Source organism: Melozone crissalis, unplaced genomic scaffold (genome assembly GCF_028551555.1).
Source record: "Melozone crissalis strain CALT ecotype California unplaced genomic scaffold, PUWL_Pcris_2 ptg000068l_1, whole genome shotgun sequence".
Taxonomy (NCBI): Eukaryota; Metazoa; Chordata; class Aves; order Passeriformes; family Passerellidae; genus Melozone; species Melozone crissalis.
The window spans coordinates 9,142,881-9,214,969 of NW_026535846.1; positions in this window are offsets into that span (position 1 = coordinate 9,142,881).

Here is a 72,089-nt window from a genome sequence, read left to right on the forward strand (position 1 = left end):
AACTCGGGAAACTTGGGCAAATGACCAAAGTCTTCTAATTCCATCTGGCACCATTTCTGAAGAGAAAAGTGGAGTTAAAAGCCCACATATATGGTAACCCTAAAATCCCTAAATTAAGTGGAGCACAAGTTAAAGCAAGAATGATTTTTAGGATTATTAGTCACTGCTCCTTAAAAATCTGGGCTTTCACATTTTTTAAAACTTGCCTAGTGGAGATAACAGATGAAAACAGAACAGAAGTTATTGTCTATCTCATTTGCAATTACACTTTATTAAAACAGTAGGAATCCCAATGGGGAATTAACAATGCATTTCATTAAAATATTATCACTTCAGAATTCTGAGATAAAGTATTCTCTAATATTCAGTGATATAAAATATAATTTTCTGATATATTTTCTTTGTTTTAAGATGAACAATACATCCTTTCCAATTTTGATGTTTACTGATGGATGTCAAGGACTAAAAATTATTCCTGATGAAGGAAGGCTTTCTTGGGGAAATTGTGCAGAAGGCATGGAGGAAATGTGAAGGATATTACTGAGCACAGGAGGCTGTTTAAGCCCTGTTTAGGCAGTGTGCAGTGACATGCCAGCAGTGCTGTTCTTGCTGTGCTGCTGGGGATGGCAGTGAAGGTGCTTCATCACTGGCTTCCAATTAACCTTCATCCTCAATCAAAATAGAACAAATGTTTCATACCTGCTGCACATGTCAAAAAACAAAATCACAGAAACAAGAGGAAGAGAGCAAGACATCCTTATTTAATGCAATAAAAAGGGATGGGGAGATTTGGGTACATTCTGGGCTATTTTGCTGATAATGCTTTTAAATTAGGAATGGAAAAAAGTGGTTTAACTAGGCCACCACTGTTCTCACAGGAAAGATGAGCAACAGGGTCTGGAGTCTCCTGAGCAGTGTTCTGGGTAACATTTCAGCGCATGTTCCTGAAGCAGGAACTCAAAATCAGTTCTTGAAGTCAGAGGAGTGGAAGAGAGGATGTGAGCTTTCATCTGTGAGAGGGAGCTGTATGAAAGAGAGGGAAGCCAGTGATAGCATTTGATTTCTAAGGTCTCTATTCCTTACTTTTCATTGAGTTTGCTGCTTGGCAGGACCTGAGAGCCAGAAGATGTAATCTGTCCTAAAGGCACAGTAACCCTGATGCACCTGCTCTGGGGTTCTTTGGAAATTCACAGTTGTGCTTTTTCAGGCCTCCCTCTCACAGCACTTGCAGCGAGCAGTTCTTTGCCAGATGCTGGTCTGTCACTGCTTTGTGCCTCTTCATATTCCATTGCAATCACATTTCAAGGTCTTATGTTCTTTAAAAACACATTGTTTTAAAGATCACATCCCCTCCAGGTTAAACCTCTAGGCCTGTACTTCTTTCTGCTTCTGACAACGCATTCTTTTTGCTCTGAGAAGTGCAGGATGACACAGTTGATCTAAACACAATGTAATCCTTTGATTTCATGAAACTTGAGCAATATTAGAAGTGTCCACACGATCCCTCATGGGATTGCAGTCAAGAGGGGAAATTGCAAGGAACAATTTTGTGCAGCTCAGGCTTTTGACTGATCATGGCAGGCCACTGCAGAGTCTGCTGTTTGCCTTGACCTCACAGCCCTGCTGCTCTTCCATCAAGGCTGAAAACTTGCTCATTCCCAGGTTCCACACCATAATTCCAAATTTAGCCACCTGGCTGTGAACCTAAATGGGAGGTAGGAGCAGTTGTGCATGAAGTGGGAGGTTTCATGATGGGGGAGCTCGTGGCAGGCTAATAGAGTCATGATGGAACAACTGCACTAAAAGTCACACAGGCTACACAGCAACAAAAAGGCATTATTTCATCTCTAAGAAAGGTAGTCTGTCCAAAATAGCAGCAAAAATGTGCTTTGATCTCTTCCCTGGGAAGCAGCTGTGGTGATTCTTGTTTGTGCTTCTATCCCTTTTTATCTGTAATGGATCAATAATGCAGCAGGATTCCACTGGCCATCCTGCTGGCCTGAAAGCCATTCCTCAGGTGAGATACTTGAAGAATTTGTGTCCCATTTACAAAAGAGGGAGGGCTGAATTTCTAGGCCATCATTCTGTCTTCCAAATTTCATGCTCTTCTCCTCTTGTTTAAACTTCACAGGGTATTAGTTGAGATTTTATGCTAAACTCTTCTGATTTTGTTACAGATATGGCAAAACAGCTGCAGTTCTGCTTTCTGGAGGCAAGTGCATTTCATTAGTGATAGAGTGACCCAAATAGATCCACTGGCTGTCACATAGGAGCTTAAAAAGTTTCTTGTGTAGTGATTAAGAAACTGCCTGCCCCTTCATCTTCTTTTTCTAAAGTGTTTTTAAATAATGTATTCCTCAAAAACTTGTTTATCAATAACAGGTTTAAAGCAATTTGAGGAAAAATGTGAGCCCTTTCAGCAATCACCAAAGCTTTTTATGACTTCCATGAATTATTTTCCAAATTAAATATATGGAAAAATCTCCTCCTGCTTTTGCTGTTTTGACAGTGCTGAAAATCAATTGCTCCTAATCATTTCTAATTTGCACTTAAAAGCACTTACACTTAAAAGCAATTTTAAGTGTGATCCAAACCTGCTGGGATGTTAGGAATATGTTGCCTCTGAATTCAGCCAGCCTGTTGCTGAGTATAAATCTGTTAGATGCTTGTGTGGGCCTTACTGCTGAAGTTCCCAAGTACAGCTGTCCGTGAGGTATCTCCTCCAGACACCTGCACAGGTCACAGATTTATCAGATACTGGAAAGCAAAGGTGAACAAAGCTGAACAAAGCATCTGCAACACATCAAGAAATGTCCCAGTGCCCAGGGTTAGCCTTTAAGTACTAGTTAGTCTTACTTCAAATAACAATGTGCTTGGTTTGTTGCAAGGTGCAATTAAATTGTCTAAAGACTTCCAGGATTCTTCAAAGAGCACCCGCTCATTTGTGATTCAAAACATCTTTGAGTAGTAGCTCAAAACATATCATAACTGTTTCTTAAAGAAGATAAATATCTGTGGAATAGCTTTCTTTTACTTCAAGAAATTTACAGTACAGAGCATTGAATACATTTGCCTTCTGGTGACTTAAAGTGAGGGTGTTTGATTATGTAGAATTTAATGATCACATCTCATTCAAACAGGAATATGTTTCAAAAAGGACATTGGAGGCAACATGGGTGGTGACAAAGAATCCCTTAGAACAACTGCTAAAGACTGAATTTAAGGAAGACCAAGAAATTATGTTAATAGACCACTGAGGAGCATCCCAGCATCAGAAACCCTACAGAGAAATGTTGTTTCCCCTCTAACACACTGGGATCTGATACTGTATGACACAAAAAGTAGCCTCTAAGGAATACTGCATTCTAAATATATTCTTGACACCAATGCACAACTACTTCAATCTGTAAATTTAGTTTTGGGGTTTTGTTTTTGTTTTTTTTTTTTTCTGTGCTAGAGGACATGATTGTGCTTGAATGGGAATTGAAGTCACTTCTAAAGCTTCAGTTCATGTATGCTGCTGCTATCTTTTTCACTACCACAATCTAGTAATAGCCTTTTATCTTTTATTGGTTATTGTTTGTAGTAGCTTCATATTTGCATTTTGTATTTTCACTTCAAACAATCAAAAGCAATAAGAAAAATCTTGTATCTGAATTTAATTTCCTCTTCTCGCCTATTAATATTCATGTTTCATGCCATGCATGAGCATTAAAGAGAAAATCCTCTTGGCTACGTGCAGTGAGACTTAAAGAAAGATCAAGGAAGATTCGCTTCATGGGATTCTGCTTGGGTCATACAGAAGGGCAAAGTTAAGAAGGCAGCAGCGTGGCTTTCTGGCAGGAAGTCTGATTTAAATTGTGTCAAACACTATTCCAATACAAAAATGCCTCCATACTGCTGCTGCTAATTAAAAAAAAAAAAGGTGGGTTACTGGCAATCCTGCTTATCAAGGGGAAAACCAGACAGGACTGCAAGGAGCAGAAGAGCTATTTAGTGAGTTCCACGGTTAGGAAAATAATGTTGGCACTTGGGTAAAGCAGGAGGCAGCGCCTCAGCCAAGGCAGGAGGAGGGAGCAGCCAGGAGGGGTGGCAGGGGTGGCCAAAGGGATGATCCAGTTTGCGGCAGCCCAGAGCTGCAGTCATTGAGCTGGCTGAAGCATCTGCATTGCACAGATGTGCAGGCAGAAAAGCATTTTTATATAACTATTTTTTAATTTATGTTCTGTCTTCCCCAGTAATTGTCTGTTGTCTGATTAAGAAGTTAATTATTCGGTTTTATATTTGAATAAAAACTGTTGGTGTTTTCTTTCTAATGCAAAAGCTTTCTGGCCTCTGGGGAGCTCCTCTGCCTAGACTTAGAGGAGAAGGTCTGGGCAGATCCACTGCAAAGCTCTGACTGCTTCAAAGCCTTATCAAAGAGATTTTGCAGCTCTTTTACTGAGCCAGGCAGTAGCAGTGAACTCTCTCGGGTATATTATCATGGAGGTTTTTCTATATTTCTGGTCTAAATATGTTAATGATTCTGGTGACAGTTATCTGTCAGAATACCTGTATTAGGAACACAGGTATTAAGTTTCTTAAGGTCTCTGATATTATATTTGAATAGCAGAATACTCAACAAAATCATTGTGGAGAAAATGAAGATTTCCCTGCTCTACCCTTCCTGAATATGCGTCCATTCTGCTCTTATTCAACATGATGCCTGCTGCTATTACTTCATTTGAGCTCTCTTCAGCAAATTCCATTAGTTTCACCAGCTGTGACAAAGCCAAGGTGAGGTGCAAGCATTATTCTGACATCTTATCCTAAAGCAATTTCCTCTTTGTCATCCCTTTCCTCTCATTCACAAGGTTTCCTTCTCTGAGGCACACACTGGTGAGCCAGTCCTTGCATAATACTTAGCACAGCCAACAACTGCACACAAACTGCTTATCTTAGGGCCTGTTTCTTTTGAAATAAATGTGCTCATTTTAGATAGAGTTTTCTGACTGGGAAATAAAATAACAACTGATTTTTTACCCCTTATTCCATGCTCCCTCCATGGAGGGGTTGGTGTGCCCCTAACTTTCTTCTTTTGGTGTTCTGAGGGTCTGTGTGTGTGCCTGTGTTAGGTGAGGCAGAAAATAGTGCAGCCCCCAAAGCACAGAAGGAGGATGTTCATCTGGGGAGATCTGAATGCCTGAAAAGTCAGGACAGCCATCTACTCTGATTTTTAGATTATAGCAGATAATTCTCAGCTTAAACACTAAAAATACACTACAAAGGGCTATAATTCAAGTGCTGGACTTCTAGTTGATTTTGTTAAATCAGTTCTTTTCATTGCAGCTTTTCTGAAAGCACTTGGAGAAAACAGATTGAGGATTTCTTGTTAGGGATTGCCCCCTACAGATAAACTGGGTGATGGCAACAACCCGAGTGTGGAAGGGGAGAACATGTGACTGTACTGCAGACCAGCACCATTTCAGTTTTCACTGATTTAAAAGTTACTTTCCGAAAAACCATGTTGTCTAGGTTAATGAGGTTTTAGCTTAATTTTTTCTCTTTTTAAATTTAAGCCTGCTCATAGAAAAAAGTAAAACTTGAAAATAAAGAAATAAAACCAAAGCAACATATAAGACTAATGATTTTCAGTATAGCAATGGCAAGGCAGCTTGAATGCTGCCAGGTTTCTTAAAACCTTTTCCTGCATCACAATAGAAAATATTAAATCATGTCTTCAACTTCTCATGAAATCTATGCAAACCAATATCCATCAACATTTTATTCTAACATCAAGGAGAATAGAAAACAAATAAATAAAACTTGACAGGGAAAATTTTCATGCACGAAAATTTATCATTGAGACAAATTTAAAATTCTTGTTGTATATTCCTATTGTATGAATATAAAGTAGTAAATTAAGCAAAAGAATGTGGACACTCACAGATGCTCACATATGTAGAAACTCACTTTTATAAACCTGATGAAGACCCAAAGAAAGTATTTTGTTTTCAGTGAGCTAAAAGTATGATGAAATGACATCAAAGAGTTGCTTCTCTCTTTCTCTCTTTCTCTCTTTCTCTCTTTCTCTCTTTCTCTCTTTCTCTCTTTCTCTCTTTCTCTCTTTCTCTCTTTCTTTCTCTTTCTTTTCTATTTTTCTCTTTCTTTTTTTCTCCTTTTCTTTCTCCCTTTCTTTCTCTTTCTTTCTCCCTCTCTTTCTCTCGTTCTCTCTCTCTTTCTCTCTCTCTTTCTCTCTTTCTTTCTCTCTCTTTCTCTCTCTTTCTCTCTCTTTCTTTGTCTTTCTTTCTTTCTTATACCGTCCATTTATGAGACTTTCAGTGGGTGAGCTATGAATTTGACACCAGCATCACTCTAAAACAGGCACCATTGAATCACAGAAAATGTCCCATAAGTGACAATCACTGAGTGGGATAATCATCCTCCCTTAAAACCCCTTTGCAGTTTGGAGGGTAGGGATCCAGAATTCCTTGTGGAATTCCTACAAATAGAGTCTCTGCTGTAGTGTAAGAGCTATTCAGATAGGAAAAATGCAGAGAGTCAAGCCCCAGATGAGACTGGGTAGGAGGAGGAGAGTTAATGACTGGTTTTGAAAATCCCAGCCTTGAAGCAATCTGCAATCACAAGAACTCTATTTGTCTAAATTAAAGACCTACTTATGCAGTCTCCTGTTCATGGAAATTGCTATATGCACATGATTTTCTCTCTGGAAAATGTTGAAAAGAGCCTGATGTACAGACTGCTGAAATGAAATCAGGAGTTTTAACAAAAAAATAGGAAAATATAATGTTAAGTAAATATTCTATGTTCCTGGCAACCTGTTAACTAATTACCAATTACCAATAAATACAAATCTGGCTTCTGGTTATTACAAAACAATTTGAAAGACACATCCCTCCTCATTCGAAATTCATGGGAGGAATTTCGTATCACGTTAGAAATTATCTGTAATGCATTCATCATATACCATCATAAAATACATAATCATGGGAAGGATTACTGAGTGTTTTACTTGGTCTGTACTCTTTTAAAGGGGTAAAAGGATTATGCTTAATTCCATTGAGATATTTTTCTCTCTGAAAGGATGCATTTGAAACTTCTGTTAACATGAATAATGTTCTTTCTCATTACAGAGGGAAGACAAAGGGCATGGGTGGTAATCTTGCAAGAAGAAGGCAAGAAACACTGGCCCTACTTCCTTTTACTGGAGGCATCAGTGCTCTGAGGCCCTTCCTCCTGGATTATCTGCAGTGACTGCTAAACAGCATCACTCCAGGCCTATTTACCTTTTTCTGTAATTTCCAGGAAATTCACAGGCTGCAGATATCCCAAACCATCAGGCAGTGTGCTATATGTTATGTATGAAACACAGAATACTATGATACAAAAGATCCTTTTTTAATCTGCTAAATTTTGGTGCCTATAAAAAGAATTAGACTCTCATTGATTATCTTTAGACTGAGCATTCTGTATGGCAGATGTCAATAGTTACAATAAGTGATTCAGAAAGGAAAATTCTATCTGGCAAAATGAAATGGAAATTTTGTTGTAGAAGTTATCACACCTATTATTTCTGGGTTGAAAGTGATTGTGAGAATGAGAGTAAGGGAGGATACAACCCTGCCAGAGGGATAAATCTGCACCTACTCCACAATAGGTAGGGGTAGGAAATAGTTGCACAAACTGTGAGACACACAAAAAAGGCTGCAAGTCAAATCTGCTTTAGATCTCCTTTGCATCAATTTGAGTAGCTATTAATTTTGATGAAGAAAATTTGGCTCCTATTCTCTTTGAGGGCCTTTATTTATTCTGCAGGAACTCCATCCTTTCTACCATTTTTTCTCATGTTATATCTGTCTTATCTGTGGAAGTGGTAAAAAGCTGCAGAAGTTTTGCTTCCCACTTCTCACAGAAACAAGCACAGAGGGCAAGAGAGCCTCTAGGTGGTACTGTGCTATAAAAAATAATTAGGAACAGTGAGAAAAAAACATGCTCACTTCTTATTTGCAGTTCAAGATTTCACTTGGATTGCAAAGATAATATTTACAGAAGAGAGGCCTTTTTCTGTTAGGTGAAATTCACTCCAGCAACTCAAAATTCTTCTCTGTTTTATCTCTGTCAAACTTCATTGCTTTGCTATTTCCACCTTTCTAACAGAGCTCTGCAGGATCCTACTTTATAGCCATTTTCACAGAGTTTATATGCTTAACACTACTAGATCACAATTTCATTGAAGACTGATTCTTGCCTGGGTATAGCAGAAAGCCCTCTGCCAGATTTGATCAATTGCTTTCACATTAGCTAGGATATAGCCAAACATCTTACAGGAGAAGCAGAACACTAGATTTCTTGTAGGGGTCTTTCCAGAACAGATAGATCAGAGCGAAAATGCAGTGCAAATCTTTGTGTAGAACAAGATAAACGTTTGATGTGACATGAAATTTGCAGTCAACACCAAAGGGAAGAACAAGCCATTCTATAAGAACTGAGTTCTTTTTCAGGAAATAACTACAAACTGAAATGGATGAAAATAAAATAGATAAAACTTAAATTACTTTATCTTTGAAGAGGAAAAGAGGCCAAGGTTTTGATACAAGAAACGGTATCCCTTAGCTGCCTGGTGGATGCACACAGGCTCAAATCTCACCCTAGGATAAGTGCATTGCTGCTTCTCTCCTACGAGTGAAGAGTCATTCCATTCATGACACATGGCAAGGATCTGCTGCTCCTGACACATCCTGGTTCTTTTTTTTTCAGCTCTTTCCATTTGTTTTATTCCTTTCTCTTCCTCTGCACTGTGAGATCTCTTCTCCTCCCCTTTTTTTTCACCCTTTCAACGTGTTCTGCCCCTCTTGACCCTGATGCCAGTCTGTCTTTTGTGCCAGAGGCTGCAGTGATAGAGCCGAACACTGATTGTGGATCATATCTTCTTTATTCTTGTCAGAATTCCTGTCTGAAGCAGTGGATTAAGATAAAGTCAGGGTGGATTATTACACTACAGGCAAAGAGGTACCACAGAAATATTTTCTCATTTTGTTGAGTCTGCTATGGAATTAAATCTGAAACACCTGCCAGGTTTGTATTCTCCTACCCAGAAAGCCATCAATTGTTCTCCTCATGCGAACAAAGTAAAAGGAGCAGATGAGGAGCATGATCAGTGAAAATTTCTAGCCTGTTCACCAAGAGTCCCCAACAGACAGATTGTAGGAAAGCCTTCTTTTACTTTCTGAACTTTGTTTTTACCAGTAAAATCAAACAGAAGTAAAAAAATCTTATCCATACTTCAACTTTTTTGGCAGTAGGATTTCTTACATAAAACTCTGCAGTCCTATGTTCTGTATCCCTCTGCACAGAATATTAGTTCTGTTAAACAGTCTGATCAGACCTATTATAATAATTATACTTATTAATATGTACCTTAGACTGATTAGCATGTGATTCCAGATACAGAGTCTGTTTCACAGCACTAATGTATTATGTGACCTATTATTTTAATCACAGTTTTAGTGATCCCATCTATCAGGTAAAATGTGGCTTTGAAAGCTGTGAAATGGAATGCAAAACCCCCACCATTTAGATTATATAATTCATTCTGGCAAGGCCAAAGAATCTGTGTACAAATGTCATTTCAAAGCAAGTAATTAACTTAATCCAATCATCCTATTTCATTACTTAATAACTTATCCTCAGAACAACAGGTCACTGCATTAACTGAATGGCAGAGGAACAATTCATGAAGAGCATTTATATGTGCATGGGTGAAATGCTGATGAGTTTTTGTCTAAGTTTTTGGCCTCAACTTTATAAACAGTGTAGATCAAAACTCACAAAGACAAGAGATCTGCCTCACCTGGGGAGTGTAAAGTCTATAACAAAGATTGTGTAAATGAAAATGGCATCTTTTCTCACAAATGATTTTTTTTTTTTGCAACTTTTATTCCTGTGTGCCTGTAATTGAAGTAGATGTGCATGTTTTGTCTGATGGATATTTGCTGCTGTAAAGTGACAGTAACTCAGCCAAGCATTATGAAAAGTATACTTTTTAACTTGTGCAAAGAACAGATCGAAAGGCTGGCTGCCCCATCAGAGAGCAGCTATCAGAAAAAAGGCTGTCACTGTTAAAAAAATAAACTGGATTTGTGTGACCTCCCAACCTTACTTCTCAATTGGTTAAAAGTTTTCACAAATGCTGGTGAACTGACAATATCCAATTAGGGCACCTTCAGGCCACAAAGGTGATTGGAGTGTTGGAGCTCCTCTGCTTCAAGGAAAGACTGAGGGAGCTGGAATTGCTCAGCCTGGAGAAGAAAAGGCTTTTCAGTGCCTAAAGGGAGCCTAGAGGAAAGATGGAGAGAGACTTTTTACATGGGTATGTAGTGACAGGACCGGGGCAATGGCTTCAGACTGACAGAGGGCAGGTTTAGATGGGATGTTGGGAGAAATTCTTTACTATGAGGGTGGGGAGGCACTGGCACAGGTTGCCCAGAGCTGTGGCTGCCCCATTTTTTGAAATGTTCTAGCTCTGGTGGCATGGGAATTTGAAGTAGTTTAGGATTTTTTTACTCCAAACAAAATGGAAAAATTAATCAGCTTGGGAAACAAAGGATTATTTCAGGTTCCCAAAGTGTATTTCAGGCTTTGTTTTAAACATGTTCACTTTAAAAGCTTATTATTAGAGTTCTTGAGCTATTACATGTAATGAGGGCCAGCACTCCAAAATTACATAGAAATACCCCTTTACATCGAAAATTAAGTTTAAAAAATGCCGTTTAAAACAAACCCATATAACCAGCAGACAGTTTTGGCTTTAAAAAGAAAAAAAACCTGTTTACAAATCCACATAAATACAAACCAAATAGTTTCCATTTATTTAATTAAGTTCAAATTTAAAAGAAAATACAGAGGAAATATAATAAAAAAAATGAAATTAAATTACTGTGTTATAGTATAGCATAGTACTAGTTACTATTAATTTTTTATTTTCATCTGAGAAAAAAACATTGCACTTTTCTTCTAAATGTTTTAATTACGACATGGCAGTAAACAGCAGACCTGTGCCCAAATTGTTTTGTTTTTTTAGCTCGTTGATTTTTCTACTGGCTATTCAGAAAGATGCAGTGATGGGCAGCGGGTTTGCAGTCCTGCAGTCCGTTTGTCCCGGGCTGTCTGTCCATCCGTGCCCTGCTGGGGCTGGCTCAGCAGTGAGCTGCCTGCCCCACCAGAGGGCAGAGCAGGAACACAGAAAAACTCGGTGTGAGCCCATCACAGCCCATTCCTGTGCAGCGCTGCCCTCTTGGGTTAAGGCTGTTATGTAAAGAATAGAAACGTCCAGTTATTTTCGAGTTTTTCATTCGATTCTAAGTGACTGGCTTGCAGACAGCCTCCCTGTATTTTTAACAGTAAACCTCTGGAAAATTTTGAGTTGCTAATGATTTTCTGTTGTAAGAAGCACTGGTTTGCTGTAGTTCAAAAGTCACTTTTTTTGTGAGTAGCTCATGTTTTGGGGGCTTTTGTTAGGCTTCAGTACTATTGTGAAATAGTGAATACAATAAGGAAAAATAGGAAATTGATAAAACTTAAAGCCTGTGTTTTAAATGTTTGGTCCTCCTCATGTCTAAACTGTATCACATCCAAGCTTCATATGCTGTTCTACATATATATACACATATATATACAATCTGGGCAGCTCTATAGGTTTGTCTGAGGATAATGGAGTCTCATTTGAAAGATTTTCTGTTTTCCAGGGTAAAACATTACATCTTCTCCACAGAGCACTGGTGTTTAGGTTGGTCAGCACGTGCACAGATATAATGAAGGACATTGGGACCCCATATCCAAGCCAATGCTCATTCTGCATTGTTGGTGGCAGAAAATTATAAAATAGAAGATAACTCAGCAGACTTGGCAAAATAAAAAAAGAGAGTGAACAGAAATTCTTGTATATCTGAGATCCCCTTACCTGTATACAGCACATGGTTCAAATCCACAGAGACTTAGAAAGGCACTTTGACGCTCATTCTGTCAAGATACTTTGGGTCAAATTTCCCTTTCTCTTAATTGTTTTTCAAGGAATAAAACCCTCTGACCACAATGTATTTATTCTATGTTTCCTGGTAGCAAAGTTAACTGTAGCCTTTGAATTTATGCCTTATAAATTAGCCAAGAGTCACAGACAGATAACTGAGGGGGTGAAGGGGGTTATTGCTGCAATCTGCTCCATGCCATGGACTCTGTGCATATTCATTTGTGGAGGTCAATATGCTGAGCTGGGAAAAGGCCCTTTGAAAGAAATACAGCCCTTACTAATGAAACCCACATAATCAATAATGTTTCTTGGCTTGTTTGTTTTGATTATCCTGTCCCTTGCTCATTACCCTCTTGAAGCTTCACCAAGTGTGAGTTTGTGTGTTTAAATCTCAGATATGTATGCACTACGCAGTGAAACACATCCCAGGATGTCCTGAGAGACACTGCAGGAGGAGTTCAGGTAAGACACTGCATGTGCTCAGGGTACAGCTGAGTGTTTCTGTGATACTTCACTGAGCCATGCTGACATCTTGTCTGTTTCCTGAATCAATTAATTCATGAATGCATGAATTTCATCTCAGTACTGTATTTATTCACACTTCAGGCCAAAGTTGTAAGTCCACTGTTCATTTCCTAACATGCTTCTTATAAAATCTATCTGCTGGAGCTCTGTCTAACAACCTAAAGAATTCATGAATGAATTAATCACTGTACAGTGAATAGCCCATTACTTGTTTGGCTGGTCTGAGGCCAGCGTGCTCAGTCATTTGCAGGATAAAGCATTACTGATAAATGTCACCTTGTTATATATCTTGGTCAAATTTACATGGATTTGCAGGTCATTTGTCTTACCAAGAGAGGTATTTTTCTCCTGGATACCAAACAAATAGGTTTTAAAAGCAACATTACTGCACTAAACTCTTTGGATGTTTTTAATGAAACCTGCAAGTGAAAAATAGCATTAAAATATGATCTCAGAAATTAAATTACCAGAAATAATAGTTCATAAATTTGTCTTCAGGAGGAAAGTTAACTCCTAAAAATCTTGAAAATATATTATTTGTTAATGTATTTAAATGCAAAATATTTAAAGATATAAAAATATTTTATTTTTAGACAGTTGAAAAGGCAAGGCCCATTTTTTTTTATTTGAAATTATCTTCTATGTTGAACTGAGAAGCATACATAAATAAATGACAACTGTTCATATTATAATGAAACATTTCAGCATTAAAAATATATATGGCTATTTTTATCTAGATTTGATTTCAGGGGTAGTTGTTTTTGCACCTTTAAATGTTTTGAAGTTTAAAATTGTATTGTAATTTTACATGAACTTGTACTGCAAAAAACCTCAAAAAGTTTGATAAGAGCACAGTTTTCTGTTAAGATACATTTAATTTCATTGTCTCAAGAAAAGCTGTAGAACTATAGAATACAGAACATAGCATTATACATAAGGATGATAATTTAGAAGAATCTTTAAAATTATAAAGATGGGAATAATTAAAGGGTAAATTAAAAATAAATAGAAATTTTTTTTAATTGGAGTTCAGTGCTTTTTAGAAAAACCTATTCCATGCATTTCATTATAATTTACACTTATTTCCACTAGATTTTTTCTTTAAGAGTATGAAAAAAAATTCAACCATATATCAACTCATCACACAGAAGTATCAGAGTAACACCTAATCTTGCTTCATAGCCAAAAAAATTGCCAGAGCCAAGGTTAACCCTTAAAATTGATCTTCTGTAGCACAGTCCCACCATAAAGGCATCCTTTAAGCAGTAAAAAGTACAATCAATAACACATAACAAGAAAGGTCATTCTTAGTTGCCAGTATTTCTAAGTTTTATGTGCCATTCAATGAAGAAAGTCAGTTTGGGCTGTGCATGTCCCTGGATTACATTTGTTGCACAGATTTCATGGTGTGAGGTTTGACTGCAGAGTTCCTGCACACAAGGGCCTGAAAGCTGTGGTATATTTTTAATATACACACAGGCATCATGTGTACTGTGACAGCTGTTCAGCTGACAGAGCTGGGCAGCATCTTCTTCACAATGTTGTACTTTATATTATCAATTCACTCTAGATTTGTATAGCTTTAGGCAGGTGTTTTCAATTCTTATTCACATTAATGGGAAAGATGTTGGGTATACTGATGAAATATTTAAATTTTGTTAAAAAAATGCACAGGTATAGTTGAAGACAGGAGGATATTTTCCAGTCCAAATTTAATAATTATCTAATACTCTCTATACAGTAATAGGTCAATCACATTACATTAAAAAAAAAAAATTCCACTCTATTTCACATTTAAATTTTGCCTATTTCCCAGGAAGTCTAGCCAATTTCTGACTTGTCATCAATTTTTAAGAGTTCACTAGGAAGAAATAGAGTTGATAATGAGATTATGAACAGTTACTTAATGATAGACTCCATAAAAAATGGGTATGGGAAGTTGGATGACAAACTGTTGAGGCCAAGCTCTAATCAATATGCACACAGTGAGCTTGAGAACGTGACTTCCATGGCTGAGCACCTGCAACCCCATGATTGTGATGTGCTGATCTCTGATCACTGCCTTAATAAACTTGGATTTGGGTCATGACAAGTCCTCAGGGCTAAAGTTCCCAAGGAGTCCATGCAAGAATCAATGCAGCTTCATGGGCAGAGTTCACTTTGCTCTGGCTGTGCTGCTGGTGCTGTGAAAAGCATCCACTGCATGGCCTTCAGCAGCTGCAAAGATCGCCTTCACTCCAAAAATTCCTCTTGACCTATAGATACAAGGTTACAGGGCAAAAATTATTATGGTCAGACTCTTCCTTTGTGCATCTAATTGCTTCTGAGGATGCATGACTTCTCTGAAAGTGCAGCCCTGACTGCAAAACTAAGAATGAGTGGCTGGGGACACAAAGGAAACAGTTATTCTTATGCAAGCAGTATTCTGGACAAAAAGTGAGTATTTGGATAGGCCAGTTTCAAGAAGGTCTGTCAGCACTCTGGTTTGTGTGCATCTGCCTAAATATCTTTTCATGAAGTGTGTATTTAAACCTTGTGCTGAGCTGGTATATCAAAAACAAAACGTTTTCCTGGAATTGAAAACTAAGGAGGTCAAAATTCTCGAGGAACATAAACAAAATCCCATCTTCCTGCCTTAGACAAACCTGTAGAGCTCCCCAGTTTAGGGGTTCTGAATTCCAATTATGTGATACTAGATTTTGTGTTGTAGAAGTTGCACTGCCATGGGACAAACAAATGGCCCAAACTCTGAGTACTTTGCACACCTCAGGGCACTGGACAGTGAGCTGACTGTGGCCACATCATCTCTGATGGAAAAATGAGTCTGCGGGGGGCTGCAGCAGCTGTAATTAGCAGGACTATCTGTAATTACTGGGAGTACCTGGTGTCAGCAGCAATTACCACTCGCATCTTCAAGGATCTCTCCCTGGCTCCATCACTGTTCCCCTGGCTTCCTTTTACAGCTACTAGATTAATTTCTTAGTCTGTCTCCTTTTATCTTTGGAGAAGGAAAACTTTGTCTTACCCAGAGAACTGAGTTGCCTTGAGATGAATATGACCTGACAACTATTACTTGAATGCTGTAAAATCTAAATGCACAATGCCCAAGATGAGTGGGTATTATTAGATGATAAGTATTGTGTGTGGAAATGCTAATAACTGGGGTGAGTATTTTAAAATCATAACTAGGGATGAAACACTGGATTCAGGAGCATAATTTACTGCTGAGTGGAACATCATCTGCCCTCCATTCTAGTTAGCTGGATTACACAACAACAGTTTACATGGCAAGGATGAAATACTGTTAATGACTCCATGTAAACCTTCAGTACAATCAGCACTCATGAAAGCCAACAAGTGGTCAATAAAGTTGTTGAATTTATTATTATGGGGTTTGGTGGTGATGTTTTTGTTTGTTTGGGGCTTTGTTTGTTTGTTTGTTGGCTTGCTTGTTTGTGTTTTTTTTTAATAAGATGTGTGGGAAGGACTACAAGTTAGATTCCTTTTACACCTCTTCAGTCTCAGCTATTGAGCCCTGCCCTGATATTTACCCCTCATTCTTGTGTGCCCTGCAGACTGAACCACATGTGCATACAAATGTGCAGATATATATGAGACCATTGTTCAAAACAAGTATAAGTAGGTGATACAGTCCCTGCAGTAGATGAACAAGTCCCAAGAGCATTATTGCTAAGATTGTGCAATGAAAATAAAATCAGAATATCTGCTTAGCCTCCCTGTTTATTCATGCTGGACACTTTATGCAGTAAAATGCAGATACATTTCTACAGCTATAAGTAGCAGAAATGGGAAAGCACTCTGATAGTCACTGTGTCATACAAAGCAACTACCTAAAAATAAGATAAAAATCATAAAATTCTAAAACTGTGTAATGGCAGAGCATCATAGTCAGTGAACTGTGAATTGTACTAAGCCAGTGTTTCTGTCTGTATGGTAGGAAAACTATTATAACTATTAGCCTAAAATAAATTTGTGTAAGACAAGGAAGGTTTCTGACCAATTTTCTGCTGCTTATCTGCACACCTTGGCTCTGTCAAACCCACCTACAGGTTTGTGCATGTTTGGATATTTCTGAGTTTTCTTTTCCAGAATCTTCATTCCCAATTTCAGTTTCTTGTTCAGTTTTTTCTTCCTAAAACCTTCGTCTAGCTTTACTTATTTTTTTTTTTACTCTAAAGGTGTAAGTTTGATCTTTATCCCTTAAAGACTTGGATATCAAAGGAACTTCTATTCAGTTTGATATATATAAAAAAGACCAAGATGCCTTCCAGGCAAGTGGTCATATCAGCAAGCTATCAGAGCCCAGCTCCTGGTGGTGGGCAGGATATCTGAAAGAAAATCTTCCTCCATGGATTTCACTGAGCTTCTATAAACCAAGGCAGTGCAAGTACAAAAAGAGAACAAGCTATGGGCTCAAGTATGTAATTTCTGCAAGTTTCAATTGCAGAATGCTAATGACTGCATCCTTTACCATGCTGGGCAATAAACTTATGATTTATTGGACAATCATAACTTCTTTGCCAGATTTCCTCGATGTCTTCTCTTAGGTTTTATTGAAATTTATTTTAGACACAGCACTTTGCATAAGTTTGGTGGCAAATTTAGAAACTTATTATTAGGTCCATAACAATCAAGCTAAAACCACTTTTTCTTGCAAAATATCTCATGTTAGGATCCACAAAACAATATAAAAATCTAAATATAGTTAAACTTTTTTAACATGGTAAAATATTTGCATTCTCTTAAGTATTATTTTATTGCTAAATGCCTGAAAGTGGTTTTATTGAGTGACTGTTTCAAAATATAGTGATTGACAAATCTGCAGTTGTGTGATGAAAATTGTTTGGATGGGGAACATTCTGCTTTTCTCATAGTCATTGAATTTATACTGGTGTCAGTATGGTCAGAACTGGATCCCAATTAACAACGTCAGAGGTATTTCATCAGAGGGATGGAGTAGGAAGGGTCAGCCTAGTCCTATTGACTGTGGCCTGTTAAATGGACAGAGATTTTTGCTGAATGAATGTTTCCCACCCTATACTGCACATTGTTAATGAATGGCTCAGCATGTGCTGAGTGAGAATAACAGCTCTGCACTGGATGCTCAGAAAACAAGATTTATTTTCAAGTACCTGAGGGAGGATTCAAACCACAGCCCAAGGGAACAATTTCACCTCTACTCCACAAGTGGGGTTTTTCCTGACAGTGGATTTAAATAACTATTGCTCATGCTCCATATAACCCTCCCTGACCTTCGGCCTCAGGCTTCAGTACAGAACCCATGCGTGTTCTCCAGGGATGCTTTCCCTGCACAAACCTGAACTCATATTCCTGAAAGATTCCCTTTTTCCCAGCCATTTCTTGTGCTACATGAAACATGTTCCAATTGTTTTTATTGTAGTAAATTCAGCAGTAACTGCAGCCTATTTAAAATAATTTTAGCTAAACATATATTACTGCTTCTACAAGCAGAGCCTCAAATTTTCAGAAGTGCTCTCCTCTCTTTTCAGTGCCAGGGGAAACGGAAGGTAAAATATAGTGCTTTAAAAGTAAACCTCTTCCATCTGGTTAGCTACCCTTAGACCTACGTCAGTCTGCCAGGAATAGCCTGAAATTGTTTCTATTTTTCATCTGTAGTTAAAACACTAACAGGCATAATGAGAACAGGAGCTTTTATAAAATTACTGACTGCCAAGACGATGAATTTATTCTCTTCTGTTAAAATGAGGCTGGTTTTTAGGTTTGATGTCATCCTATGTGGTTTGGCTATTGCTCTGCCTTTAAAGTAGCTAAATTAACTTTTTCTTAGTACTCAAGAGCACTATTCCTGCTGCTATATTTCAGGTTCTCACAGAATTTTCGTTATAATACTTTATTTTCAAGAGCCTGTGACTTCATTGAAAAAATCCTGCAGGCAAAACAAATGGATCACAGAGTCTCAGCTTGGGAGTAAGTCAAGAATGGCTTATTTAAGTTGATTTAAAAAACATGATATGAATTTTGATGAATTTTTTTCAAGGTATCATTTTTACACATTTTTTAAAAATGCCTTTCAGAATTATTTTTATGACTAGATCAGCTCTCAGTCTTTAAGCAAGCATGAAAGATTTGATTTGTGTTTACCAGTACAATCCAGAACTATTAAATCAGTTTATGTTGAATGTGGAGTTTTCTAAACTCATGATCTTTCTAAACTCATGGCGACAGGTTTTGGGATTTGGGTTTCTCCTATAGGTTTTTTTTGTTTGGTATTTATTTATTCATTTATTTATTTAAGGGATATTTAAATGTATCTGTGTGATTATATAGTTCACCATTTTGTTTCATAAACTGTGAGTCTATTTATATTGCACCAAATCACAGCACAGCAGGTCCATGACCTCATAATCCCCATTAAAACCAGGATACCTAAGCAGGCTGCATCTCCTGTCCCCTCCTCCCATTTCCAGGAATGGTGATGACAGGGCATGTTAGGGGCTCTGGTACTTGTTGGGGAGGGATGATATTTTGCTTTGGAAGAAAAGGAGATCTCAGTGGTTACACATTACCCCAGTGGCAGCCAGACAGGAACAGCTTTGATGCCTTTTCCTGCATAGGTTTGCTTCATCATCTCTCCTTGACAATGTAAATTTTTCCATGGTTTGTTTCCCCATCTCTGTATTAGTATCTGCTCTGGGGAGTTCTCTGGCTAATATTAAATAATTGTTGTTTTTAATTGGAGCTCTGAGGATGTAGTATCTGCAGCTGTGCCAGCCCTGGAGAGATGCTGTGTGATCCTGCTGATCTGCAGCAATTCATGGGCAGAAGACAGGATATAACTTGCTTCAGTTTTCCAGCCCCAGGGCCTTAAAGGGTTAGTGAAGATGAATGGAGTTGTCTTGCTAAGCCATTTGCTCCTTTTTCTTTCACTTAAGGGGTGAAGCCATGTTTTCTAATGGAATGCAATTGTTCTTTCCTTGAACTGCGAATATTCCTCAGGCTTACTCTTGTGTAGGACATGTTTGAGCTTACTGAGGTCCACTTGGGCAGTGTGGAACACTGCTGGGTTAAACACATTAACACTGATATCATATTCATATAAATTTGTTGGGCTTTTAAAGTGTTGTGCCTGCTTACATGTGTGCTCCCGCTTTAAAACCACAGGCAGCTGCATATGCAGACTGTGCAGGCTTCTATCAGTGGCTCTGGGAAGGTCAATGATGCATGACCTAAGGAATAATCATTCAATGTAATGACTTTACCATGAGGCTTCACCACCGTTTATCATCCTTACAGCAAATCTATTTATAGGTACTGAAGCCCGAAGTGAGGATTTTCAGCATTAATTTAGGCAATGAAAATAAGTGCATGTGTTTACATTGCTGAACAATATTCCAGTTCCAAAACCTGACAATAGATTAAATTAAAAATATTCTTATTATGGGTCAAATTCTGCATTTAACGATCAGATGACGAGGCAGCTAAAATCCATTTTATTTAATGTGCTTTTTTGATTTCCAAAGTGGATGAAAATGTCCATGCAAACACTGCAGTTAGGTACTTCATAAAATTGTTCTGCTGATAAACATCAAAGGACACAAGGCTGTCCACTATCACCTTAACACCAGGCCTGGTGGAGGTACTTAAATCTATCACTGTCCTTCTGCACAGTTTGGGGAAATTGGTTCATAAATAGAATATGTTAAAATAGAATTCTTTCTCCCAGTCCTCAGAGTGATATTTTGTTTTAAAGTTATATTTGTGAGAATCAAATAGTTCGATGGTTGCAATTCACGTAATTTAACTTCCCTAACATTAATAGAAGCTCACCTTATATAGAATCTTAAATTCTTGAATAGAAAAAAAAAACATGACAAAAGTGAAGCTACTTCCTCCTTCTTAATTCAAATTTCAAAGTAACCAAGACTCAACAATATTGGATGAAAATCTGGCTCTTGAATATCCTCATATTTTAGTAAGACTGAGGACTTCTTGCTATGGGCATATCAACCTCACAGTAATGACTTGTACTGTTAATAACACTGGACAAATGAAAGGGACAAATGGAAAGGGAACTCCAGGATCCCTTGAGTGCCACATCTACAAAGTCACATGGATGCAGCCCCCCAGTACCTCAGCATCTTTCTGTTCCTCACTCCTGTGATTAGTATGCCACAACTATTTCATTTAAACAGACAGAGAAAGTGTTTGATTGCCTCTGCCCCATTTATCCATTTTCTTCTCAGAAGTTCTGAGGTTTTTGTAGCTTAATACAAGCAGCATGGCCAACATATAAAAATTTGAGTATCATTTTAGGAATGTCCTTTTACTTCATACAGAATAAACATTAATTTTAACAATGAAATTTTTATTTCCTAAAATAATATGCAGACTTTATAATCTCTGTTTTGCATATTGAAGTGTTAAGAAAAATTTAGATTGAAAATTGTAGTGGGATAGAATATAAGGGAATAAAGATAGTGTTGAAAGTAATCTTACCCCTAAGGAGTTGCAGCTGGGTTAATTTCCAAGGATTAGGAACAGGCCTGACTTTAACAGGCCACAGCTGTAACCAGTGAGAAGCAGAGTGCTGTAAAAGAGTGGGGTGGTTGGGTGAGAAGGGACCTGGAGTCAGTGACTGCTTTGTGAAGAAGAAAGAGGCAGTGCTCTGAGGAGATGGCCATGAGAAACACCAAGAAGGTGTGGAACTTTTGTGATAGGAGATAACAGCATGGAACCCCTGCAATAGAATGACAACAGAGAACATGCAGAAGCCTAGTTGAAGCTGGATAATACAGGCAAGAAGAATGAAAGTGGCCCAAGATTCAATTCAATTCAGATACTTTTCACTGGAAAAATTGTCTTTTATATTGGCAAGGGGTAGACAGACAGTTAACTGGTAACATTTTCAAATCAGTAACATTGCACACTTCATGTTAGGAGGGAGTGATGAGCAAAGTGATATAGTAAATAAGGATATCTTTTGTTGACCAAGTCAAGCTTTGCAGGGACTGGTGTAGGACTCAGGGACTCAAATCGTAATTAGAGTAAATTAAATAAGGAATAATGTGGAGATGCTTCATGCTGTTGCAGCAGCAAATTCGATTAAATTTAAAGTTTAAAATCAAAGTTGCAGTTTTCAGTGGGTAGATCTAATGGAAATGTAGGCTTCCTGAGTGATAGTCTTCCTTTGCTAGTGAAGGGCATTGTGATGTAAGAATACCAGCTTTTAATTTTTTTTTCATTATTGTCATTTTAAAACTTCCAAGATAACAAATTTGTACAATGCTTGGGGTTATTTTCCCTAGGTTGATAAAATAGTAGAGATACATAATTTTTATCCTTATTGACAATGTCTGAAGGAAATGAATTTCTGAAGGTGATGACATTGCTTGAGTCTAAAAGACAGATGAGAGGAAAAGCAAGTAGGACATTTGAATTGGAACTGAGAATATAATTGTAGAGAACAGACCTAGAAGATTCTAATCCAAAGGGATCATTATCACTATTATTTTCTTATGTGCTTTATAATGCTTTGCTGCCTAAAGGATTTAGGAGTCCTCAGCTTCCAAGTGCTTTTCTTTGCCTCAGTTTTTAAAATTTTAAAGATTACCCATGGAAATTTTTGACATATGTTTGTTTAAGCACAAAATTATATTTTGAATTTTCCATGAAATGGGAAAAATCAGTGTGAAAGAAATGAATAATTAAATATTATTTCCAATTTCCGGGTTTTGAATATTTTTATTCGAACACTGTACTCAGGTGGTTAGGGTTAGGCTTTATTTCAGTTTTGAATATTGTATTCAGACATAACATGATGAAATGCATTGTCCTGAAATATCATTTTACAAAACTAATATATGATTTTTATATTTGACAGTAAGCTTACTGAAATAAAGCCTGTGAACTTTCAGGTTTAATTTCTGCATGTCTGCTAAAGTAGTCTTAAATGAATATTTGACAGACAACTGTGCAAGATCAGGTGCTATCAATTATTGGTTAGGTGTGGGAGCAAAGTAATTCACCTGTGTTTGGGGGAGGTCTCCAATTAAGTTCCTTAAAAGAGACTATTCCTTGCTATATTTCTGAAGGCAGTTTCAGTAGGCAGGTTGCCTACATTGCCCCTTTTCATTTAGTTTCTTTTCCCCCCTGTATCTGTGTATAGTGCTTTTTGTTGCCCCTGGATGCAGTTCTCTCAGAATGAGTCAGTATTTCAAACACTAAACCTGTCTGCTGGAAATAGGATATGCAGAAGAGATAAACCATCTCAGGCCTACTTTATTGCAGGTTAAAGATGGTAATTTGTGTGCATCCTCACAGTCCTCAGTCTTCAAAGGACTCCCTCCTGGTAAGTAAAATATAAATGACTTACATGATATTATTTGATGTGTTTTGACACTGCCTGTTTAAAGCATCATATGATGATTGATACGTTAGGTAATACAAGATAACACTTGCAAAGTAAATTTCTAGGCTTGCCTTTTTAGGTTGTTTTACATTGCTGATATTTTCTAAGCTCTTTTTAGCACAGTCTACAGAAGCTGTTTCTTCTCTTAGGTTTAATGTGTGTTCCAAAGAAATATGCTAAAAAAGTAACTTCTCATGGATACATGCCTTGTAAAATCTTAAATACATGACACAAAACAATTCCAAAAACTTGACTTTACTAGAATTTATGGGGTCTGTTTTCTCACTTTAAAGTGTCTGCTCTGAGATGAATTAGCTGTGAAAAAAGCTGAGTCCTGTGCATGGCTTGTCTGCATTTAAAAAGTGACCTTAAGTATGCAGTTTAGCATTATTTAAACTTCTCCTTTGTGTCCTACTTCTGATTCAGACTCTCCAGTTATGGTTCAAATCTACTTTAGGCAAAAAAGCATCAAAACCCCTAAAAGTACAGATTTTGAGATAGGGCAAGTCCATCATGCTTTGACAATATTCAGCATTCATGTTTTAAGTTATTACCCTTAAAGATATTTTTTAAGTGATGGAATTTTATTTGTCAAGTACTGAAATGTCATTTTTTAAATAGGTGACCAATTCTTGCTTTTCTTGCTTCTTCTGTTACCAGGTTGTTATTGCACCTACTTCCATTCTTTGCACCCAACTTGGTCTTTTATTTCAGCAATTTAAACACTTTCAAAGTCAAGTTGAAGGCAAAAGAAATACACAAAAATATTTGAGCAGTATTGTGATCTTTTGTGACACTACAACTAACAAAGTCTGTCTTGGATGTTCTTTTAATTAGGAGAAAAGGAAATCTCTTAGGGTTTCATTGTGCTTATTTGTCACGTAACTCATAGCCATTTTAAATTGAGACAGAGTCTGTAGGCTTATTTTGGGGAAACAAATGAGAATTTTTGAGGGGTAGGATTTTGAACCTTAGTGAAAAGAGTTGGACAATGCTATGGAGCAGAGGGAATTACTGAAGCATGTAATAGGCAAAAATTTTCTGATGGGAAGCAATTGCTTAAAATTTAAGAAGCAGATAGTACCACAAAACAGTTTTTCCTAATATTTTTTCAATCATATTAATTGTAATTGCTGCTATATAAAGAATGATTCCTGTCATAAGGAGTTCCTAATGCTTCTTGATTATTAATCAATCCATTAGGTATCACTGTTAGGTGGTCCAAAGAATGTATTCTCCTTGAGAGTCTGAGTTGGAATTTTCAAATCATTAATACTATTTAGCTGCTGCAGGCCTCTCTGGCTTCCCACTGAGGCAGATTCTCTGTCAGGGCAGTCTTTTCTGGTTTATTCTTTTATTTGTGCTGGTGACTTAAAAGTGCCCTTGTGTCTGAAACTGTTATTTGTGTGTTTAGAGAATTTTCAAGATGTTAAAGGGAAAGCAAATACCAAAGAAAGCAGCTCCTATTTTTCTCTACAAGATCATTTACTCTTGATTGGATGTTGGCATATTTTTGCATTCTGTGATCTGAGGAGTCTGTTCTTCCATGACTAGACAGCTTTTCATCTATGAAGTCACTGTTAAGAAACACCATTAATAAGAAAAAGCAGTGGCATTTTTTTTAATTTCTTTTGGTAAGACACTAGAAAAAGTAGTGAAAAATTTATTTTTTTCTTCTACAGAGGAGTGGAAGAACATTTTCTCACTGACTTGCGGCTGAATATGAACTAAGGCACCTAAGGTGGAACTGATTAGGAAAAACTTCATTAAATATTTGTAAGCAATATATTCCATTAGCTGTGTAATAAAGGGAGATGAGACAGTAGAAAAGGCCTTAACTACAGCAGTGTATTAGATAATCAAACATTGGGAAGGTAATCAGTGTACTGGGAAGGGAAAGAAGCACAAGAGACAAGTAATTGCAAAACTTAAGTTGTCTTAACAACCCTAGTTGCTTTTGTTTTCTCTAAGATATAATTGCATCTTTATGTTGATGAAATTTCAATATCTAAGTCAAATCTTATTTCTGTCAAATGCAGATTACATAATGGGCTCAGAAAAGAGCCAGAAGGCAAGTATTATGTCAATGTGAAATCGTAATGGTAGGAAATTGATAATTTGGAATTGAATAAAAATGTTTTTTGTTTCTGTTCATTTTATTGTCTTGTAAATGATCACTTCAAATGCCCTCCACTAAAGTTGTAAATTAATTGTGCTCAGGAACATTTAATGTTCTAATTCTTCTAACTTACTTTGTAAGTAAAAATATGCTTATGACTTGTGGGGCGCTAAAAGCCTCATTTTAATTCTTAAATGAAATTAACCAAATCTATTTGAATTGTAAACGACTTACTGTGCTTATTTTGAAATGGCCACATTTTAGCTTATTGAAATGTTAATAACGTACATGAACAAAAAATAATTAAATTAACATTTGACAAATGTTGAAGACTTGCCAAGGGTTCATCTTGTAAGAATAATTCTGACAGTATTTCAAAATACTGTTTATCCAAATTATCAAGTCACTGGTGGGGAACTATCGTCAATTTTTGATTTGTCATGTTGAAATTTTTTGTCAATATATGAAATTTTAAAATGTTTGCACATATGAGGAGGACCAGCTGTTCATAGAGTGTAGTCTTTGTGGCTTGCTTAAGGTGTGGAAGGATGGTGATTAATGGCAGCTTTGGGTGTGACAGTATTTTATCTAGATGCATTAGAACAAGGGCCCCTTACCTTCTCTTACAATCAGCCTGAAGGACAAATGAATTTGTCTGGTTTATATCCTTCTGGAAAATTATCTAGTCAAAACATAAAGTAAATAAGGACCTGCTAGGGCTCCGAAAACTTGAAAGCCCAGAGCTTCAGCTGCAGTGCTACTGCAAAAGGCATGGAATGGGAACAGAGACTGCCACAACATTGCTTCCTCCAGAGCCTTTCCTTGGAACCAGCCTTGGCCCAAGGCTGCATTTGCTGCCTGGGTTTAGGTTATGGCTACGCCTAGGGTTGGGGTTATGGCTACGCCTAGGGTTAGGGTTTTTAAAACCACAAAGCCCAGAGAGCACCAGGCACACTGCAGCTGCAAAAGGCATGACAAGGGGAAGACTAAAAAGGATCCTTCCCAGACAGAACTGCCATCACTGCCAGCTCTGGCTGCTTTCACTGTGCTTAGCCCCTCATGCAAACTGATATCAGGAACCTGGGCTGGTCAGTTTTTTTCACATGGAAAATGATCCACTATTGTTAAAACTGAGTTTTAGTTTCTACTTTAGTGCTTATATTCTTACGTTTTTTCTTTTATCCTCTTGTAACTTTTACAGAGTTTTGTAAGGTATTGTTTATGATTTACCTTTACGAGACCTTCATTTTGGGCATTTGACTGAAAGAATAGGTTTTTAATCTTTCATATTTTTCAAACTTTTCTTGAAGCATATTTTTGTTTATTCTGCCTTGCATTTCATAGGGCTCTAAGAACAGAATTTGGTCTACATGGAAATATGTAATTGTCCATATCAGCTAAGGAGGGCAGTTGCATTGAATTTCTTTAGAAGCCTTTCTTTAGGTGAGCGATGAGATGCTGGACAATAATTCTCCCAGAGGTTTCAAGTAGCATGCAATCAAATCTTTAATAATGCTTTAAAATGGGCACACAGAGACACACAAACCAGTGGGACAGTTGTTAAAAAATTATGCCAGTCACAGACTTATCTTTGTTGTACAGACAAAGACAGCTGCAGTATGCACATTTTAATCATTTTTCTTCATTTAGCAAGCTGCAGATTCTACAGGTGTAAACTAAGACAATGAGTTGTTCTGTACACTTGGAGGGGGTACAAATTTATAAGCTCATAGGCAGAAGATGAATTCAAGCAGAGAGCAGATGCAGTGGGCCAGGAACAGGTAGCATGGGAGAGCGCTCTCTATTAGAATCTAATGTATCCAATAAGTTCTGTGGTTTTGTGCTGACTGACACAATGGTGGAAAAAGTTAATGGGACTTGAAAGCAAACTAGTAATACATCAAATCTGCCTAGTTCTAGTATTAGGCAAAAATCTGGCAATATGATTGCAGTGCTCAAGTTTGAATGAATATGCTGTTCTCTTAAGGGTGAAATTATCTTTATGCAGTGTGGAGTTACAGAGAAAATGAAAGGATAGAACTTTTGCTACAGTTGGTCCTCTGGCACCACATTTTGATGTATTGTTCATCATAATACCATGCCTGATAAATGGTTTCATAGAAACCAAATAGGCTTTTTCTGTGGAGTGTCATGACTAATTTGTCTCTGACTAATTTGGCAGAACACACTATAAAATATTGATGTGGATAGCCTAGCTCCTTCCTCATAAATAGAGCAAGGTTTTAAAGTGAATTATTTTGAATTAAAAAATGTTATTTTATCTATGAATTTTAAAGGTCAAGATATGTGTCAGGGAAGGTTATGCTGATTGACAAATTTGAAGGTCATGGAAAGCAGGGAAGTAAGAAAGGGGATATATCCATTAAAGCAGGAGGCAGAGGAAGTGGGCAATAAAAAGGACTGTGGTGGGTTGACCATGGCTGAACACCAAACTACTGTGTCTCTCTTCCTCAACTGAGCAGAGGAGAGAAAATTTGCTGAAAGGTGTTTGGTTTTGTCCTTATATTGTGCATATGTAGCAAGGTTTTGTACTGGAGCATAGACACAAACACAGTCTGGGGGAGGAATTAATTGGGAGCAGCATGAACAGGAGCTGGGGGTGCTGCTGGACAGGGGGCTGGACACGAGCCATCAGTGAGTGCTGGTAACTCAGGGAAGCAGCCTTTCCTGGGCTGCATCCAGAGCAGGGGCTTGAGAGGGTCCTGAGAGGGGATTCTGCCCTGTCCTCTGCTCTGCTGGGGCACCACCTGCAGTGCTGCCTCAGCCTGGGCGTCCCCAGCACTAGAAGGACATGGATCTGTTGCCATGGGCTCTGTTTTTCTCTTGTTTTTCTGTGTAAACAAAGGCAAGAGAGGAAGCAGAAGAGCTGTTTCCTTTTTTAGTCAGAAGCTCCACCACAGAGGTAATGAAGTGTGAGCTCTTACTTTCAGCTTGATGTCAGATTCCTCCTTACACTGAGCTATGTTTTCCTTTATCCAGAGCCTGATGTCTTGCTTTTCTACCACTCTCATTTAGCTCCATTGTGTGCTTTATACACCCACAAGGTGTGCTTGTTCACCTTTCCTCAGATGTAGCATCAGGTGAACACCAAGGAGCTCTACTCACTGCAGGTACCAAAGCAGCCAGGTAACACACATGAATTTTCAGTTTTCCTTTGAGCATTCTGGGTCATAATTTGAAAACTGTCTATTACATCTCCTAATTACCAGGTGCTGTTACAGACATGAGCGGTGACTGGGTGGATAACATGGAGAGCGCTTTCAGAAACAATGCACCAAAACATTACTGCTCCAGATATCCTTCAGGTTTGGGGTGATAGCTGAAAATGCAAAACCTGTGAGTGGAAATCAGAACAATTATATTCTGTGCTGTGCATCTCCAAAGGCCATACAATTTCTTTTTTCTGTTTTTTTCTGTTCATTTAGGCTATGAAGGTTCTTATAATTACAGGTTGCACTGTAATATTAGTGTTTACCCACCAAATGTGATGTCTATTTTGAGTCCAAGCACCATGGACCCAAATATTCCAATCCCACTTCCAGCACTGTTAAAGTGAATAAAAATCAAGCAACAGAGTTTGTGTCTTGTGGCACAGTTGCAAGTGACTAAACAGAAGTCAAACTGCAACCAGTTAGGGACCAATCTCTGACCTCCAAGTAATTCCATTTTATGACAAAAAGTCCATGTGGTTAATTTTCAATTATGTAGTTTATTTGCTTTTTATGTAATGCAATCATAGCCATGCAGTGTATTTTTCAAATCTGAATAAATTATTTCAAATGAGACACTAAAATCCATGATTAATTACATTATAACGCTCAAATCAGATTCTACTTTGTGGCTGGTCAAAAGTACAGTTTCATTATAAGATTACAAACCTTTTAAAATTAAGTAGCAACAGGCATCCATCGATGTACAAGCGAACACTAATGCAGTTAAAGATGTATGATTATTAAACAATATCTTCAGAGGATTATACCTTGACCACAAAGATCTTTTATTATATTCCATAGAACTGAACCTTAACCACAAGATGAACTTAGTTGGTTTGGTCTTTTTTTGGTTCTTTTTTTACGAAATAGGGAGTACATTTTCCAGAATTTTATCCTTTAGTTTGAAGACTTGAACTTGCAAATATTTGGCTCATGTCTTCTTGTTGAACTATCTTAACTTTTTCTTTCTCATGTCAGTTTTAGTTATTAGTATGAGGAGATCCAAAATGAGCCAGGATATAATGAAATTCTGTTCTGGCTTCTGAACTTTGCATCTGTCTATCATTCTTTCAGATGAAGACTTGAGTATTGTTCTCTTTTAGGAATATTGAAAAAAGGCTTCTTGTTGTCAATAGGAAAATCAGTGACATTCATGCAGAGATGTCTCTTAATTTTCCTTTTGTCTTTCCAATAATACTTTAATATTAAAGTGATTAAATAATACTAGCACAAATCTTGGTAATTTTATTTTTTTTTCTTCATTTAATTATATCATACCTGATGTGAACAAAAGGCTTGTATTCTCTGCAGGCAATGACTTTGAAGTAAAATTTACTATGACTGTCCCAAGATGATGCAGTAGAATCTGGATTTGTTGCTCACACTTTACTATTGTAACTCATTTTTAAATAATTGAAAATGTGAGTGTGGCTATTACTATACTCCTTTATAAATTTTTAAGTTGCATATATCAAGAAATGTGTTAATGCAGGAGGCAACCAAAGAACAAGTGAAAATAGCCACAATGTCAGAAATAAAGGGTAGGAGTATTAAAAGAATAATAATATTTTAAAAAACTTTCCCAGATGGAGTGGAGTTAGGTGACTGGGCTGGAAACCCAGGGATGGGATTTGTTGAATGAAGCCATAATTTGACTAAAGCAAGAAAGAAAGGACTCCTAGATTGAATTAAAAAGCTTTTCTTTTCTCTCAATAATCTTTTTAAGTTTCCAAGTAGTCTTCTGTGGTCTGCTACAATCACTAATCTCTGCTTTGCTCATCCAGTCTGTCACAGGTTACAAATAAGGCGCTGCTGGGTTATGGGATGGGGATGCTGGGTGTCCCCTCAATGAGATCCAGGGCTGGCAGGGCAAGACCACTGCAGTGGGGAAACCACAGAGGGTTGGAGACCCTGCAGGGTTTGTCACTTTGTCAACATCCTGTGCTCTTACCCTAAACACCCTTTAGGCCTTTCAGGGAAGCCCAGCGGCGTTCCTGCCTTTCTTACCTTGTTTCCAGGTAGGTTGGCATTGTTTAGAGAATTTCCTGTGCTCTGCTTATGTCACTGAGTACTTTCTAGTGCCTAGGGCTGGCTCAGGAGAAGCTGCAAAACTCTGTCTCAGTCAGGTAAAATCATGCCTGTTCTTGAATGATTGAGGAAGGCAGTGCAAGGGTCGTTGGCTAATCCTATCCCCATTTCCCCCTAATAAAATGCCTGAGCAGTGATCTCTTGCTGTTGTGCCACTTGGACTGCACTAAGAATTTTATCAAGTGCTAACACTTTATTTTGTCTATTATTCATCAGCTCCTGACAAAAATTATTACTGACTTGGCGAAGGGGATTAAAACCCCTTCAAACAAAATGAACTTTTAGACAGTGTCCCTGTGCTGTACCAACCTCCAGCTCCCTCAAATGACACAAAACATCATCTGGTACATCTGTGTTCCCTCCATGCTGCAGTGGAATAGGCTACTTTAACCCAAGGAGAAGACACATTGCTGTGACTGCTTTAGAACCAGCTTGTTTCACCTCAGCCACAAGGCAGTCTTTTAGGTATTTAGATATCCTTTGATGGATACCTAATTTTCGCTGACAATAAACACTGGGAGGTTACTTTGTTCTATGGCACAATTGTCCTTTCTTCTCCACCAAATTTCTTAAAGTAACAGCTTAGCTTAAAATTTTCACTAAAATGAAAATTTAGGAATATTCTAAAAAAACTTCCTGTTGTCTAATGGTTTGTTAAATTTTATTTACTTCCTGTGATATAAAGTCAGTAAAAGAGAGAATTTTTGGAGCTACCTGAAGAACTACTCTCTTAGAAGTGCACTTCTGACCAAGGTAGAATGCTTTTTCTTGATATAATTATTATTTCTCTCTCCCCAACTGGAAAAAGTAACTTGAAAGTTGAAAGACATGACATATTCTAGGAGCAAGAGGAAAAAACAAATACACAGCCTTAATTGATGTCCATCTAAAGAGCCCAGCTAGAGCACTTTGTTGTCTATATCCTGGATAGCTTTAAATTTAATATAACAAGATTTACAGGAATTGTCTTGCCTCCAATTTACCGAACATGTCACCCTTCCTAATGCATTTTTGATTCTTTTCAGATCCCTCCTCCTGATAGAGAAATCATATCTTGAACCTGTTTGGCCTTTTTTTTAAATTTTTTTTCCTGAATTTCTCAACATTGACAGAGCTGGTGTAACCATATTATGTGGGGTTATGCTATTGTGGATTTTTAAAAACATGTAATAAATAAATAGGGAGCACATAGAAATAAAGTTCCTGTTTCTCTGACTATGGTTAATATTTTTATGCATGGACTAAAATTCAGACTTATAAACCAAGATGATTGCTGTTCAAAAAACAAACCAAAACCAAGATTAGTCAAGTTAAAAAAAGAAATGGCCTAGTTTTGGGGCAAAGTGTCTGAATTCAGAAGCATCTGCTGCTGCCTGAATATATTTATTCTTGATGGTATTTTAGATTTTTTTTTAATATCAGATCATTTAAAGGCAGTTTTCACTGAGCATGAGTAGGAAAATGTGGCCAAGTGACCTGAAGGCAGAAAGTCTTCTCTCGAGCTTTTTTGTTTTTTAGATCTCTGAGGTTTTTCCTAAGGTAAAGATTTGGGGTGACAATTCTTTTTCCCCTTTTGAATTTTAAGACTCTGGGTTGCATTTAGAGACTATACAGCTGTTAAGTGAGTGTATCAAACTTTTGAAACATAAAGAAAGTAAGTAAAGGAATAAGAGAAGGAAAGGAGGAGGAAAAATAAGACCTCACAGAAAAACGATCCAAGTTTAGGAAGACATCTCACTTAGAGGATTTCTTTAAAATCTTTTCTAGGTTTTATAGATCTTTGAATGTCTTTGAAAAACCCAGCCTTCACTGACTGAGGAATATTGAAGACAGTAATCAAGGGGGGGAAACACTTGCCAGGAGCCACTTTGTCTGTATATAGGCAAAGGTGCCAATGTGTGTGTCCTGCCTTGAGATCCCTCATTGACCATATGGAGAACAGAGAGGGATTTTGGCTTGCATGATCTTTAGTAATCTGAGTAGATCAAGATACTGAAGCAGCTGTCCAGATTGTCAATGTAAGATCTGCTCCCAGGTTTCTCCATCTTTATGGCTCTGGTTATCCCAGCTGGCAAAAAACCCCAAAATCACATAGCAGCTAATGATGAAGGCAGATATTTGAGTTAACTTTCCCCAGTGCTCAGCAGGGTTTTGGGGCATTTTTTGTGCCTATCAAAAAGGTCTTTCTCATACAGTCAAATCCCTTTTTTTTTTTTTTTTTTTTTTTCCTGAGGGCTGGGTGTGGGGTGTTTGGGTATGTTTTTTGCCTCTGGCTTATCAAAGGGATGTACTGAAATCAGGATTCCTGAGGAAATTGGCATCCCCTGAGGGTGAGGTGTGAATCACTGGGACTGTATGGAAGACACTGAAGTGATCCTGAGCACATGTATTTTATTGGTCTGGGCAGAGCATCTCATCATTTCAGAGGCACTGTTTTGAACCTAATTTCATGTTCAAAGCTGGCTGGGGTGGTTTTCAGTGACCTCGTATTTCATCAGAGAGCAAGTTTCAGCAATCATTTGAACACTGGGAGAAGGATCATTGTGTCTCATTTGGCACATAATCTTTTATCCTTTCTGTTGCATACCTGCTGAGTGCACTGAATAAACCTAAAAGCAATTTAATAGCTATTCATGATGTGATGTCAAGCAGGCCTCAGGGAAAAAGCCTTCTATTTTCCAGGCTAACCAACTTGCCATCGTGCCACTTTGCAGCACATGTACAATGTGGCACGTCACATTTCCAAACTCTGGGTGGCAGATCTAGCTGTGCTCCTCCTGCAGTCCAGTCAGCCCTCCTTGTCTGAATCCACACTGCATTAGGTATGATAGCCCTGACGAGCCATTTCACAAAAAGTAATTTTCTTCCAGCTGCGATAACAAATTTGTGGGTCTGTGGTAACCATCTACAGCACTTGAGATAACAATACCCCCCACCTGAACAAATTATCCAGCCTTCAAACCTTTACCTGTAACAAAAAACTCAGGTTGTGGCTTTTTTAGACCTGCTGTGTTGAGGTGCAAGGGGATTCTACACTGCCCAACTCCTCTGAAAGCATCACAGGAAGAGCACTTTGTCAGCTGGCTTACAGTAAAGAGCATTCCATTAAAAATGAAAAAAAAAAATGGATGTGTACATACCTATGTCTTTGTGAAGAATAATGTGCTTCAAAATGAATGGCCTGGAACAACTGTTGTTCTGGTACACGACTGAAAAGCCAGAAAACTGAACTGGGTGGTTCTTGCTGATCAGCCCCCTGTTCCACTATATATTCATTCCATGGTTGTATTCAGCCCAGAAATTGAAAAAGGTTTTGTAACAGACCAGTGATGGACTTGAAAATTGGAGTTCCATTGTATTTTTCTAGGTTATACGAGGAACGTGGCTAATGAACCTGTGACTCACTTGCATTTATTGGATGGTCACTGCAAAATTGAGTCTCCTGAACTGGCAAGGTGGTAACCCATTTTGTGAGACAGATTATTTTTCATTCCTTGAGTATGCATTAGACTATTAATCATGCTAAAATCTTTATGTATTATAGAGCTGTCCTGCATAATTTTGAAAGATTTTCAATTTTTTCTAACATTCAACATCCACCATAAAGTATCTCAGTTAATGTTAGTGACTTCTGTACACAGAAGATTCAGTAATATTTCTGCTTTGATTATAAAATAAGCTATATTTTTACAAAGATAAAACAATATGCTGCTTATTATTTTAGGATAAAACTATAGCCAGAAGCATGAGTAATATACCACTGAAAGATTGGAATAACTCAGTACAGTCAAATGAACTTTATACGGATAGTAATTTTCCATTTCCTTCTAACTAGGAATTTTTTCATTTTCAATACCCTGTGCTGTTTTTCTTTTTTATTTTATTTTTTACAACTTTGAAACATTCTCTAGATAGCTGCAAAGGTTGCAGATTAAATGTTCCTAATTAAAAAAAAAATGTGAACAGCCTTCTGAGGGAGGTAAGATCTAGCATCTTAGGTTTTTTCCTATTAGAAGGTCAGAATTTCTCCTCACATCTTGCAGTAGATTATCAGGTGTGTTTCTGTTCTTTTGGATGTTAATTTCTTTTGAATACATAGTCAAATAGTCATAGGATGCCACAGTGTGGTAGCTGCTGGTAAATGCTGCAGGTTTAATAATAATTTTTTGAAATGTGTTTTAATGTGTTTGTTTGTTGTCTTGAATTTTTGAATATTACTGTCCTTTTCCCAAAATACACCTTTTTTTTTTTTCTGAGAGTGAGTTTTAAGACTTTTCATTATGCTTATTTGTTTGGTTTTTTTTTTTCCTAAAATTGCTAGGCTGCCTTTCCGTGATCCTCATAATGTGTTATTTACAGACAGAAGTTGAGCATAAAATGCTGCAGAGTTCAGCTATATCCTAAAACAGACTCTCTCCCACACCAGGTGTCACTCTGAAATGGATTATAGATTGAAATTTATAGATTGCTATTCCTTAGTTTTTTGGGGTTTTTTTTTCAGTCTGAATGATGTTTAAGCAGTCAATAAGGAGCCTGTTTTAGGCACAGTGGATGTCACAGTGCTTGAGGAAAAGTTGAGGCACATCAGGGACAGTACCAGCTACATCAGACCTCTGCATCTGGTTTATAGGGAACAGTATACAAATATATTACTGCACTTGTGGGAATTTAAAACTGCAAAAGTTGCAGTGCAAGTAACTAGCAAGGAGCTTGCAAGAGTCTGGGGTCTCCTTGTCTTTGCTTCCCCACAAAGATTTTCTGCTGTGGTTATATTGATGCTGATATTTTTTTTTTCTGTTGCTGAAAGATTTAGAAAAAAAAATAGGGCAAGGAAAACCAAAGTAAGAAGGGTCTTTATATCCTTCTGGTTGATAGAGGTTTAGAATATAGTTATTTTATTTATTAGCCTGTCAACCTGTTTTCTGTGTTTAGAACCCCCTTCTTTCTGGCTGTGGTCTGTTACCCTGGCTGATCACTTTGGTCTCAGGACACGGGCAGTGGAGAGAAATGCACCAGTGCTTTGTCAAGAGAATCATCTCCTGCTTCTTCAGGAGATGGAGAGCATGTGATAGGCTGTGACTCAAGTGCTGCAGATGAGAATGGCACTATCTCCACCAGAACTGATGATGATAACTCAGATTTATTCTTTCTTTTATTGCTCCTCTGAAGCTGGCAGTAATACACTTTGAAAGAGCCTTTTTCACTCCCTGAGGCTCTGGCAGGGCAATAGAAACCAAATTGTGCTCTGCCTGTTGGGTATGAGTTTGGGCAAAGATGAGTCCTGACTGCTGCGGAGCCTCTGTACCTGGGACAGCACATTAATGTGTGAACCAGAGCTTTTATTGCTCTTTGTGAGCAGAACTATTTCCCTTCCAATGAAACAACTGCAGAAACTCTGCTGGAATTAAATCTTGACATGAAACTCTACTAACTGCTTTGTTTGTTTGGCTAAGATCTCACAGGGAGTTTCACCAAGGCAGACCTGTTCTGTTGCCCTCAAGATTTCAAGCCTAGTCCAAAATGTTGCCTACCTTGTGGGGTTTTTTGTGAGTTTGGCTTTTTGTGGAGGGTTTTTGTTGTAGGCTTTTTTCCCCTCGTTTTCTCTCTTCTGCTTCCTACACAGCTTGTCAGTGTTTTGCAAGGAGCAAGACAAAAGAGTGGAAGAATAAACTGAATGTCTTCTGAACACAATAAAAGTGAGTGACAGCCACTGACTGAGAATTAGAACTAAAAATATTCTTCTCTATTCTGAAGGTGAATCTTTGAGATAAGAGTAATTTTGCTAATAAAAACCCCCTGATGTCTCATTTCAATAGACTTAATGCAGCACATTCTGGCAGGAGTTCCCACTCCCATGTAGGTTTTGGTTTTGCTTAAAAAAACCCATCAAGCATAGTTGAGCATTTGTGAGCAAAATAATTCTGCCAGTTCAGTTTTTGGTTTTGTTTTTTGGTTTGTTTTTTTGTTTTTTTTTTTTGGTTTTTTTGGGTTTTTTTTGGTTGGTTTTTTGTTTGGTTTTTGTTGGTTGGTTTTGGGGTTTTTTTTTGTTTTTTTGGGTTTTTTTGCCATTGCTTCAGATAAGTTGGTAATACGTGGTAGAGGTGAACAACTATTTGAACAGACCAAAATGAGGTGTTTGACTCTCTTCACACTGAATAGCTTGTTCTGCTGACTTACAAGTGGGACAACTGACCCACCAGTAACCATATTCAAAGATGAACATCAGTGCCTCCCCTGAAATATGGCAGTTCTGAAGACAGGTATGCAGAGGGAGCTGTATGACAAGAGAGAAACACACAGTTCCAGGGTCCAGCTGTTAATTTGAATAAATTTAGCCATGATCTCCAGGGACTTGTTTATTTGTTGTTCTCTTTTTATTTCCCACCCAAAAAAAAATGTCCTTCAGGAGGCACTACAGTATTTTTTTTTTCCTTTTAGTCCCAAGAAACTTTAATTTGATGCAAGAGATAGAAAAGTTGAGAAGAAATAATTTTGAAAACAAAAGGGGGAATGGTAATTAAGGGCAAATTTCCAGGAAGTATTTAAACAACTAGAGATGCAGTTACACATACAAAAGAAAATGTGTCAGCTGCTTGTACTGGGATGTGCACAGCTGAGAGAAGTGGGATGATTGCTTTCAGGAGCTTGGCGGGGTTTTTTTGTTTGGTATTTTGTTTGTTTGATTAGTTTTGGTGTTTTTTTGGTTTTGGTTGGTTTTATTTTTTGTGCTATTCAGTGAAAAAATACTTTTCTGTGAGGGGAAAAGAAATGTTGTGGGTTGGAGGGACTTCAGAACCTAATTCTGTTTATAGAGACTGTTCTCAGTCTGAGACACAGGAAGTCTTAGGCTGGACCCAATGTAGCCACAAGGTCAAAGGGCCTGATATAGAATAAAAGTGAAAGTTCTTTGAAGTTCAATCATGTTGGCTGCCCCTTCTCAAGCCAGGCAGAGCTCTGAATGCTTTAGAAGAAAGAACCAGCCCCAGCTCTGTAGTGCACAAATTGTGCCATGAATATTCTTTCCCATTCACTGAGCCCCAACCCCAGCCCCTCGTATTCTCTAAAGAAAACACATTGTGCTTCCACAGCTTTCTTTGGGAAACTGAACTCCCTTAGACATTTGATTATCAGCTCCCAGGTGAATATCAAGGAGAAAAGAAAATAAGTCTAAAATTCCTGCATGAATGTAATGTGTCTAAGACGTGCTGCCAGCCACACTTCCATTGTTGAAGCTGTCTATTGTTACCATTTGTTTAATCACATTTCAAGTTTTAGTTTATTGGGTTTTTTGTGATGAATGGGCAAATGGTAAAGATATCAATTGGGGAAAGGATAAATTTCCAGAAGAGCTGAAACTTTTTATTTTAATATCTTAAAAAACTAATTTCTTTTATTATTTAGGAACATAAATGGGAGAGAAATGCTGGGAACATTATTTATGTAAGACACTTTCCATCAAGAAAAAGAACAAAATACAGTGACAATCTTCCAAACTAATTATATTTTGATTTGTCCCTTGGACCCTTAAAGACCCATAAATTATTTTGCAGTTGTATAAAATTTCAGCTGTAACTCTTAGCAGTGTGATTGTGATAAAATATAACAGGATGTGCTTACTGACTTCATGCAGATACCTGGATTTTCCAGCCTTAATAAGGTCTCAGGAGACTGCTTTTTCAAGGTAAAGCATTCTCATGTATGACTTTTCAATATTTTTTATTGTACCAAGTTTACAGGACTTTGTCTCACATAATCTTCTAAATGGTTTCATGTTTATTGCAGCAACAGAATGCTCTCAGTGATAAATGAGGCAAGCATTTTCCTGTCACTTATTCTAATTGTCTTATGCTCAAAAGGCACATGGGAACACATTTTATAACTTGCCTTTGATTACCTGTTTTGGATCTTTTCACCTGGATAAGCAAGCTGCTGAAAAATGTCATACAATTATTAAATTACTCATAGTTAGAATTTTTTAGAAGGTCTTGATGCTAGATGGATTTGGAGTGACTGATAATGACTAATCTGCTTTTAAAATATTCCTAATAATATATATATATAGAGAGAGAGAGAGGGAGATACTAACCTTGCCAGCAAAAATCAGAAATATGCAGAGCTCCCTAAAATCTCAATGGGGATCATATCCTATTTTAAAATAAGCACATATATGTAGTGGAGCTGTTCAGAACACAAGGCAAATTATATCTGTGTCTGCATGAGCTGTTCCAGTCTGTGCTCAGCAAATATAAGTATCACAACACTGGGCTATCCCAAACACCAGCAGCCATGATCAATTAAAAAAAAAAAAAAATCAACAGTTTCATTCATGAATATTGAAAATGAGGTTTGAATTCTGAATTATGGGTGAAAATGTTCTGCAAAATATACTGGGGCTTAAATAACTTTTATAACACTCAAATTTGTTTTAATAATTTGCTACTCCTTAACAAAGAATCACGTTTTTAAAATGTTATCAATTTATATTTCAGGAGCTCTGCTCAGAGCAATGTGAGGAAGCTGTTATATGGAACTGAGAGTAGACCTCATGATAGAGTTTTAAAAATTTCTTCTACTAAAGCATCTGTTCTGGAGGAATTGTAATAGATTTCACTGTGGCTGAAGTTCTCTTTCCATCCAAGGTGCCAGAAATCTGTAGCTGTTTTTAATGAGGACCAAAATGTTATCTCAAGTTCATTTAGAGGTAATTTTACAAAAATATCTTTTACTTGGAATTAAAAGACATGTTCCTTCACTTGCAAGCTCTGGTAACCTCTTAGCCCTGTCCTGTTGGTGCGTCTCAGCTGAGAGGAGTCTGAGAACAGGTGGGGAATGCACTGAAATGGGCAAAGCTGCTGCCAGCCCCATATGGCACAGCAGTGAACAGAGGTCCCTCCTCCTGGAGGCTGTGCAAAGTGGCAATCTCCAGCCTCTGAGATGGAGTCTGGGATAATTTGCCATCACATCAGATGTATTTATTCTGTGACCGTAGTTTTCTGTGTGTGAAATGGAGTTTGCTGTACTTCTAAGTTCAGTTTGAAAATATTAATCCAGCAATTGCCCTGTTTCTGGGGTGTTCAGTAGAATGTTGAGGGATGTTTTGAGCAAGAAAAAAGGAGTAGATTTCTCTTTAGGTTTTAATGAACTCTTTCTAATGAAATGAGAGATCCTGTTGGCAAGGGAAGTGAGGAACCATGTACGTTCTCTCCATGGACAAGGTGTCAGGCAGCAGCAACAGAGAATCTGCAAAGGAAGGTGAGCCAGGAGCCGAGGGCAGCACCCAGACAGGCAGAGCAGAGCCATCAGCCCACAGGGATGCAGCTGGCAGAGCCAAAACAACTGAGCAAGTCCACCTGGATCCAGGCCAAGGAGCCAAAGAGAGGCAGGGAGTTGTCTCCCCCTGAGCATGATGAGGGCATGGCTGAGGAGAGGGGGGTTCCTGAGGTGCTGCAGGGAGCTTTGTGCTTCTTTTTGCTCTGACAATTGCACTCAGCTGAGCTGAGCTGAGCTGACGCAACTGTTCTGGAGCAGGCTTTGTGCTGCTGGTCTGGGGTGGGATGGATGAGGATGGAGAATGCAGGGGCTCGCATGGAAGGGGGTCACAGGTTCCTTAGGGTGGTCAGGCTGCTGTGAACTCCTGACATCAGCAATGTGTGTCACACCCTTGCCTTATTGGCTGTAGCTGCATTAGTGAAAATGAGTTCAATTCGCTGAGCTGTTCATGTATATTCATCTGTTAACATTGTGGTCCTTACAGCTCTTTGCAAGTCTGCTTCTCCAGAGCAGTGGGACCCTATTAAAAATAAAAAGGCACCTGTCAATAATCACAAAAACTGTTTCACTCTATTTTAACGGATAATGAAGAACATTTTATGCACTGTGTGTTTGAATTTGAAAATCCTAAGGATTTTCTGATGAGGAAGTTTCTAAAAATTGTTTGTGAAGGCTGAGGTATAGGAATGCCTGTCTTAAAAAAAAAAAAAAATCAAGGTGAAGCTGTACCTCTGCAAGGGGATACAGTACAGGTTAGTAAATGAGGTGGGTTAAATGCAAAAGACTGAGAAGTCTCTCAGTCATTAAATAGTGTCAGCTCCCCAGAGGGCAAGAGTCCTCTTTGGAATCCCTATTTTCATGCAGTGCAGTACTGTCTTTAATAACATACCAAAAATGGATGTACTTTTCAATCTTGGCCAGAATTGGAAAAAAAATACGACCTTTCTCTGATTAGATTTTTTGGGGTTTACTCTTTTGTTCATGCTGCTTTTTAATTTTTATGTTGTAGACTGAAAAAAGTTGGGGATTAGTTAAATGTTTATAGTGTGTTCAGTCACTGGGTAATAACTGCGCTCAGTCTCTATTTTAAGTAATAAATATAACTATTTAAAGTTTCAAGCGGATGACACCAGAAATATTTCACATGAGCCTTGCCAGAAATTTCTGTTTTGGCGCACAAATCTAAGTCAATCAGATTTGCAGGAGACATCTGTGAGAAGCTCATTTTCAGCAGGTTGCTTTTAATCAGTCTGAGTATTTCCTTGACCACATCAGACTTCTGTGGGCACTGAAGAAGAATGGCTTCTAGCAAGTGGTGCAGCATATAGCCTTGCAAAGTTCTGGTGCCATTGAAATAATTTATAATTTAAATAATTGTTTTTTTTAAGGCTGAAATAACTGCAAGTAATATTAAGGCTAACTTTAATGCCTCCTAAAACCATGGAGTTTAGCACTGGATGTAGTGAGCTGTAGTATCTTATTTTATTAGCAGAAGAGAAAAGACTCAGAAATTAGGTAGTCCTAATGAAAATAATACTCCTTGGGTTTTATTTTTGTGGTGTAGGTATTGCTATTTACTATTCAACTTTTTACACTTTAGAGTAAAAAAAAAAAAAGAAATATGTCAAAGAGCATTATGTTTTATCTGTGTAGTTAGTGGGCACTAACAATCACTGCAGATAGTACTTGAATCTGCTGTGGTGTGTATTGTATGTATGTTCTCTGCCATCTTGGGTCCTGTGAGACAGTCATTCCAAAATTGAAATAATGCAGTACAATAATCATTTGGTGTGTTCAGTTTTGATACAGCCACAGGATGTCATTGATTTTTCCCAAAATACAAGTTTCATCTGATATGTAATCAGGTCATCAGAAAACAACATTCTGGGAACTCTGTTATTGAGAAATGTTTGTTTCTTCCTGTTTTTTTTTTTCCTTCCAAGAAAAAGATGCACGTTTGGCCTCTTGCTGGAGCACTCGGGGGGACTTTGACTGTCTTGGATCACATGAGAGCATTGAGCAGCATCCACACAATCTCTGCTCAAAAACAAGGCCAGGAAGGTGACATGACAGCCTGGGAACACCAGCTAGCCTCAGAAAAACACAGCAAAGCTGGCTCACCAGCTTGAGTTAAGTTCTGTATAAGAAAGGTTCACCCACTCTTTACAGAGCATGAGGATATTAGGGGTAATACCAAGTGTGACAGAGAAGTTCCACTGCAGCCAGTTAGACTGTTTCCCTTTTTAAAATATCCAAAGATGTGCCAGATTATTGCCCAAATTTAGCCAATAAACTCTCTGGCCAAAGCCATTTTTATCTCACTCTATGATAGTACAGATCATAGCATGATATGATCTTGGTTTAGGCTCTGCCCATGTCTATCAGACAAATAATGAAGTTCTCTTCTGGAGCTATTCAGATTATTCCTCAATGTAAAGCATAGGCTAGTTTACATGAAATATGTCTCCAAGTGACTCATTTTGCCCATTATTCTACTTTAAAAAGAGAAGAGGAAGATAGAAAGGACATAAATTTTGTTACTGATGCTTCAAGTTCTCTCAAACAGCGTTTAATAAAACCTCATAATTGTAAGTATTGTTCAATGTTTCCAAACTAAAATTTACAGTGAGAGGCAGAAGGAGGAACATTAATGTTTCTTTCTCTTTTCCTTCTGAAATAATACCTTTTTAACTCTAAGGAGAAGCTGCAGAATGAAGTGATTGTGTTATTTCATTAACCTTTGGTTGTTGCCAATTTTGCCTTAATGGCAATATGTAAATTTTCCCTCAATTTGGATGTCATTCTGCTGGCATATGGAATATTGTTCATAGGACTCTTACTGGGTCAGTAGATGTTTCTTCTGTCAGTGGTATTTGCGAAAGCAGAATCTTACTGCCAATAAAAAGTGTGCTGTAACATCTTTAATATGCAAACATATGTTCATCTTGAAACTGCCCTTGTTGCTAATAGCTGCAAGCTGACATCTGCTTCTGTTAGTGAGCCCTGTCTAGGTCTCCAATAGCTATTTGAAGAGAAAAGCCTGTGCTGAATTGCAGAGTTCAAACTTGAAGGGATTTCAGCTACACTGTAGAAAATACTATATTAATTTGTTATAGAATATATATATATAATATATATATTATATATAATATACTAACTATATATAATATATTAAGAAAATATTTTTTCAAAATATTAAATCTTTCTGGGACTAACTGGAGTACCTTGAACCAGTCTTGCAACATGATAGACTAGGGAGCACTTTCCAAATTCATTGTGCAAGTGGTTCAGTTGAACATGATTAGTCAGCTTAATAACTGGATTGCCCAATCATTTGCTTTCCTAGCATGTCAGCGTTGTGTACAGCTGTATCTCATTTGCTGCACTCACATAAATATAAGTTAATTTCTAGGGGCAGCCAGAGTGAAGCCATCAATTCACAGATATCCTTGCTGGCAGCCCTGTCACTATAACTCCAGAGCCATTGGCTCCAAAGCCTTTCCCACACTGCTTTCTCAGTCATGCAGTGCCTCAAAAGCCTGAATTAAAGTACAGTACAGCATAATAGACCAGACAAAAGCTTTCTGTTCTGCCTTTAAGGAACACCATTTTACTCTTCAACCTGCACAGTTGAGGAAGAGGCAGGGTACAGAAAGGAGGAGAAGTGACAAAGTAAGGATGATATAAAGGGTGTCTGTCTGCTAATGGACAATAGTACTTCTCGTTTCCTTTAACATCTGCTGCTGCAGAAGTTCAGGCTAGAAATGCTGGTATGGGGATATAGTTTGGATTTGTGCTGAAAATCACTTTATTATTAAAGGGATGTTTCTGCAATATCTGAGCAGCATTTACACAGAGACAAAGCCTTTTCTGCTCCTCACCCCACACACTGGGGAGCAGGCTGGAGGTGCGCAAGGAGCTGGGGAAGGGGACACAGCTGGCCCCAGGTGACACAGGGGACTTCCCAGACCTTATGGTATCATGTTTAACAAGAAAGAAGCCTGGGCAATAAGGAGTGAAGGGAGGGCATTTGGAGTGATTGTTTTTGGCATTTCCCAAATCACCACTGGGCAGGATGGAGCCCAGCTCTCCTGGAGGATGGCTGAGCACCTGTCCCCTCATAGGAAATGGGGAAGGGATTCCTTGTTTTGCTTTGCTTGTGCACAAGGTTCTTGCTTTACTTGTTAAACTGGCTTTGTCTCACCCCATGGGTTTTGTCACTTCACCCTTCTGGTTCTGTTCCCCATCCCACTGCAGGAGGTGTGTAACCTACAGGGGTTAACCCCTGGCATTACCTTAGGACAGGGAGGATTTTCCCTACTCATATTTCATATTCCCCTTTTCAGTATCAGCATTTCAGCTACTGTCTGATAATACTGCTGTGACATCAGAGAAAAAAGATTCTGTCAACAATTCAATTTAAAATTTTATTTTTTACACTTGCGAAGGAGTGCTGATAATAATTCACCTCTTTTCTATATTAAACTATTTAAAAGGTGTCTCTGTGGGTCCCATCTGCAAGCTGATGGATCTAAAATTCGTAGCAGCAAAGCTGGGAAGAGGCTGGCTGTTCCTGACACTGAGCTGCACATTTTCTGTTTGCAGATCCAAATTCCTGCAGTTTCAAGAGTATTTGTTGTTAAATGACATCTACTGACACCGAGGCCATTAAGGCTGCACATCCTGAAGTGGAGCATGGCTGAGGGGCAGGGTTTGCCGTCCTGTGCTAGGACACTGCCTTATGGAAGAAATAGATTATTTGGGGGAAGAAGGGACAAGATGATAAATGGACCAAGTACTAATTAGCAGTTAATTACTCCAGAGGGAGGACAGACAGCTTGAAAGCAATTTGTAGGCTCAGTCTGGGAAATGGTTTCCCTCAGAAGAGCTCCAAAGGAGAGCTGTGGCCTGGGAGAGGAGGAGGTGGGCAAGCTGCTCAGCTGGGCATGGCACTCTCTGAAGCTGAACTGCAGCTCAGGAGATGTTTTCCCTGCATCTGACTCATTTGTTACATCAGGTTAACAAACACCAAGCCAAATCTATTCAACATTTTCCTGACTGGTACTGAATTCCTGGAATTTGCAGCAATCTGTTAGTTACTAATTGAACTTATTGCCCCAGTTCAAAGCATGCAGTAGTACAAGTCAAGTTTGTGGTCCATAAAAGTATTTTACTGCAGGCGGAGTGAAGATGGCTGCATATATTCATGCTATTTTTGTTTGGAGAAATCATTCTCTCTCAGCATGTTCCTGTTGCTTTGGATTTTTGCCACCCTGGTATGTGATTACAGAGTGATTACAGGCAGAGGATGGTGTGCATGTTCCATAACAAGGGGCCAAAAGAAGGCCCAAATACTAAATATAATGCTTCATTTTGCAGGGAATCTCTGCTGCTAATATGCTTGTCTTGCTCCTGCTGGTATTTTTTTAAATAGTCATAAACTGAAAAAGTCACAGCATTTTAGTGGCTAAATAAATACAGAAGGACAATTCTACATTGTCTATCAATAGTTTCTTCACAAGGCATTACAAAATTACCACTGTTAGCTATGGTGTCCTGCTTCAACACAGCAAAACCACAACCCCTGGTGGGATCACTAGTTCAATACAGTGGAATATTACTTATGTTAAATATTCCAATTTATTTCTTGTTTAAATTCTTTGTTTTTCTACCCTAGTTCCTCTCTTAAAGTACTGTATGAATGTTTGTGTTTGTTCCTCCTACCCTTGCAAAGATCACTGTGCTCAGCTCTTTAAGCTGGTATGGCTGGTTTGGGAATAAGGCAGTAATTTCATTGGATTGTGGCCCCTATTGGCAGCATCAAATTTTCCTGGTACTTTAAGAAGGGGTTTTTTAGTGAGTCTAGGAGTACCTTAAAATGAAATTGCTTGTGAAAGAAGATGAGAATTTCCTAGTTATCTTGTTTCCTTTGTAAATGGGACCCTCCGGCGCTCCGTATCTCCCGTGTGAAGTAACTCATTGTAAACTCAGGATTTGTGTAAGTTATGGAATATTTCTTTCCTTCTTTGCTACTCTGGATTACTTGGTTAGACTCACTCTTAGAGTGAGTCTAACCAAGGAGGAGCTTAGGCTTGCAGGGCAAAGCCAATGGGCAATGGGTATCCCTTCCAGTTTCTGGAAGACAAAATAAAACTGGAACCACAGCAATGCCCAGTGACAGAAGTTCCGAAGCACCCCTAGACTTTTGTAATGCCTCTTTTATGGAAAGAAACTTTTTAAAAACTCAGTATTTTACAAGAAGTTTAGATGGGGGAAGAAAAACCCCTACAGTTTTGTGAATTTGTCCAGAAATCAAAGAAAAATAAAGAAGAAAACTTATATTTCAAGAAGGCACTGAACTGCACAAGGTCTACCTGACTGCTTTCATTAAGAACTTCTGAAATCCGCTGTCATAGAGGGAAACTGCTGTTGTTTGAATTCTTTTGTAGTTGAACATAACTAAGTAGAGGGTCAAAAATTAATTCTCAAAGAGGTAAATAAAATTAATGTCTATGATGGATAGAGGAGAGGGGGAAGTATAAGAGCTTGTGGTGAAGTAAATCATAATCTTGGGAAAAAACCAAGAGCTTGTGTACGACCTGTAATTGGAGAATAGTGGGGGAGAGGGTGGCATTCCTCTGAAGAGACAGAAGCTCACCTGATGGCTGCTAAGTGGAATCTAAATTGGATAGAAATATTCTGCTCTCAAGGTCTCCTGCCTTGGGTATTCCCTTGAGCTCTGAGAGTACTGTATATTCATCTGCTGTTCTCTAGTGACCCAGTATGCTGCCAGCTTTCCCTGGTTATCTTTTGAAGGACAAAAATCTTTTTTACCCCTTTCATGTTATTTAGGGGAGTTTCTTGATGGTTCTAAATGAATAAGACTCCCAGTAAGTTTCTGTATTAACTAGAATAAAGCAAGACTTCAAGGCCTGTAAGCAGAAGTATAAAATTTAATTGTTTTACTATAATTCAGCATGTCTTAACTTTATGTCTATATTTAATAGTATTTATTTTACAAACATTCTATCTCAAGCATTATTTTAGTGGGAAAATTAACCTCTGTGAAGAAATTAACTTTTAGTCACATGCACCCCTTGGTTCAGAAGTAGTAGTGGGGTTCCCTAGGTCAGATTTCAAGGGGAGCCTTCCTTGTACAGGTTTGTGTTTTGCCTGAGAGAGTCCTAGAAGCAGAGCATCCTTCTGGCTTGATGCATGAGATTCTGAAGAACCAAAATCTTCTTTTCATGCTGTTTTCTTTGCTCCCTTCAAGGCTGATTGCTGTGATATTGCCAGTCATGGACTGATCCCTTCATTTCTTCCAGTGGAGCTGATAAAACTCTTTTCATTTGCTAGAATTAGCAAGGTGAGCTTATTTATAAAACCTGAATCAGACAATTTAGGGGACAAGACTTTGAAATAAAGAAGCCTGGTTGTTTTGGGATTTTATAATTAATCTGACCTTCATAATTAGTATATGGACCTATAGTAATCTGAATTTAATCTCTTCAAATTCAACATCCATCTCTCTCTCAAAAAAATGCTGTTTGAAGCCTCCTTTTTACTTTATTTTAATTTAAACCTCCTTATGAAGCTGATTTGTGAAAGTCCAGAATAATTTGCTTTTAAATTAAAGATAATACTTTATTCCCCTAGCCAGCAATTAATATGTTTGAGATCTCCTTCCAATCATCTGGGAGATGGAAGAGTGCAAAATTCTTGCCTTTTTATGTTAGCTTCCTAGATGGCATTGTTTTTCTAAGAAAATGCCTGCAAAGCAACCTGTTGTTGTTCCATAGAGGACATATACATGCTGGGTTTCACTTAAAAAAGAGCAGCTATGAATGTCAAAACAAAACAATTAGGGAAAGATTAATTGCATTTTTCAGGTAGCTAATCTTTGTAAAAAAAAACAAAACAAAACCAAAAAACCCCAAAACAACTCTGCAAGATTTTTCCTCTCTTAGCATTTATTTTTGCTTAGTTTATGTTTTGTTGCAAGGCCTTGGGTTTTAGGGTTTTAGGGTAGGTTTTTTTCATATTCTGCCATCTCTCTTGCAGAAAGTAGAAGATAGATTGTGCACACAGTAGGGACTGTAGAAGGAAGAAAAGGGAATGCTATGATTAAGATAATAAAATTATATAGAGATTTTTCTTTTTCTTTCCTCTGCAGATTTCCTTTTTATGCTAGATGGCCTTGTTAGGAGCAGTCCTGTGTGTAGGCTCTCTATAACTCTTATTTTCAGAACACATTAACACTGTGCTGCGCCTGCTAAAGCATCTCCCTTGAAGAAGAAGGGAGATGTGCCATCTCTTAGCACGGGCACACTGCTGCACCAGGGCTGCTGACAGACACCAAAGCTTTTGCCTGCCAGATGACCCTGGCTCTCTCTGCATTTGCCTAAAAAACAGGATAAAAAGCCCATCTTTCTCTTTTTTTTTTTTTTTTTTTTTTTCCGGCAAAGATATCTTTTGTAGCTCAAGCTATTGATTATTTCAAAGCCAATAAACACTTAACACTCCTTACCTCGGTCTTGCATCCCTAAAATGTGCAAGTAGCATCACCCTTTATCTTTCCAACGTGTGAAATTAAAAAGGGGAAGGGAGATTTTCATCCTTGAGAAACCCAGAGGCTCTCCTCAGCATTGAAGTAAGTTCTGTGGCTACACCACGGGCAAAGGGGAGATCTTGAAAAAAACTCAGAAAATAGCTGGTAATTATTTACACTAGCTGGACCTTGTTCTGACCTTGTGGTGACCAATGATAGGACACAAGAAAATGGACTGAGGTTGTGTCAGGAGAGGGTCAGATTGCATATTAGGAAAAGGTTCTTCACCCAGAGAGTGGCTGGTCACTGGAACACGTTCCCCAGCGATGTGGGTTTAGCAGTTTAGATTTAGGGAGTCCTGCAGGCACCAGAGACTCGAAGCCAGTGATCCTTATGGGTCCCTTCCAGCTTTGATTCTCTTTGATTCATGACAGATTTCAACATCTGGAAATTCACCCCTGGTCCTTGAACTCATGACCCTGAGCAGTAAGGCTGAGTAGCTTCACTCTGGGAAGGAACAGACCCTCCCTGGGCTTTCCAAGGTGATAGTGCTCAAAGGATATGCTGTATAGAGGGAACGAAAAGTACAAAGCACTGGCTGTGCTCTGTTTTGTTTTTCTTCTAGGAAAGAATAATTTAATTTACAAAGGTAAAAAAATTAGTATGCAAAAGGTGAAAAAAACCTTCTTACTGCAGAGCATACATTTTCATTTCTCCTATTCATTAAAAATTCCCCAACACTTCTTTATGGCAGATATTCAAAGAGAGTCTGTTTACTTGACTTTAACTGGATACAAAATTTTGCAAATTATAGTGATTCAAACGTGTCTTGTTCATCAGTTCTGATGGAGGCAGACCCTCCATGCTATTCTGGTATCCTGTGGCAGTCAATTGAAACTCTATTTCAAAGTAACAGGATTCTCCAGAGACACAGCCCTCCAATGTCCTGCATCTAATTGCAGAATCCAGGGCTTGAGGATTTCTGTCCATCTAATGAATTTCCCTGTGATCTCATTTTCCAAAGCAGCAACAGTTTATTTCTCTTTATTTCTTGCCAATAAGAACTGGGCGAAAGGAAAGTTACTCGTAAGACTTTGAAGTATTGAGTCATTCATTTATTTACAGAAATAATTAAGGGCTGTAGTTTTACATCAACTGTTTTTCTGTTGCACTAGATAGCAATTTAATCTAGGTTTTAAATCATCTGCAATCATTAACAACAACAACAACAACAAAAAAAAAGCCAACCAACCAAAAATAAAATAGTCTTTCTTCTTTGCATTGAAAGCTAATTTCTCTTTTGTGCTTGATGACTAAATACCTACCACCAGAAATAAAAGGGAGTATGAAAGAGCTAAGCATAATAATACAGAATAGATAGTAAAATATGGAAAGGACCAAAAAAACCCCTCAAATAAAAACCCCAAAACCAAACAAATAAACTCCCTCACTGCTGGGGTTACAACTGAAACACCAGCCCAGGAGTTAAGAGATTTCTGCACCACCAGCCTGGTGCAGAGGGATTTCAAAGAATCCAAAAACATTGCTCGGAGCCTTTGACAAAAATGTCAGAAGGTTTTAAAAAATACCAATAACTTCTAGCTTGGCACACTTTTATTACGTTTCATGTAGGAGATTAATTACATACCATTAACACATATAAGAAAAGATGCAAGAGCTCAAAATTGCAGCCTTGATTTAGCTTGACTTCCATTTTGTGGTCACCCCATCTCTGGATCCAACAGCTTTGCAGCTAAAATGGAGATTACTGTCAGTAAAGTTGCTCTAAAGATGCAGAAGTAAATCATTTCATCTCTAGAAAAAAAGGACTGAAGGATATTTAGGAACAATGCCTCTGAATGCCTTCTATAATTTGGTGAACACAGGGCTACCAGACTGTTACTTTGCCTTGATATGGGGAAAGACAGCACACCGGGAATTCAGCATTTCTGAATTCAGCATTTCTCTCTGTCCACAGCAAGAGGTTCTTTCCCAAGGTCTGTCTTACAGTGGGTCAGCCCTGCTGGGTGATCCTTTACTTCCCCCTCTAATGGGGCTGGCTGAAGGTGGTGAGAACCTCTCTGGGAGGGTGCAGCCCTTTGAAACAAACATCCCAGAGCCTGCAGGCTCCCAAAGAACATTTGGAAAACAAAGTTTTAATTTCACTGGTTCGCCTCTTAAGCTTTATGGTGTTTGAGTTTTAAAAAGCTTTGATAGGTGTTATGCAAGTTGTAAAATGCTTAAAAGGTTGTTTCATTTTTTCAGGGTGTATTGTAAAGTAAGCATCCTAATGGAGGATTTTATCCTTGAATTGTTATGTTATCTGGGCATAGCAGAGAGCTTGAGTTTCTTTTTAAATTACCCTCTGATTGGTGGTTTTCTTTTATGTTTTGTTGGGTTTTTTCTTTTTTCTGGGGTGGGTGGGGGTGATTGGCAGTGGTTTTTGGGAAGTTTCGGGTTTGGTGGTTGGTTGGTTGGGGGTGCTAGGGGGATTTTGTTGGTGTTAGCTGGTTGTTTTGGGTTTGTTTTAAAGGTAGTAAGGTTTGATTGAATTCAGAATGCAATTAAAAAAATGTTTTCCATAGCAGGTGCATAGACTTGCTCATGCAGAGTTTAATGCCTAGGTCTCACTAAATTTCAGCTAGACTGCACATGAATTAGCTTTTATACTGACACTAGAAAAAGCCCCACACTGGTTTATAAAAATATTTCCTCCTCAGTAATGGGTGCAAGAGAAACTTATTGCTTGAGACTTTTAGATAACTCTGTCTCTAATTGTCATTACTGTCTGTGATGCTTTGAAACTCAGCTCCAAGTTTATCATATAACATTTGGTATCAGCTGTAAAATTCTCCAATGTTTGATTGAATGGCAAATGTTATTATCCTCCCAAAAGGTTTTAATTAAGATGTTTGGAGGCCAAACAGCTGTGCATGGAAATGCTTACTTCAGCTGAAAAAATCAAACTTTGGAACCCATAGTTTCAAATACTTAATTTATATGCCTTATCTTCTGCTTATTTTAGAAATCTAAATTAATGGAACTAGTGGAAATTGCAGACACACTTCTGCTGGTACAAACTGGGGAGCTGGGAATGAAAATGAGAACAGGGTTCATCTCTTTGTGTTTGCAGAACATCTGATTGCTACACCTTGGCACAAGCATCTCTACCAGAGAGGACTGAGCCTGGGCGGGGATGAGGCTGAAAATTCAGGAAGATTTGAAGTAGTGCATGGCTCTGAGAGTTTCTCTAAATTAAAGACAAAAGTCCTAGAAAATCAGTCTTAAATCCACAGTATCAAAGTGTAGGGCATCTAGTGATCTCTTATGCCAACATTTTTGGAATGTGGATAATTTTTTTGTAATGGTTGTGTTTGTCCCTCACTCAGTTTTTATTTATGACTGAAGTCGATGGGGGTATGATATCAAACTTTAGGAATTTATTTGTTTGTGGAGGGGCACAGAGGAACTCTGTTTCTGTGGGGTTTCTGGTGTTTGTTTGTTGGTTGGTTGTTTTTTTTTAAAATCTCAGCAAATTCTACTGCCTTCCTCAAAAATGCACTGTACAGTGTGCATGTTATGGGGCTCTAGTTTGTTTAGAATTCAAGTTTTAAGAGGGGTTTATGGAGGTTTGGGGTTTTTTTGCAAAAAATTCCCTAGTATATAATTCTTGCGGCATAAAAAATGGGGCTATAAACATTTTCAAAGCACAACAATCTTCTGCCTGCACTATAAACCAAAGCAGACTGGGGGACTTCTAGAAGCCCTGCAACTGGGCTCCTATTTCAATTGGACAAAATTACTTTAATTTTTTCTACATTGCCGATTGAATGGGTCTGAAATTTGGGAGTAACCTTGAAGACTGAGCAGAGAAATTCAGCATTCTGTGCCCACCAAAGGAGATAGAGGTGTCCAAGGGCCAGGGACTGAGCTGCCTTTGAGCAGATGCCTTGTTGTACAAGCAGATCCTTGTTGTAGATCCTGCCAGGGTGTGACAGTGAAAGTAGATACTGAATAGTCATGAGCACCCCTTCCCTGTGCTTTCATCCTCTCTGCTCCTGTCTCACCTCTTTCCAGAAACAAATTAACAGTAGAACTGTGTATGCTACCGCTGTAAATTAAAAAAAAAAAAAAAAAAATAGCTGGACCATTTTAAGAGCCTCTTTCCTGGCAGGCACATCTCATCTGTAATAGGAAAGTAATTCAGAGGCACTGCAGGTTTCCAGCCATTAGCAGATATTGTAGGTTACATTCCATTCACTACCCTTGGAAAAAATACCCAGCATGTATTCTAACAAAGGAGAGCTGTGCCTCTTGGGAAGAGGCTTGCCATGCTATAGAATTCCTGCTTTAAAATGTTTTCCAAAAAGGAAGAGATGCAAGAATTCTTTGTGTATTGGGAGGGCAGGAAAGCAAATGTTCGCACCATGTTCACTTTCCAATATGCAAGAGCAACTCCTCAAAGTAAAAGAAAAATGAGATCAGGGCAGAACTCCAGTGTCAATAAAATACTATCCTTTTTGTGCCAGTGCCTTTCAACTGAATTTCAGGGTGTGCTTGCTTTCTTCCCTGCTGTGCTCCCCCACAACTCATGCAGCACCGGCTCTTATCTTGGAGATGGAACAGAAATCAAATTCATGGGGATATTCTCTCCTCATCTTTCTCTCTCCTGTCTCCTGTAGTGCTGATGTGATCCCTAGAAGAGGGAGGAGAGGATTTCCCTTCAGCTCCAATGAGTTCAGGCAGTAATGATGGCATTTAGTGCTGTGTTCAAATTCCAGCCGAATGGTCATTCCCAGCAGTCTGAGGACACTCTGGCAGAAAAGAGGTGTCAGCCCTGCTCTTGTGCAGGGTGTAGCTGAGGGCAGAAGTGACGAGGTGTCCTGGTCAGAGGTGACACCAGGGAGGGGACTGCACCATTGCATTGCTCCCTCCCCAGGTGTGAGCAAGCCCCAGGAAAAGCTGCCCTCACTTGCAGCATAGGGCTGAGGGTACAGTTGTTGTTTAGTACCAAGAAAAGAAGGCTCAGGGGAGACCTTATTCCTCTCTACAAATACCTGAAAGATTGTGGCAAGGTGGAATCTTTTCTCTCAGGAAACCAGAGGAAATGGCCTCAAGTTGTACCAGGGGATGTTCAGCTTAGATATTAGGAAAAATTTATCCAGTGAGAGAGTGAAGAATTGGAATGGGCTGCCAGGAAAGTGGAATCCACATCCTTGGAAGTGTTTGAAGAAACCAGTAGCAGTGGGACTTGACAATATGGTTTAGTGGGCATGGCGGCATTTGGTTGAAGTGGGATGAACTTGGAGGTCTTTTCCAAACTCAACATTTCTGTTTTTCTATGATTCCTTTCAGTTGGATCTGCCAGGTCCCCCTGCACCACTGCACTGATTTCAGGCACACAAAGGTGAGGTGAGAATAAAACCCTGTACTCTGTAGGATCTGTAGCTCTGGGAAGCTGTTGGGAATTGCTGGAGGGCACACTGTACTGTTGGGGAGTCCCAGAGGAGCCTCACAAAGGTATCAGACCCCATTATATGTCAGCTATATTTCCAAACACTTGCAGCAGAAATCTCAATGTGGCAATAACTGGGAATTATGACCCTCAGGGTGGGAAGCAAACTGTTCTCTTGTTATGAGAGGAGGTAATGGGTGTTGTGTGAACTTCTGTGCTCCGTGGGGCAGCTCCTCTGCCTGGACCAGTGCAGTGCAGAGGAGCAGGGAGCCCAGTGCTGATGGTGCCCTTGCCGAAAGGGACAAAGGGCTCTGGCCTTGCTGCCCTTGGTAGCTCAGGTGTGGTGTTTGTGGAGCACCTGGCAGCAGAGAGCTGGGAACACCCTGATGTGAATTAACTCTCTCTGCCCTGTCATGTGCTCTTTTTGTAGTTTTGCAGATTTAACCATCTGGGCTTGATCTTAAGACTTCACAGTGACGTGAAGAGTGATTAGAAAATTATGTTTTTGCAAAGTTATATGATCTGCTTTGGTAGTGTTATAGTTACCACACAATATTCAGCCAAGGATTATGCAATAAGGCACTTAACAGAACAGATTGAATGATCAGATATCCAGATTTCTAAAGGCTTACTGATCAGCCAAGATAATGCAGCTAAAGTACTTGAAATTAAAAATAAGACTTATATTTTCTTATAATAGCAAAAGTTAAAGTGTAAATCAAAAATACACTTACAAAAAAAGTAGGATTTTTAAACCCAGAGAAAGACATTTCAATAAGAATTATTCTCATCTTGATTGTCTGGCAGACTAGGAACTGCGAACTATTATTTTATCAAAGAGGTGGGACAAAGCTATTGGAATAAACTTTTCATTGCCCTCAAGTTTGTATGTGTGACTTCACTGAACTACTCTTCCAACAGAAGATAAAGGCTGTTCATTTCTCCAAGACAATAATTTGAATTAAAAAAAAAAAAGATAAATGGAAAATTAACCAAAATAATTTACAATGAATGTGACTGTGTAGTGTCCAGTAAGCAGATCATGGCAGAGCAATTTAAGCCACAGATAGCAGGTTAAATAATATGTGTGGTATTCAGCTTTCTTTCCAATTCCCAAATTTGAAGCCAATGTATGTAGATGAAAATCATATGAGACCACAATGTCTTTTTTGCTCCCTTTTTCAATGAAAATTGATTTACAATATCCAAAATCAGCTGCATATATTAGATATGGGTGATTTCTGTTTTCCTACAGAATTAATGTGTTTTGTTGGATGAATATTTGTTTTCTGAGGTAATTCAGAAGCAAAGACCTATTTTTGGTAAAAAGTTCTGCTAGAAATGGGAAATATCTTTCCTGTTCTCCATTTTATCTACAGGAGAGTACTATGTTACTATGGCAGTGGCCCAATTTATAAGTAATAAGACATTTTGGGGCAGTCTGTATTTGGGATCATATGAAGTTTAAAATTAGAGCTTAAATATCCAAGTATCCAAGGTTTTTTTTAAGGTACATTTTTAAGAAGAAATCTCAAATATAGAATACTTTAAGGGCTAATTTTACACAATGGGCTTTGTTATCTATTTAGGCTTCTGTCCCCAGTAAGATGAAGTGTGCAAATATCCTGTATGTTACAGGAATGTGTCCCTTCTATTTATACAGCTTTACCTCTGTGGAAGGGCCAAAACGTGCACTTGCACCATCTTTGTGCTTCAGTACCTGCACCTGGACCTCTGTGGGCATAACAGAGGGGACACTTGCTGATTGTGTGGTGTTGTTCCTGTTCAAGCCCTTGCAATAAGAGGTCTAAAGGAAATTGGCATGGAAGCAGCAGGAACTGAGATTTAGCTTAGCCTAACATATAATAATCATCATCCTGTGTCTGTTAATGTCATGCACAATTCTACTGAAAAAGCAATAATTTCTGTTCCTGATAATGCCCACTTTTACTAGAAACTGTGAAGACTGACATGCAACATGCTTGGTTTGCTGAAGAGCATTTTACTAATTCATTGCAATTTAAGATATAGCGTATTCAGAGGATATTCCTCCATTATTAATTATAATAAGAGGTATATTCTTGATGCAGTTAGTATAAGGATGACCATTTCTTACTGTTTTGAGTACTTGTCCTCAGAATGTAACTGCTGCTCTTCCTCCTTGATGTGACATTTCTCTTGATGAGCAGAAGGCTGCTGTGGATACTAAAATAGCTCATAGCCAGACAAGACCCTGCAGGTTTAATAAGGAAAACACACTTTGAAAGCTGAAGCACTGGGACAAGTGCTGCCAGGTGCAAGTGTTTCCATGCTCATGTTTTCTTAAGGTTAAATAAACCCATATTCTGTGCTTCAGACCCCTGTGCTGCACTCATTCCATTGTGTGACTCTCTGACAAGCTCAGCTCTGGACAAATATTCCAGCTGAAGTCTCACAAGTGCCAAACGAGGTAAAACCCCTCAATACATCAGCCACTTCTCCCATTTCTGCACCATCTGCAAACTGGGTGTTCCCTTGCTCACCATGCAGATTGTTAATAAAAAAATTGAGAAATATTTGGCCTGGTATTGAAACATCAGTCCCTGAGAGGTCCCACCAACAATTGGCCACTAGCTGGACTTTGGCTTTTCACCATCACTTTTCTTGTTTTTCTTGTGATTAGAAATAGCTTTGAGGAAGACTTGCTGCATAATTTTCTCACAGATTGATGTTTCCTATAACTTCCTCCTTTTTCTTAAAAATGGGTTTTATGCCTTTCTGCACCCATAGAGAAGTCCCTGAGCAGCACACCCTATGAAATTCTGCTTCTTTGGGACCTTCAGCTGCACCCCATCTGTTTGCATGGATCAAATATTGTTCAGCCCTGCCAATGGCCTTCTTCATTACAGAAACACAGGATTTACAGTGTGATGGAAATGCAGTGATCCAAAACATTGTTAAAGCTTCTGATGCTGCAAATAGGATTTTTTTTTTAATGACTTGTGTTGCATCAGCTTGTGCTTCGGCAGATGGTTAAGCATCCCATAAGACTAAAATAGAATATTGGGAATATGTCTTTATCAATAGCAAAGTCTAGTAAACAGCCTTCTGTTCCCCACATCCTCTGGAAAATGTCAGGCTTAGTGTACTTACATCTTGTAGTGCTGTTGCTGATAGAAATGTGTGAATGACTGCTCCTGTTAATGGATAAGATAAATAAGAATTACTGTGTGGCCAACTGACAGACATGAGAAAACTAGCTCTGATGAATCCTTGCTCGATGCTTTTTCATTGGAAATATTTTCTGCTTGTTTTGAACAAAAGTTTGGCTGGCCCAGGGAGCTGGTAATGTTATTTCACATCTTTTCCTTAAATCACTGCTTACAGGCCAAACTGGCAAAGCAGTAACTGTGAGGTTTTGCTCTCTAAAGACTGATTGATGGCCTGTGTGAAATAAGTTTGTTCTCTCAGCATAGTTACAATGGAAGAGATTCATGCCATAAAAACCAGCACCACAGTGTATTGTCTCTGTGGAAATTCAAGAAGAAAGTGAGGACTGAAAGAGCTTGGAAATTAATTACCTTTCTGCTCTAGAGGGTCTTCTCTCAAAACATGAAATGGTGAAAAGGCATCAGTGACACCTTAGTGATCATTGTATTTATATCAGGATAACCATCAGAATATTTTTTACTATTTATTCTGTTCTTTAAAACTATGTTAGCAATGATAAATTCATCCACATTTCAATATCAAAGGGAGAAGACTGTACCAGATGAAAAGGAAGTTAATGAACAAATGCCTCTATTCATTGCATGTGTTATTTTTGGAGCTGAGTGGAAGGGGTGGCTGGGGGGTATTTGTTTATTTTGGGGGATTTTTTTTTCCTTTTATTCCTATTGTCATCAATAGACAGAAAATTAGTTAAAGACAAGAGATGCATTATCCCCGTAGCAGTGCCCAATGTCCATGCTGTGTCCCACACAGCTGCAGCAGTGCCCACAGACTCCCAGCCCGGCCACGACTCCTGCAGCTGGTTCCAGATGGAAATGTCTGCATTCAAGTCCATTGTCGTGCACTGATGACAGGTCCACGTTGCACTGCTGTTGAAAGCGAATGTGATTCATTGCTGTGCCTTCAGTTATTACAAATGTGCTGCCATATAAAGGTGAGATAATCCTGAATTCTCCCTCTCTGCTGCAAGCCTTCGTGAACCATATGCTGAAGGATACTGCATTTTAAGTTAATAATGAGATACAGCATAATAAGGTCAAAGCAGTGATGATCAAACTGAACATATGCTGTGGCATATTCCTACTAAATGAAAACCTCCAACTATTGATGTTACCAAGGCAGAAAAAAATTTTTCCCAGGACATACTCCTGATATACTTTAAGAAAATCTGACATACAGGCTCCAGAAAGTGGGTATCAAATGATCTGTAAATGCTTTCTGTATTAGTTAATATTTTCATCAATAAATTGTAAAAGAGGTAGAACAGCAGCCTAACATGGACTTCAATGAACTGTTGAGACAGTTTTATAAATATATCTGGGAAACAATGCAGCTTAATTGAGAAATGGGTAACATAAAGAGAAATCCAGGCGAAAAAAAAAGAGAGAAGCATGTCAAGAACTTACTGGTGCAGAGACCGGATTTCCCCCCTCTTTTAAATAGGATAGAATACAACCTTGCCTCTTTGACCACTGGCATCCTATGCATTCAGGGGGTAAATGCAAGAAGCAAAGTGGAAATTTAGCCAACAGCATAATGTCAGCTGTATTTAGTTCTTTGAGGACCCATCATTCAGCAAAGAACAAAGCTACCACAAATATTGCAAAACAATTTGGCACTATCAGTACTATTTGATAGGGATGCAGTGGGGAGAGAACCCCTCTTCACAGAGCAGTTTCCTCAGGCAAGACTTCACTCTTGCTGCATGTGCTCAGTCAGGTGTTCTTTCACCAGATGTTTCAATTTTTATTCATGCTAGTGCATTAAACACAAAGCTTTTCCTCTCCAGTGAGAGCACAGACTATCACAGAGGAAAACATAAAAGCAAGCAAAGATAAAAACCTCATACAAAGACAATGTTGACTTATAGCTAAATTATTTATATTTCCTATGTATGTAAAACTTGCTCCTCAGCTGGGATTCTCTAATTAAAATGTGAAGGACAGGGCAGTTACATTGATTTGATTTAAAAATAAATAGGAATTGCTTCTAAATTACTAGAGTTTTAGGGATCTGGCCAATTTTAAAATGGTTGTGGGAAACTGCACAACTAAGATAAGCAATGAAAAAGTATGTCTATGAGTCTGTTAGATGCATAGAAAATTCCCTTTTAAATGTATTTTATTTTCATTAGACGTGATCTTTATGCATGTCAGTTGGCACTATTTTTTTTTTATGTACTTATTTCCTTTAAGTCAGAGCCAACATTTGCAGTCAGCTTCCTTTTAGTTATGCTAAGTGTCTGTCTGTAAATACATTGCTTTAAATCTGAGGTAAACTTAACTGCAAATTTTTGAAGTCCAGCACCTGGCCTGGAACTGGTTCTTCTCACACGTGCTCACATACATTTACATTCTCCCAAAATGCCAGGTGAGATGTCACTGTTTGTAACCTCAGACACCTTAGGGTAAGAAGTGCCTTTTGGGTAGAGCTGCTTTCTCACTCTGTCTGCCCAGAGACAGTTTTGTGAATGGTCACGTTTGGTTGTGCTGTGCTGCTCTGTGCCAGGCGAGCAGGGCTGTGGAGCAGCAGAGCTGGTGGATGATGAACTGAGCAGCCCTGCTCTTCTGGGAGTGCCATTACTGTGCTGAGCGATTAGCAAATACCTGCACAACAGAGGTTCCCATTGAGGGGTTTTCTTTGATTTCCTTGCTGTGTCTCTGTCCTGTATCTCACAGTCTGGGATTTAGGAGATAATTCCCATTCTGTCTGCATATGCTGCTTTAGACGTTGTCTTATTCAAGCAATTTTAGAACAGTGCATAAAGCAGAGCAACCAAAAGCATGAATGGTTGCATGGACAAGTGATTGTATTGGAAAATTAATATTCATTAGCTTGAGCCACAGCTGTTTTCACTGTTTTCATCTCTTGCCAGTTCCAAAATAAAACATCAAGATGGAAAATATATGTTTCTGCCAGTTTTAAAGGCCCAGATGCTTAAAAAGTGAACGAAGACATGAGGACTCAATGGCTTTTAGTTATCTCTGTATCACACTCAACATATATCCACTGTTTTCTCACATGCATCCAGGGCAGGGGGGAATTCATGCACATGTATATTTATGCTAAAAACAAAATGCACATGTATATTCATGTTAAAAACAAAATGTTTCTAGGAAGTTTTCTAATGTTTGCTACAACTGAATTTTCCCATGATGGGGGGAAAAGCAACTTCTGCCTTATGTCTGTCTAATCTTGTTGCAACATAGATATCAGACATCTTGGAAAATATGTCCTACAACCATTAGCTGGTGGTTTCAGTTTTAAATTCTGCCACAGGTGTTTGAATGCAGCAGATGGTTTAAACTGTGGCACACACTATGCAACAAGAACCTAATTGTAAGTCTGTTTTCATTTCAATGCATTGATTGATATCATTTCATCAGGTTAATAGGGCAACACAATAGCCTTGTCTCTGCTTGATGTAAATAGGAATGTTACAGGCAGATTTCCTAACTTTTCTGAAACTATAGGTAGAACAAGAGTTAAAGTGATGGTATCTTTGATTTTGAGCTGTCTACTGGTTTTGTCTGAGAATATAAATAGAAGTTTACTGCTTTCTTCTCTCTGGGAAAATGATCTCCAAAGCCAGCAGATGCTGATGCTCTTTGCTGATGAACTTTCCATGCAATTAGGGCAGAAGCAGGAGGACTTGCTGACTCAGCTTTCATAGCTCATCTCAAGGCCCCTGTCAGAGATCATTGCCCCTGACACACCTTGTGTTCCCATTTGTATTGAGCACTTGGGTCCATGAAGATAAGACTGAACTTTGTAATTTTTTCATATATGCTTGCCTTTAAAAAAAAAAAAGGCAACTAAAAACAACAAAACAAAACACCCCAATAAGTATTAATGGGCAAATTAAAAAAAAAAAAATCTAAGACTCAAGGCAGTTATGTGCAAAATAGAAAAGGGCAAAGGGCTACAGATCTATAAATTCAATTCTAAATCATGTTTAGCTACTCCTAGATATTGTAATGAAGAATAAAAATAAGCTTTACCCATCACAGCTGAGACTAAACTGTTATTGATGCATTGAAGGTGGACTATACCCATCTTTTTAATGTTTACCCTTATGTGTGGGAAACTATGTGTGGGAGCTGCTGTCTCCTGTAGTCCTATTGAGGGCAGCCCTTTGTGAGTTGGATCATATCCCTTCCCGAACATGTCTGAGCTGCCACCACTTGCAGCATAGAACAGGATGATATCTCAATTAAATTCTGATTTTACTTGATGTCCTTAGCTATAAATTCTGCCATTCAGCAGCTGCTCCACAGAGAGGATGGGGAGGGAACCTGCAAGAAAAGAGGAGTGCAAAAAGTACTTAAAGGCAGAAGCTGCCACAGATACCCAAAGGTATTTCCATGAAACAGAGCCTGTACTACAGCAGTGCTCAGACTCAGCATTCCACACCACTGGGAATCTCGTCCTCCCAATTCCCTCCAAGAATCTGAATCCTGTGTCTGACCTGCAGCAACTGCTGCGTGCCTCAGATCCTTCGAAAGCATCACCCTGGACAGCCCTGTGTCACAGACACAGGTGACACAGAACACATTCTCATTTGCAGAACACATCGTGGTTCTTGAGGAACCCATTCAGTGCAGGTGGCTGGGGAGCCACTGGGAGGGGCTGAGAAAGGAGGCTGGGAATTGCCACTCTTTGTCTAACAAGGGGCACCTGTGGCTGAGCCAGGTGAGGGACACTCAGGAGCTGAGCACCACAGATCTCCTGGAGCCAGGACAGTGAGAGGATAAAAGCCCAGGAGGTCCAAGTCCCTCCTCAGAGGCAAAAGCTTAGGTTATTGTACCAGAATCAAATTTATTGAGGAACCTGGACATCTGAGACCCTGCTACAGGAAACCTGGTAAGGGAACCTGGTCTGGCTGAGTGTGGGGTGTGCAGGGAGCCAGGTGGGGACTGGTCAGGTCGCTGGAGGTGCCTCTGTGAAGGGGCTTTGGTCCCAGTGGTGACAGGCTGGTGCCAGAGTGGCTCCTGGACAGTTGCACAGGGTGCCCTGAGCAGTGATATTGCACTGTGACCAAGAATCCATGAAATGCGAGGTAAGGAGTGCTTCAGTATGACATACTTTGCTATAACTGAGACAAATTATGACCTTTTGTGTAAATTTAGAGAATGCCCTTACTCATTATCTGTGTCTGAACACAAAATTAAAGCCATCGCCTTTTTTATACAAGTCAATCACATTTGAGACTTGCTTAATGGTTTCAGGCATTCAGAGGTTTTTGTTTGTTTCCTTCTCCCTCTCCTTCCCCCTTTCATTAATGAAGAATAACTTCTGTTGCTTAACACCTTGTACATCACCTTTTGAAGTAATAGTCTTGAATTATATGGGTGTATATATATATATATATATACACACTCTTTTTTTAATGGTGAAAAAGTAAGACTTTGAAAGCAAAGGTCAACGTGTAGAAGTAAATCACTGAAATGTAACCTCAGCAGCAATTTGCGATGTAAGTGACCTTCAATTTAACTTCTATTGACATCAAATTCTTCCAGAGAACAAGGACAGTACATGGCCTTGTAAATATTAGTCTCAAATAAATTCACCTTTGCTGCAAGTTTTTATATACTAACACTCAGAGTTAACAAGTGCTATTGCTTTGAGGTTTACAAGATTTTAGGAAGGTGTATCTGATAAAGTGTGCAGTGAAAAAAATAAAAAACTTATTTGATTTCTTTTTCCTTTTTTTTTCTTGGTGAAATATTATGAAAGAAGGATTTAATATTAACAATTGTATTTGATCTTGATATATTTACTTTATTCCAGAAAAAAAATACCAAACTGGTGCCTCTCTTTGTTCTATGTACACATTTAAAATAATTCCTTGTGAATTGTTGCCTGCTTATATGTTTAAATATAATTTTGTTTTCTCTTTGCTTCCCCAGTGGAAGCAATAAAATTCTAACTTTGCTTTTTAATATAAGGATACAAAGGTGCTGCCTTCAAGTACGGGAGAGATTATGAAGTAGGAATCTGTGTTATTACTGAGCACTGGTTTTGATAATTTGATGAGATGGAGTTCTGACAGACTCTTGAACTTCTAAAGCCATGTGTGTCTGAGGTTGCAGGGATAGTCAGACATAGGGGATGCAGTCCTTCACCCACTGTAGAAAAACACATTTAGCTGGGGCAAAACTCATGTCTGAATCACTGGTTGTTCCTTTACTGGGCTTATTACTTTGTATAGGACTAAAGCACAAATACCAAATAGAGCCCATCTCGATTTTAAAGTGCCCAATTTACAGCTTTTACTAGAAGACAGTTTCAAATTTGAAGACACAACCCATTTGAACTTCTTCTATTCCAACTTAAATTTCTAATCCAACTTAAATTTATCAAGATTCAACTTCCAAATCTCACATCTGGATTTACTGTTTTCAAAATTCAGTCTACATTACATGGACTGCCTTCCCTTTTTCCCACCTGTATTCAATTCCACCTAGCCAAATTAAAATGGTCATAGCCTAACCACTGATCCAAGCCAGTTTTTGCAGCTCTTTTGTTCTGTTCTTTACCACTCTGCTACTTTGAAAGATATTTAATAGAACAAAAGAGATGTGGGTCACTCTCAGTACCCCAATATACCCATCCTCAATCACTGCTGATTTCTTGTTAGGTAACTTATTCTGCTCTTTCAGTTCATTCACTATTAAGTGAATTTTAAATTCAATAGACGCTATACACCAACACCAAACCAAAACAATTGTGTAAATATTCAATCTATGGGAACAACAAGCACCTGGGACAAAATCTGCTATTTTATTTTTTCTCAGAGGCATAGGATTTAGCACTTATTCTTGCTGAGCATCAATTGCTTGAGATTCAAGAGGCTGAGACAACCTGGAAAAAACATCCTGGTTTGTTTTTTGGGGAGCTGTTAAGCAGACACCTACACTTGAGCCACATGGTGAGTTCCTTACAGGATTTTTACTCCTCTGTGTGCGGTACTTTCAGTCCATTATGTTTTCAGCCCAATGGGTCACTTTGCTCCCTTGTGGTTTCCAGAGAACAAACTGGAACTAGAGGAGTTCTTGGCCCAGCTCAGGTGTTTCCATCCTTTGGAAACTCTATCACACTACTTCAGCTTAGGTTAAGGCGTCCAGTCCATCCATCAGAGAGAGCAAATGGCCTCAGGCTGTGGCAGGGGAGGTTTAGGTTGCATATTAGGGAAAACATCTTCATTGAAAGAACTCTCAAGCATTGCATATGCTGTCTGGGGAAGTGGTTGAGTCACGATCTCTGGAGATATACTGAAATAACATGTGGATGTGGTATCTGGGGAGGTGGTTTAGTAGTGACTTGACAGGGCTTGGTTAATGGTTGAACTCAATGTTCTTGAAGGGACTTTTCCAACAGAAATTATTCTATTTCTAAATTTATTCTGATTTTGAACTGCCTGGTCTGGAAAATTATTTGATTGAATATGCAGAAGGAGACATTCTTTTCTGGGGTATCAGCAGAGATTTCTGTGATTCTTAATTAACTTCAGCATTTAAGTGGTAGGTTTTAATTTAACTGAAGTGTTTTAATACTTCCAAAACTTATATTTATTACTAACCTTGCTTCTGAATGTAATTCATATAAACTTAGTAAAATCTTCACGAGGGACTGAAGCTATTTCAGGGTTCACAGACAGGACAACATTTAGCAGAATTTTCTTGCCTCAGCATTTGCTATATGAATACCAATGAGAAAAGGACAACATTTTCCTTTCTCCTTGAACTCTGACTGCTGTCTGGATGTCGATTATTTTGATACCAGGATCTTCCTTTTTTAATACATACATATGTATGGGGAATGTGTGAAAATAATAATAAAAAAATTACTTTGTTATCCTGATCCATGGTCATGTCTCCTGGCATTTCATCATTCAGTAGTTGTAGAATAAATTATCTGCAGTGAACTGACTTACTTGCTGAAGAATGTGACTTACTTGCTTAAGAATGTGTAGGAGGGGGGAGAAATTAGCATGTATTGTTACTTTATACAGTGCTAAGCCTGAATTTCAAATAGATGATAGTGTATTAATTTTCTTTCCCCTAAATTGATATTCGTGCTAGACAGTAGTGCCATTGTTTGTAAATGATGTCACCTAACAAATCATGTGGGTGCTTCATTCGGTAAAAGAGCAGTCTAGGAGCCATGGACACATTATTAGGATGGGCTTAAATGCTTAGCATATAGTTATTGCCAGGAGAATATACAGAGATGAGCAGGGCGCTGATGAGATGATTAGTCATGTTTTGCAGACCAGATATTTTTATAGCTAAATCACTGCCTGTTCAAAGGAGTTGATTTTTTTTTTTTTTAATACAAGAAGCAGCACCAATAGAAGATGGTGTTTAGAATCAATGTTGTCCTTCCTACATAAATTAATTTATCTATCCTTCTTTATTTTTATTTCTTTCCTCAGCCACCGTTTTACAGTTTAATTTGTCTTGTTCTGTTATTTGCACCTCAATGAGGCAGAGATGCAATGAAAACGTGATTTATTGCTGAAGATAAACATGATCTAAGAAAAGCTTTTAGGCCATCATGAAAGAGAAAACTTATAGATAAAAAGGTTGAGGTGCCACTGCCGTTATTCATGTTAGGGCAGTAGCTCACATAGATGGGCCTTTTGCAATTTTGTGGGTTTTTTTAAAGCAAAGTAAGAGATAGTGCACTTTCTGAAGAACTTCTTCTTTAATTGAAATAAGAATGGGTGAGAAAATGGGATAGCCCCCTTTCAGAGATAAGGAACTGAGAACAAAGAGAAATCAGTGCTTGATTCAGTGCCTACATGAGCATGTGTTTGCTTTCGGACTGACTAGCTCCATTTCAATTCACCACTGTATTCAGAGTGGTTTTTTACCAGCTGAGGACCCAGCCCAAATTCTTCTTGTATCAGTTTGTCTAGTCCATGAAGAATAGCATCCTCCTTCAGCTGCTTTTTTGCTATGCTAATGAAACACTGTAGATTTTAAACACAGAACTGGGGTTTTATCAGTCTGCCATATGTTTTCCATAGATAACTACACGGTCTAATTGGTTTGATTCAAACTACTGACATCAATATGCAAATCTGGTTGAATGGAATGTGTTTATACTGCAGCTTCCTTCTGAACCATTGATTGAAATATGAGTGCTTAAAATAGATCTGTGGGGAATATTTAAGTAGTTTGCAATTGTACACATTCTGTCTTGCCCGTGCTGAGTCCTGTGACACAAACAAGGAGAAAGTCCTGATCAATTGCTCTTCCCTAACCTAGCCCAATATGTTTTAGAGCATCTTCATGCTTGTAAGATTTTTAAAATTGAGTTAGAGCAGAGGTGGCATATTTAGAAAGGTATGTATATATGCTTATGTGAGGCTAACACTATACTGTGCTGGCTCTGTAGAGATATTACTGGAGAATAGACCTTTCTGACACTTTTAAAGTGTTACTTACCTTTCCTTTTAATATTGCATGGTTATGGGGCAGTAATGGATGTGCCTGTCTGGTTTCCCCTCTGTACTCTTTGCCTGTTCCAGTCCTTCCCCAGCCTGCTAAGGCCAGATACCAGGTGGGCCATGCCATCATGCCAATTATTTCCATTGGAAGGACTGCCAGTGCAATCTTTTACTGTTCATTTTACATTACCACAAAACATCACATTTCTGTGCTGGTGTCAAAAATGTTTATGCTTGCATCTCTGAATTGCTATAGAAATATGCAGTATGTAATCATAAGTGACTACAAAATTTCCAGTCTTACTGGAAGGTGCCCGAATTTAAACAAAATCGTTTTGTAGGGAGCCAAAAATACTCACATGTTAAGCAAAACTGGGAGTACATTAACTCAATTTTTAGAAGTTCCCCTGGCAGGTTTTTGTGATTTGGTAACAAAGCAGCTGCCCACTGATTTCTGACTGGTCTTTATTCAACCAACAGCCATTATAAACAAGTACAAGAATTTCTTGTATACAATAAAATACAGATTTTATTCATCACCTTTAGTATTTCACATCATATAGCCATGTTTTGATAGCATTCAGTATCATTTTATTAAATAGTTTGTTACCAGTATGAATCACGTATTGATTTCTTGACTTGGTTCTTTTTATTAAGTGAAGAAGCCCATGACTTCAAGAGCCCCATTATGGCAATAATAAGTATCTTTCACATCCTCACCAAATTACAAATTGACAATACTCAAAGTAGTGAGTACAATTTTAGCTGTTTCAAGCCCCTTAAAAGCTGCTGGTATTTTTAAGTACCAATTTTAAGGCTTTTGGAGGAGAATCTCAGCTTCTCTTTCAAGAAAAGCAAAGGGAGTTGAATAGTGAGAAAGACTTGCAAGACAAAATTCCTAAAGGCCAAGTCACCAAATCATAGATAAAACCAGTCAAGCCAATGGCCAGCAAATAGGATTGTAGAACCCCGCCTAAACACTCTTTTATGGGGGTATTTTCTGTTTGGAGCCTGTTCAAACACTCCTTTTCACAGCTGCCAGAGACAGGGGGATAGATCATCTTCCATTATTATAAACAATTATTTGATATCAAGTCATGTCTTTTTCTGCAGGTTTACAATGTTGTTTATGTTATGCTAACCATGAAAATAGAAAAAGAAAGGCCATAGCCTCATGGCAGTAGCTGAGAATGCAACCAGTCATTTCCAAGGGAACAGGATTTTATTCCTGCTACTTTCATCCTTTCTTCATATTCCTGTTATTCAGCTTGAGTGCCTGGTGAAGGGCAGGTCCCACGAGAAGGGGCACTGAGGCACTGGGACTTTGAATAAACTCACCAACAAGGGTGCTCTAGAGGGCAAAAGTTTCTCTCTGATGCAAACAGCAAACTCCTCCTTCCATCTGGCTTTCACTGCCAGCTTCAGGGTGAATCCCAGGAGCTGAGTTGCTTTCCCAGTAGGAATATTCAGCAAGACACACATGCCCTTAACTCTTAAACTGCAACTGGTACTGTGCATCTGGCTTGCTCCTTAACATCCTCCAAATGCACCAATGGAAAAAGAAAATTAGATTGAAAATTCCATGCAGCTATGCCAGAAATTATGTTAAGAAGTGATAGAAAATAAAAATGAATGGGAAAGACCTTGCTGTGCTTCAGACAAGGCAAAGCTACCTCCTGTATTTACCACAAAGTTTGGAATTATTTGCTTATGCAGCTGCTTCTCTCTGGGTGGATCCATTGAGGCAGAGTGACTTAACTGGGGACAACTTCTAGGATTATTGCTCAGAGAGAGCTCTCTGAAATCTGAAGGGAAATGAAGATGATTCTACAGGAAATAGCATAGTAGAATATTGAATTTTAGAAAAGCTTTATAGGCCTACTAAAAAAACGCTTTTTGGCTGAATGACTTTGTAATAAGATTAACATTTACGATTCTCCTCCAGACTTTTTCTGAATGATAATGTGCAGCTGTGGTTCAAGATGTTTACAGAAATAAGCACCATTTTGAGGGGTAAAAATATGTAGTAAAATTATTCACATAGGGAAAAAATTAGACTTAAACATACAACTATGAAGAAAGTTCTATCAATACCAATTTTCTAGTGAATTTTTGGCCCCCTAGTGTAAAAGTGAATAGAACTTAATCCTGTGAGCATGTATTCACTTGCTTAGATTTGTTCCTTTGAGTCACTGTATTGGATTTGAATGTGTTGCCTTAAACTGCAGCTTTCTCTGATGACAACATCCTGGCTTTAAATGGATAAAAACTCTATTGATCACTTATAGCAATCAGTGGTAAAGAGCAATATTATGAGACTTAGGATAAGGATTTCAGAACCAAAAGTAGCTGTTTGTAATTTTTTTAAAATTGAAATTATGAGGAATAAATTGATTTGTGTGATAGTGGGTAAGAGGAAAAAAATTTTCAAGATTAGTTCTTTGGAGGAAAGTACATACAGCTTTATGTCTGTGCTTCCAACTCCTAATTTCAGGACACTGTAAGCTGCTGATTACTGTCCTACTTCTGCAATTAGATCTGTTTTCATTTCTGGCAATTGGTAAATGTGCAGGCTTGTTGTAGGATCTAAGTGTGGATATAAGACAAAATACAAACATCTATAAGAAAAATTGGCTTCCTCATGTAATTTTCCAAAGCTCTGTAGAACACTCAGAAATCTCCTTTAAAATTAGCTTTGTTTTATGAAGTTTGGAATCTGACTCTCAGTAATTATGCATTAATTAGTAACCTTACTGAAGAAATATGCTCCAACTCATGCAATGAGAAACTTCTTTAAATTGAAAAGCACAACATATTTTCAGATTGATTAAAAATCTGAGAAGAGTTCTTAGATTCAGAATTAACATTGTAAGGTTACCTGCAAATTAATCCCTCAGATAACATCTAAAATTGCTACATAACTAGCATATCAAAGCTCATATATGTTTTCTTCATTGCTGGATATTCCTTGCCATAAGTTTCTGTATGCTAGGAATTCAGTTCTGAAGAGGAAAATTGGCTGGCTTGCTTTAATTTGCTCTTGTAAGAATCTGTGTGTGTGTATGCATATGTGTATATATATATATGTAATCACTTCCTGTATTGCCTCTTTGTTAATATCCATGTTCATGCTTCCACATAAAGACCAGTGCTCTGAGCTGGCTCACAAGGCTGATTAAGCAGTAAAAGCAGCTAACTTTGCAAAACTGTTCTCCCAAATCTAGATTTGCAGGCTGAGTTGCTACATTTCAGTTGATTGCAACGTGTCCTTATAAATATTTGTGTAAAATTCTGACAGTATATATTTTCTGGATAAAAATAGTTGTCTGTGTTCTCTAACTGATCCATGAGGGTCAGCAGTGAGATAGGAAGTTGGAAAAAAAAAAAAGAGATGACATGAGGGATGAAAATGAAATTGGAATAATGTTGGCTTTGGTAGGGACATCCTGCTGGGGGAGTGTGCAGATTTTTGGAGTAGATTTTAAGGGCCTGCTTTGGGGAAACACTTGCAGTCAGTTTTGTTTCTGAGTGCATGTGCCTCTCATATACTGCGCTCTGAATTGGGAACAAGCATCTGGGTGAAATCTGGTTATTCATCTACCCCAGCACTTCTGAGCACAACATTTATTAAAAAAGGCAAAACAAAATATATAAATTAGGGTCTTGAGAAGCAGTATAAATAGAGATACAAAGAGACTTTTGAGCACACTAAATTCCTGGCATGACTCCGATAAGAAGCAAGCCATTAGGGACCAGAATTGTAATTTAACGAGTTTTTGTAGCGTGGCCAAGGAAAACACGGCATAAGCATCCTTACAGATTTTACAACAAAGTACTGCTCAATGAGTTAATGGTGTTCTAATAATTAAAACAAAGTAAATTAATAACTGTGTTTTGACTGTGTAATGCAGATGGACACACAGCAACAGTATAATGACATAAAATGGGCCCAAAGGTGGGAGATTTTGTTAAAAGTTCTTGGTATGCATTGACCAGACTGACCACTGGAAGAAGCACTGAGACAGTAAGCCAAGTCTCACCTGCTAAGCCAAATAAAGGAAAACTTATTTGTGTTGTCAGGGTATTTTTTCATTTGAGAAACATTTTATTTTATTTCCACATAAAATAAATATTTACTTATAAATAAATATAATCTATATAACTATTATTATGTATGCTATACATATTATACTACTACGATTTATTAAAATAATATTTATATTCTATAAATATATTAAAATAATGTTTATATTTATTTATTTATAAATAACTATTTATTTATTTTATATAATAAAAAATAAGATTGTGGGGAAACTTATACCAGTGTTGCATTTCACATAAAAATGTTTTGTTAGTGTCATTTACCACAGGAGCAGGCATATTTTCAAAATTTTTTCATATCAAACTATCAAATGGATTGAATTACTCTGCATGCACTCAGGAGGTTTTTAACCTACTGTTGACTCAAAACATTGCTGGACCTGGCCTATGTACTTTTTTGGGCTTTTTCAGGGGGAGTTCATCTAACTTTAGCACTTTGGATTGCGTAAAAGCAGTTCATAATTTTTTAAAAAAAGACCTCTTTATATTGTTCCATGCTTTTAGACTATTGCTGCATACATAGGAAGAGTAATGGAAATTATACTGCAGCTCTTATTAGAGGCATTATTAGAGAAAACTCTTGTCTGATGGGTGAGTGCAGTGTTGACCTTGCTTATCCGATATGAGGCAGAATGGTTCACTTGGGTAGAAAGAGGAGGAGGAATCAGTGATCTGGAGCTTTTTATGACCCCAAGTTTTGGTTCTGTGCTAAACTTAATGTATTCCCCACTCACTGTTGTGGAGATCAGATCCAGCTGCAGCTGTTACAGCTGACAAACACTTCACTTGAACTTTCATGGAGCTGCTTTTGAGTTTTTCTGCCTGAATCAGAACATTATAAACAAGCAGTTCTTGGGGTGCCACATACCTCTGTTTAGGAACAGAGTAACATTTTAAAACCAAACTTGATATGAACGTCAAAATGTGAAGTTTAATTAAAATTTATTTAATTTGTAAATGTAACTGGCTTCCAAACATTTAATTAAAGAGATCAGATGTTCATTGATAAATAAAGGTGCAAACACTGCCCCCTGTTAGCCACACTGTCAGTAAAAATGCCTTTTCAAAGCTATACTTTGTGTGCTGTGTCCCTGACAAACACATTTTTATGAGACTGATCACAGTCATAAAAATGAACTTTTGCAGGTAAAGTCTCTCTATTTGCCATGGTATGCTCAGTTTTTAAATATTTTGTTAGTAGCAATAAGAATTAATTTCTCAAGCTGCTCTATAATTATCATGATTCCTGACCTGGGAAGAATACTGACTAACTGATGTTAGTATTTTTCAGCAAACAGTAAGTGCTTTCAATTTATGATGATATTCTTACCTCCTATGAAGCCTAGAAAGGAGAAAAAAATTAGTCCTTAGCATGAGGCTTCCTTCAGAGTTGTCAATGTACCTCTTTATGTACTACTATCAGTTCAAAATAATTATTTAAAGTAAATTTGTTTCACACCTTCTGTGAAAGCAGAAAAGAAAAAAAAATATTAAGAAATTGACTGAGCCATGATACATTTTCTCCCTGTTATCCACAGCACTGCAAACTTCACAGGAAATATTATTAATTAAAATTTCTTTTTCCTGGTGTAATTACACTGAATTCTGTGATCCTGCACTGAAAAATCCTGAGTGATTTTTCCTGTC